Source organism: Dermacentor andersoni, chromosome 3 (genome assembly GCF_023375885.2).
Source record: "Dermacentor andersoni chromosome 3, qqDerAnde1_hic_scaffold, whole genome shotgun sequence".
Classification (NCBI taxonomy): Eukaryota; Metazoa; Arthropoda; class Arachnida; order Ixodida; family Ixodidae; genus Dermacentor; species Dermacentor andersoni.
Window position 1 is genome coordinate 157,303,491 of NC_092816.1, and position 72,089 is coordinate 157,375,579.

Sequence of the window (72,089 nt, forward strand, 5' to 3'; positions counted from 1 at the left end):
CAGGCGCCTGCAAACTCATCCTTTCATGCACCGTAATTTCTTTCATTGAAATGTTATAAACAGCCATCGAATATTTCTCAAAAATATACGGAATGAACTTTACACATTGCCCATACGTATGTGCTATGTGTGAACGCTTGCTTTCGCATCATATGTTGATTATTTCTTGCTTTACAAATATGAGGGGTAGTAAGATGACGGCGATTTTGCGGTGGCCACTTTTCTTCACCTAGCTTTTCCTCCGCAGTCAGTATGACCTCTATGGCCAGATGATGATGATGATGATGATGATGATGATTTATTGGTATTACGTTTGAAACGGTGCGGCGACAAGTAGTCATCTAGCCTGCTTGAGTTGCTCAGGTACGCTACTTGTGCTTTTCACTCTAGCATTTGTGTATACGTCTCTTTAACCTTCTTTTTATCTTCCTCGTAGACAGCAGCCTCTTTTTGTGTCGCCAGCTTGTGGCGCTAGTTTTAACCGCAGTGACGCTGAGCTTAGCAACAGTTTTTATTGCACAGACCAATGATGCTGCATTAAAGTGCTGGTAGAAGGCGTGGTCATTGACACAATGGTTAATGTGCAGACCACTTTTTCTGCTCCTTCGATGAAGGTAACCACTTAATTCAACAATGCTGCTAGGGTGTTGCAGTTGGACAAAGCGTCACAACATGTCGCCATAAGTGCGCTGATCCTAAAACCCCTTAACCTTCGTAATGTAGCGACACTCTCCTCGCGCCGCCTACACTGCTCGCGAGTAGCAACGGCGCCGCCAACATGCGCTCCTCGCCACTCCGTAGACGCTTCTCGAGCAAAAATGGCGCTGATGCACGGCGCGAGGGCCCACGTGATGCTCCTAGGCCAATAGCGACGCGGCGTCGGCCTCGGCCAGAGCGCGCGAGGAGGAGGTGGCATTCCTCAAAGCATGGCACTACTTTATGAAGTTTAAGGGGATTTAGCTTATCCTGCTGCCTGTCTCCGATCAGCCGCTATTCCGTGAAGCCTATAAGCCAACGCTAAATGTTTAAGCTTCTCTGTAAACGTGCTGCACGTTACGCAGTGCCGGTTTACTGGATCTGTATCGGCAGGATGGATGGATGGATGTTATGAGCGTCCCCTTTAGAACGGGGCGGTGGGTTGCGCCACGAAGCTCTTGCTATTATACTTCCTGATGTCCTACCGAGGGTAAACAATAAAAAAAACACTATGAACTTCCACAACCAATTTTTCTGACCCCCCCATTGCGAAATATGCTTTCGTACGTCTCCGTTTTCTGTCGTTTCCCTAATTTTCCTCCACCGATCCTCCGATCGCCTAATCCCTATTGCGGACATGTTTACTTTTGCACTGCTCTCGCTGAACCCAAGGGCTTCAAGGAGGCCAGTGGTGCCTAAATCGACCGCTGGGTAGACGTCTTCGCATACTAATAAAACATGCTCCCTAGTTTCCATAGCTTTAACACACCAAGCACATGCTTCTTCTTCCTTCTCAAATCTCGGTGTGTAGGTGCGTGTTTTAGGGCATCCCCATCTCGCTTCGAAAAGTAATGAGCTTCCCTTTGAGTTAACATAAATTGTTTCAATTTATGATAACTAACACCAGTAATAATAGCGCCACTACTAGCGACATCTTGCGAGCCCTCCCCAAACCACAAGGTGTTGAAACGTTGTTACACGAGTGTTCTAATCGCAAATTTTTAGTGAAGCTGTCCAAAGCTATCCTGCGGGAAAATTCTTGGCAGCGAACTGAAAATGCCTTGCGGCAAAGCCAATTTGCGAATTCTCTGTCGCTCTCAATATTGTCACGTGGTGGTAACGTTGAAGAACACAGTAGCAGTACTGTGTTCTTACTGTGAAAAGTGGTGGGGGTGCTTTTCGTTCATGTACCGGACGCCCCCGAGAAGCCGTGATCCAAGCCCGGACCGCAAAGAGAACACCAACGTAGTCCCGGACCATCCAGCAAGCCGCCGTCTTCAACAGCTGCCCCCGGATCACGGACTTCTACCTGAGAAGACCAAGAATATTGTGGCCAAGGCAATCCCAATGGCAGCCCCAGCGTCCCCCATCGCCCTGCAGCAGCCCAGGGAGCCTCCGACACTCCGCGGTTCAACATTCGAGGACCCGGAAACCTGGCTTGAGACGCATGAGAGGGTCGCGGCATTTAGCAGCTGGAACAGCGACGACAAACTGCGACATGTCTTCTTCGCATTGGAAGACGCTGCCAGGACGAGATTCACGAACCGAGAAGCTACCTTAACGACCTGGTACCTTTTCCGAAGCGCCTTCCTGCAGACATTCACAAGCGTCGTACCCCGAGAACGAGCCCAAGCACTAATAGAAACCCGAGTGTAGCTGCCTAATGAGACCACTGCGATTTCCACAGAAGAAACGAGCCACCTATTCCGCCACGCCGATCCGGAAATGTCCGAGGAAAAGAAAGCCCGCCTACTGATGCGTGGTGTAAAGGAGGAACTTTGCGCCGGAATGGTACGGAGCCCACCGAAGACCATGGACGAGTTTCTGCCTCGTCCATAGGTACATTAATTGACCATGCATTATCACATTTGGCATATTCACCAGACGCAGGTGTTATAATGACCGACATAACTGATCGCTATCCTATATTTTTAAACTTTCACTATACTCATGGCTCCGAAAAAATCCCGTACAAGTAGTTTATATTATACAAACAATCATTCCTTGAAGCCATGTCAAACCCTGACTGGTCCCCCATCTTTTCTACACATGATCCACAAAAAGCATTTACACTGTTTATCTCAATGCCAAAGTCATGTCTTGATCGTCATTCCGTTCAAGGAAATGCAAAAAGAAATTCGCGTCGCCTCAAAATCCATGGATAACAGATAAGCTCTTAGCGTTAATGCGCAAGAAGGATAATGTTTATACGAAAACCAAACGACAAACATTTAAGAAGAATTTAGCCATTCGGTACAAGAAGTTTTCTAACCAGCTTTCTTCCACATTGAAAAAAGCTAAGAAAAGATGTGGTACGAATGAAAAATTCTGGAATGCGGTAAAAACGTATAAAAGAAATCGGAAATTTCTACTCCTTCTTAAACAGCGCAAATAATCGCGAAGCTATAACAGAAATTGCTTATCAGGGTAAGGTATACAAGACCGCCAAAGACATATCTGATGCGTTTGCTGATTTCTTCTTTAGCAGCGAGCTACAGTCACCTGCGCATGACAATGCCGTGCCCCAGTGGCTGCCACAGTCTTTCTTTTTATTTCCAACTACATCCCAGGAAGTTCTAAACATTATAAACAACATGAAAATAACCGGCACCGGCATGGATAAATTACACCCTTGCCATATAAAATGAATTGCTCCCTTAATAAGTGATGTCCTTGCAGACATAATCAACTTCATGTTTAAACCAGACAGTTTCGCAGAAGAGCTAAAACAAGGCAAGATCACCCCCATTTTTAAGAAAGGTGACCGCTCTTTAATTTCCAATTATCGCCCCATCTGTCTATCACTTTTCTTTAGCAAAGTAATTGAAAAGCTAATAGAAAACGTTTAACTAATTACCTTACAAAATTTAACATTCTCTCAACATTCCAATACGGCTTTCGCTCGGGTTACTCGACCGAACTGGCTCTCGTTGCTCTAACCGATGAACTAAAGCTCGCTATCGATGAAGGGAATTATGCAGCTTCAGTATTTGTAGATTTAAGCAAAGCGTTTCAGAAAATAAATCATCGAATTTTATTTCGTAAGCTTGAATCATGAGGAATTACCGGCCCAGCACTTTTGTCACTACAAAATTATTTAATAGACAGAATGCAGGTAGTAACCATTTCAGGCGTTCATTCTAGAACCATGTTCACTAATATTGACGTGCCTCAGGGTCCGCTCAGGGTATTGGGTCTGCTTTTATTTTTATTATACGTCAATGATCTGCCTAACTGCCTGTCCTCTTCGAAATGTATACTTTATGCAGATGATACTACTATCATTAATTCCAATAAATGTATTACAACCTTAGTATCTAACCTTTATGGCGATTTACACAGCCTGCTGGAGTGGTGCCATACTAACCAGCTACGGATAAATCCGTCGAAAACAAAATTTGTTGGATTCCCTTCCCACCAACGAACTCTTCACTCCATTCCTGCAATCTTTTTGGGCGCAAGTCCTATCCCTGCAAGTTTTCCATGTAATTATGAAATTACATGAAATTCATGTAATTTCATGTAATTTTTGCGATAGAAGCAGACAGACATATTAAATTTATTGAACACTTAACCAAACTAAAACAGAAGACTACGTATGGGATTAGGGTACTTCTAAAAGCGCAAAACTTATTTGACCATCAAATATTACTATCATTATACTTTTCATTTATTCATTCCCACATTAACTACTGCGTTACCTGCTGGGGAAACACTTACATAACCCATTTAAACTGATTGCAAATCCTACAGAATCTGGCTATTAGGATAACTAGATTTAGCCCATATAACAACAACGCCTGATATCTTTTACGAACTAATCACATTCTTACAGTCACACAATTCGCTATATATAAGCTAGGTACCTTTTTGTTCCGTCAAACCAATTAAACACGATGCGACAGCTTAATTCCACAATCTTCTCTATTAAATACTAATATTACCAGGTTTGTAACAAATAGGAACTCCATTTTACCCAAAATACATACTAATTATGGCAAAGAGAGCGTCCATTTTTCATCTATCGCATTCTGGAACACACTACCATTATACATAAAAACACTTAAAATTCACGAATTCAAGAAACAACTAAAAGATTACATTCTTTCGAATACTGATGCCTAGTCCATACTCACAACCATTCTTTCAGGGTGCCTTCATTTCATTGTCATTGCCATATACGTTCGAGTTAACAATATATACTGTGTTCGTCGCGTCACCTACGCTGTTACATTATCAGTTGTCAACGAGATCGTGTTACAGTGCTCTTTTTCATAATATTTATGCATATGTAATTCTTCAATCATGCTATTCATACTAAAACCTGTAATTTTTCTGTTAACAATTTGTTGAAACTGCTGTATTTTGTTTTATTACGTTTACTTTGTGAAGGAGGTCCCATTGCAGTCTGAGTTCGGAACCTCCTTCTGAATATGAACAACCTATAATCTTTCTAATCATCTCAATAAAAACCGATTCTGATTCTGATTCTGTGTTATTTAGGCGGACACTGTAATAAGTGTCACTGCACCCCCATATTTGAAAAGACAAAATTCATAGGGAAAGGGAAAGGTAAGAAGGAAAGGGAAATGGTAGAGGCTTTTTCAGATTAGAAAGGAACGAGCTCAATGTGTAAGCACTCCCTCTCTTGCCTTGTCGGGAAAAAAATAACATTTTTGGAAGAAATATTATAATGTTGCTGATTTGCAGATGTTTTTGCTACTGGTGTGCGCATGCCTATGGTGAAAAAGGTATAAATGTCCGGTGAATTTTAAATAACCTTCCAGTTGGCAGTCAGCGCTTGTCTGTGGTATTTGTTTGCTTGTGTCCTCGTCTTTTTCGCGCTCTTTAACCTGAGTTCTAAGTATGAAGCAACTAGCCCTCATCAAGATCTTACTACTCTCGCCTTCCTTTTGGTTTGTTGATCCGAAACGGAATTCCTGATAGGTTACATTCGGTTCAGGCTTGTAGAAATCCTAATCTTTCTGTAACAAGATGTCGACGTTGTTTTGTCTTCTACTGCTTCAACCTTGAACGTGTTGTACGCCTTTCTAGCCTCCTCACCAATCGTTACTAGCAACGTGGCTGCCTGCACATCTTTGCACTGTTTGCTCAGCTGAGTGGCAGTAGAAAACAACGTAAACTCACTCTTCCAAGTTTGCCATCCAAGCCAAGCGTTGCCTGATGTGTCCAAGGGCTTCGGCCGTGGAAGAAGGAACGCTGGCGTCGACATGCCTTAGGGACCGCTGCCACCATGCAAGCGGGTTGGTTGTCGGTGAAGAATAACTTTTATTGCCGATGGGACGCTGGCATATATTGGAACAGGAGCGTGGCGTCACAGGCCACGATGCCGCGTCGATGGCGGCTCTGCTACAATCATATGCTTGGGTACTTACGGTGCAACTTTTCCAAAGCATTGTCTACGTTACGAGCACAGCTCTACAAAGCTGTAATGTGTTGGAAACTTGAATATGCACCTGCAGTATGGGATCCCAGTCGCGTTAATCGTATTACTTCACCTTAACTAACAAAAATTACTTGTTTCATTCTTTCTAATTATAACTGCACTGCGAGTATAACCTCAATGAAAACTAACCTTGCACTTATTCAACTAGCTAACCGCCGTAATGTCGCCCGTCTTTCGCTCTGTTTGATAAAATTTTTCATCACACCACACTTCACAACGACTTCATACTGCAGCCTCAGGACGTTTCAAAATGCGTCGATCATCGGAGTCAGGCAGGAGTTGATTTATCTTACATGAAGCCTTTCTTTCAATCTTTCATCCCCCGTACATCTCAGGAAGTAAACTACCTTCCCTCAAGTATTATAGACATCACCGATAACAAACTTCGCAAAACATTAGCTAAAATTGTATAATCAGGAGAATTATTAAATTACCAGAACTCAGCACACTTGTTTGTCCTTAACTACATTGTAAACACTCCCCTCTTTAATGCCATATGGGCCGGGGGGTATATTAAATGAATAATAAAATAATAAAATGAACAGTGACTGCCAGAGTTTCAGTCGTCATGAAGTATGATTTCCTCAAGATTGCAATAACCATTTGCATTGCTTTGACCTCAAGAGTGCATTTACCGCGTTTGACCGTTTTAAATTTTTCGCATTTTAATGTAACAAATTACTGTTGTGAGGCGGCATGTGATACTTGGTGGTAACGCCCATCAAGCTGATTTTCAAAGAGCAGATTACAGAGTTTGTGCATTAGCAAAAAGGAGCTTGCTATATTTTTTCTGTTCTGGTCGTCGTGGCTATAATGACTAAAAAAGAAACAACTTGGAACTCAACATGTTACGTCTCCGTTTGTCTTTAAAGATGCCCTTGTGGTGTTGGGCTGCTGAGCACGAGGTCGTGGGATCGAATCCCGGCCACGGCGGCCGCATTTCGATGGAAGTGAAATGCGAAAACACGCCTGTACTTAGATTTAGGTGCACGTTATGAACCCTAGGTATTCCAAATTTCCGCTACGGAGTGCCTCATAATCAGAAAGAGATTTTGGCACGTAAAACCCCATAATTTAAATTTTAAGAACGCCCTTGAAAGCAAGTAAGCTTGTACGGCAGGAAGGCAAGCCAGCGGCAGGTGTGAGGAGACAGAAACAGCTTAGGCTATAGAAGGGCATAATATCAGAGCTGCTAGTCTTCTTTTTTGTGTGAACGGCGGAGGCGAGCACCATGACGACGACCTATGCCATAATTTTGACAAAGCGTCTTATAACAGAAAAAAAGTATCTTGTTTGGGTTGGCCAGCATTGTCGTTCGGTCAACTAACGGTAGGTGTCAGGTCATAAGAACTACAAATAGGACGCCTCGATATCGAGCACGAGGGCTGTCGGGGAACCCTTACTACGAATAGTCCTGGCCCACCACAAAGTCATGATTTCGCGTTCCGTTCAAACATCTTTCGAGCGAAAAAGGATGCGAGGTCGATCAGTAACTCACCGAGAGTGAGTGAAATTTGTATTGTATTGTTTTGTCAAAGTTCTGGAGTAAACTTTTCACAGTTTTTTTAAACTGAGAAGCAACATGACATGCGCACAACACCGAGAGCTTGATTCAGTAATTAACTAACGAATATGAACGATCGAAGCCTCAATGGTTTATGTTGACTATGGATATGTAAACGCTGCGGCTCATTTGAATGCGTCAAGTTGTGAACAAAGGTATGTCGTGTTTTTTTGCTAAATATCTCACAATTTACCGGCGCGCCCACTGCTGCGTTTTTATTTCTCGCCGAAATATACTGCTTCCCCGTCCCCTACCACCAAAAATGCGCCATGTCTGGGATCACTAATGCGTCTTAAAAAAAAAAAAGAAAAACGTTTGGCCTTCCAGCAGGAATGTGTCCTTACTGCTCAACGACGTGTTGCAGATTAGTCCTTGCCCCACCGCCATTCCAGTAGAAGTCGTCAGGATGAGCAGCTGGAACCATCCCTTTCACGCTGTGATACATTCGAATTTCTTTTTTTTAGTGGTCACAATATACATAGAGAACTCCTAGCCGTGACTAGTTGCTGAAACTCATTGTGTAAACTACTCTGATGCGCTAGTAGAATTATACTTTCTCGCAAATATTGCCAGAAAATATGGCAATTTCTTGTGTTTATTTGAAAAAAAAAAATACACATTTGGGTTCTGCAGGTCCAAGTGGCTACACAGAAGTATACTGAAGGAGAATTACAAGTTTGCTTCAGAAAACGCTTCCAAGGATTATAGACACAAATGCAGATCTAATAAGCTAGAGTGCATGCAGTATCTTCATTCCTCAGGGAAAAAATCAATATTGAAATTATCGCTACAGGCTAATTCTGGGATTATTGCATTTGTTTGTCGGTGTCGTATATATCGAAAAGATAAGGGCGCTAGCTAGAGGAAGAATCGATACTAAATTTATTTTTGATAACCGTTAATAATTTTGTTATTAAAACTAATTTGTTGGGGCAGCTTTAAAATCACGTTAAACGAAATCGGTAACATTTGGTAATTGGCAATTGCCTGCACGTTTTGCCTTCTGTTCACGCGTCACAGAGGTTAGTGGCATTGTGCTAATGACCTCAGCATTTGTACGTTGCGCACTTTAGAAGCTCCATGCTATAAAAGACTGTGCAATGCTGGCAGTGAACAAATCAGTGAAAAAGAAGTTGCCTATATAGATTGTACTTTAGTGTAGATCGGCGTTACACTTACCAAACAATACCTCGGTTGCAGCACGCGTCTTGGAACTGTACAGGTCTCCTGAATTCATTAAGCACCATTTGTTCTCAATAAGAAAAAAAGACGTAAGAAAGAAAATGTCGAAAAGACAATGCTTCTTTATTCAAGCAATAAGAGTTCACCGTGTATCGTGGCTGCTGCCACTGTCCATGGGGTCTGTTGTTCCACGTTTTTCCATGTCTGTAATTAGGGAGCGAACATAGGCTCCCTCATAAGAACTTGTTTTTCTTTCTTGCCATCTTACTCTTACATAGAACATGTTACTCAGGCTTTATTTTCCTTTACATTTAGTTCTTTCTTTTTAGACTGCACTACCTTGCGAAATTGGTCCACATTTTTAGGCTGCATAGTGTCCAGGATCTGCGCGCATTTTTCATTAAATAAAGCCACACTTTCGGTTCAGCTTTCAGGCATGTCCACTTTGAACGAGAGCATCTGTGTTAAATTTTGACCTTGTTTCCGTAATGACTCAACATTACGGCTCAATACGTAGCCCCACAATAATTGGTGAGTATGCTTCGTTCCCAGTTTCATTTTGGAGCCTTTTCTTTCTCCTACATGCAATATAGAAAGCCTCAAATTGCCTCAGGAGATCTCGCTACAGAAGATCGTGTCTTCAAGAAGCAAAAAAGAGAAAGATGATGAGCAGGACCAAGGACCCACGCACTGTGGGTATCGATATTATGCTAAGCAGTTTGCAGATAGGTGGCTACCTGGCATTGTACCAGGTTACGCAGTGCCGCCAGGTAGAACAACGCGTTAGTGTAAGGCGAGCTGCTATTTGGCTTAGGCGAGCCTGTCTACGACGACAGCAGTGAGACGACAGTGACGACTATCGTGGAACCGTGACGGCACGATTTCGACGACGGCCACTGGACGCGAACTTAAGACATGCCGACTGTTGGGTTCTACATAGGTACTGAGAGTGCGAAAACGAGAGAAACAAATAATTGTGACGTCATCAATTAATACCTGTTATACAATCGTACACTGCTATGTCTATGGCATGCGGTCTATGGTAAAATGGCAATGATATTTTCACTACGGTAATGAAACGTTAAATCTTTTTGACCTGGGACGATCATAAACGCAGTAGAATGTTACATCGCTAATGCGCAGCTTTAGTTGCAAAGAGCCTAGATTATGGTGCTTGATGATTTGGCTGTATTGAAAACAGTTTATTTCTGCCGTCTGAGCCAAAGACAGGTTGACTCGTTTTCACCGTTGCACTCGGTTTTGTTTTCTCAAAACCGCCAATAAAGAAAACAAAAACAACGATCGTGGCCTCATGGGTAGAGCAATGAGATGCTCTTCTGGAGGTCAGACGTTGAATTGCACCATCGGCCACGCATGTCTGTTTTTACAGCGACCTCAAAAGAGGCGTGGAAGGAACCTACCTACCGCAAAGTGCCTGGAGAACAAAAAACTAAGAAACAAAGAATGTATAGATCAAAGCCATATATTATTTAGAGAAGAACACGAGCAACGTGACTTTCCCACATGGCCGCATTTCCTCAGTTTGTTGACCTTGGAAGGATACTGTGAACGAACCGGAGGAGGTTAGAGGCAGTCATATTGCTCTGAGCGAACAGCACACAGGTGTTGATTTTATCAAATGCTCATATTTCATTATTAGATTCGCTTTGGAATGATAACAGAGGCTAAAAGACGAGACGATATTGATAATTAATGCTTGACAATACAGAGAGCAATCGGAGTGAAGCTGCGGGCTTCACATGAAGAAGCGCATGCGGACCCTGCCTCCTGGCGCTGGTCGGGGCATGTGGTGCAGCCGCTGCACCTCGGCCGTCACGACGGCGCAAAGAACGAAAACGGCCGCTCCGTAGCTGGAACGTGGCACGGCATCCTCGGGCAGGAACGTCCACGTGAGAGCGCACGCCATGAGCACGTCCATGGCGTACTTGTACATGTTCGCCAGTCCCTGGTCCGTCTCGCGCGCCTTGGACACGAAGAAGACGTAGGCGAACGCCGTCTGGCTGGCCATGCTCATCTCACCCATGTCGACCTGGGCGCACAGTTCGCACCAGTGTTGTGCACTATGCCACAACGTGGCTACCGAAATTTTAATTTTCACAGGCGCTGATGACCTCGGTGGCCGAAGCACGGGACCCGCCGACCTAATTCGCAGTAACTGAAGATGCATTCTTAAAAAGATTGAATTAAGAAACGCCGTTGTCCAGAGCAGTGATGGAAAATTGTCGATAGTGCTATCGATATTTGAGATACTGTCGAACTATCCATGGTGAAAAAAAGCCATCGACTGTACTTTTGACTATATAATTCTAAGCGTCTTACCGCACGTGGTCACTATAAGGTAATCCCGGCGATGTTTCACTGCACGTTACGAGCTTAGAATGAAAAGAAGTAATGTTTTGGCCTTGTGCAACAGAGGCTAGTTTTAGCCATGAATATGCGATAGTCATATCTGGAACTTAGACGTCGGAGACAATTTTATTTCAGTCGACAAACCATTGCAGCTACAATGCATGGACTGTGTTAGTTGCAGTAAGTTATAATATTCTGGCTTCATTGCGATAGCAAATATAAGGACACTCCAGGCGCATTTCTGCCGTCACCGTCGGCGCCGCCGTAGGGCTCCGTATCAAGTCTTAGGGCGATAAAATCGTCGCCGCGCGCCGTATGCTGTATGTGCGAGTTAAAGCGCGCGAGGTTGAGCCGGCGATCGCCTCAGTCTCGCGCGCGCAGCGGACGAAAGCGGTGAGGAAGCGCGCCTCAATCTGTCGCGCGCAAGGCTTCGAGGAGTGTAGAGAGTGGGAGCGAGTTCTACTCTGGGCGGCCCGGGGGGCCGCGCGCGCCCGGCGGGTCCGCTTTACCTTGAAAGTCATCTGCGAGGTGTACAGCGTCCGGGCTGCACTATGTTTTCGCTGCATTGTTCGTGTTAATGCGAGCGGCAGCACGAAGGTTAAATCGCTCGCTGCAGCTGCCGCGTTTCCTCACTGGAGCGTTTTATTTGACAGGGTTCACGCGGTCATTTAGTGAGACGTTTTAATGTTTGCTTGTGCGCGCGCGATACAATGTTTGCTAATTTAGTTAGTATGTTCATTTTTACCACATTACGCGGCCGATAAAACTAATAGCTTCACTTCGCATGGCTCTCCACTAATTTGCTTTTACAGTCGATGCCTTGAATTTCGGGCGAAGCTGCGAATTACTTATTCCTAGAATTCCAAAACTCTCTATACTATTCAAAATAGCAAAGATTAGCAAAATAGCATAATAATATCGGTACCATCACATAGAGCTAAAATACTAATGCTCTATGTCACACAGTCAAGTAAATGATAATTTCAATGGAATGGTCATGAGCTTTCCAGAACGGCGATCCTTTGTCTATATGCATGGCTCTGTGAAAAACCACGCCAGTCATCACGCTATTCGTGAATGGCAAAGTGGTAAGGCGGGAATGATTTTTACAGGTCGAAGTAGAAGCAAAAAATGTGCACAACAGAGATATGCAACAATGCAGGACGCCACATGCCACTACACACAACTATAGACTCCAAAACCTAGTTGCTCAGGGTCGATGCTCATGGCCTTCATGCTGTAGGTTGAACGGTAGCGCGCCTGCGCTCTCCATAGTTTCTCGTGGCGCTCGCGATGTTGAACGTCAGCGCGCATCCTCTTCCTCATAGCTAGTGGCCCTCGCGCTGTATGTTGAACGGCAGCGCACCTGCTCTCTCTCTAGTTGCTCATGGCGCTTGCGCTCTTGTTGGTTGGTCGTGGCACTCGCCCTGTTAAACGGCAGCACAGTGCTCTCTTGCGTTGCTCGTGCTTGTTGCTTGTGGCTTTCGCGTTCTATGCTGAACGTGAGCGTGCTTGCTCTCTCTTTCTAGCTGATTGTAGCCCTTGTATTGCATGTTGAGTTGTGGCGCACCGGTTCTCTCTCTCTAGTTAATCGTGGCCTTGTGGCCCTCGCGTTCCATGTTGAGCAGTGGCGCAACTGGTCTCTCTCTAGTTGATCGTGGCCCTCAGGTTGCATACCGAGTGGTAGCGCACCTGCTCTCTTTCTCTCTAGTTGATCGTGACCCATGCGTTGCATGTTGAGCAGTAGCACGCCTGCTCTCTCTAATTGATCGTGGCCCTCGTGTTGCATGTTGAGCGGTAGCGCACCTGCTCTTTCTCTAGTTGATCGTGGCCCTAGGGTGGCATATACAGGGGTGGCGCACCTGCTCTCTGTCTAGTTGATCGTGCTCCTCGTGTTCCCTATTGAGCGGTAGCGTACCTGCCCTCTCTCTCTATCTCTAGTTGATCGTGGCGGTCGCGGGGCATGTTGAGCGGGGGCGCATCTGCTCTCTCTTTACTTGATCGCGACACTCGCGTTGCACGTTGAACGGTGGCGTACCTGCTCTCGCTCTAGTTGATCGTGGCCCTCGTCTTCCATGTTGAGCGGTAGCGCACCTGTTCTCTCTCACTAGTTCATCGTGGCCCTCTTGTGCATATTGAGTGGTGGCGCACCTTCCCTCTCTCAAGTTGCTCGTGGCGCTCGGATTGCATGTTGAGTGGTAGTGCATTTGGGAAAGTATTCTGTAAGAGTCCACCTAGTGGACATGTCCATTTTGGCTGCAGTTTAAGTTCTGATTGGCTGGGCTGGGCTGCTCGTCCGCAGCAACGAGGTGCCACAGCCAATCAGCACTTCAGCAGCAGATGAAATGGACATGTCCCCTAGGTGGACTCTTACAGAACACCTCCCCTGCTCTCGCTCTAGTTAATCTTAGTACCTGCACTGCTATTTAACTGTAGCACGCGTACCCTGTTGTTCCTCGTGGCCCTCGCGCTGTATGTTCAACAGCAGCGCGCCTGTACTTTCCGTAGTTGCTCGAGGCGTTCGCGATGTTAAACAGCAATGCGTGCGTTGTGTTGTCCAATGTTTCTCTTTCTGTCTAGTTGCTCGTGGCGCTTGCGCAGTGAACGGCACGGCACATATTATCTCTCATTCCTTCGGATTGTTGCTAGTGGCCCTTGTGCTGTATGTTGAACCGCAGTGCGCCTGCTTTCTCTGAAGTTGCTTGCGGTGTTTGCGCTATATGTTAAACGGCAGGGCCCCTGCTCTGTCTCTAGTTATTCGCTCTCGTTGCCCTCTATTTAGTTACTCGTGGCGCTCGCGTTGTTGAACAGCAGCGCACCTGCGGTGTCTCGTTGCTCGAGCTCATTGCTCGTGGCCCTCGCTCTATGTTGAACAGCTATGCGCCTAATCTCTCTCTAGTTGCCCGTGCCGCTCACGCTGTTGTTGAACGGTGGCATACGTGCTGTCTCTCGATGCTCGTGGTTATTGCTCGTGGCCGCCGCACTGTATGCTGAACCGAAGGGTGCCTGCTTTCTCTCAAGTTGCTAGTGGCACTCGCGGTGTTGTGGAACGGCAGCGCGTTCAGATGTTCTGTCGTTCGTTGCTGGTGGCCCTCGTGCTGTATGTTGGATGACAGCGCCCCTGCTCTCTCTCTATGCTCTATTTCAGACATCAGATACAACACTCTGGAAACTAGCCTGACATGTTCCAATTACCACGTCGGCACATAGAAATAGCTTTAGGTTTTTGACCGCAGTTGTGTCAAACTGTTCTTTATATAGGCTAAGTATTCAATGGATAAATGCTTCGTCCTAAATTAGGAATACGGCTTCTAATCCGTTGCAATATATCAATTAGCTTTCCGTAGTTTCTTTTATTTGTGTTTACAGCCGGTCGGGGCAATCTTACGAGGACGCTCGCGCGAGGGCGTGGCGGTGGCGCGCAACGAAGCATTAGAGAGGTTTAGCTTGTCTGGTGTTCCAGTAAAACGCAGGCGCAATCGCGTTGCTGCCAAAAATGTACACCCGCAACAAAGTAAAATACACTTGGTTACTGCAATATTAGCTGTTTCTGTCTGTTTGAGCACTGCGCCACCAGGTGGCCGTGCAGACCGCTCCCGTTTACGCCTCCGCTCCAACGCCCCGACGCCCCGTCCGCCTGCGTTTTACCGGAATACCGGACAAAACTAAACCTCTCTATTTACGGAACGCGCTGAGCAATACATTTTCGTAACGGCAGCGTGTCAACTGGTTTGAGAACCGCAATATGTGCACGGCAGTGCCATTCTCCAGAAGCTGTCCCACGCAGAATACCTTTTCTTTCTTTTTGGGGACGAGGAGGGTAGGGGGCGGAATATCAAAAAAGGTGAGCGTTTGCTGTACCTTTCATGTAGAGCGTGAAAGAAAATGTTGACATAAAACGGCTTTTCAAATGCCAAATACGTTTCACAGATAATCCGCAAGACATTTTGAAACATTGAGTTTTAGGGATGCGCCAGTTCAATACAACGGAAGCCACCGTGCTTAGACATGCGTGAATGAAAAACGTATACTGTTTGTCTTTCCGATAGAAATTCAAAGGAAGCCACTGCGCTTAGAAAGTTGCGAAACAAAAGCAAGTGCTGTTTATTTGTTTAGAATGTGAAGCCTGCTAACGAAATCATGTGGCGCTGAGTGCCATTCAGTTTTCGGTAGGAGCGTTTGTATACAAATGATATCCTTTTTTTCTGCCAGTTTTCCTCAATACATACGCGCGATGTTTTGTGCAACCGATTTCAATGGCTTGGTAGACTAGTGACCGCACGTTTCACCGCGCGAAAGTACTTTAAAAAGGAATGTGCATCACATACATTTCTGTTTACGATTATGACGTCATTGCGCGTTTTAGAAACAGCAAACGTTGCGCAGCTCGTAGTCGCAGTCTTGCGCATATCTCGAAAACACTTAACATCACATAGATGAAGGCCATGTTTAAAAGAAAGAGAAATTAACTTTGTTTTGGCGACAGTCAGCGTCAAATGCTAGAGCAACATCTCGCAAAGGCTTCTAAAAATAGAATAATTAAAGTGTTTAATGAAAACAGTGCATAATTACCAATTGCGAAAAGTGGCACTACTGTCGGTTCGATGCGCGCCCGCCTAAGACGCTTGCGGACTGCGGGTAGAATTCCCAGAGAACGTCCTTGAGATTTGCCTTTTTAGTTGCTGCCAGAACACGCTATTGCATACAGCGTTTCCAAATGTCCATATTGTGCACTCAGTGATGACAATGTTTCTCATCAGCAAGACCGGCAGCACGCTTCTTCCTGAAAGCGGCCAGCATAGCGCGAGTGCGCCCGCAAGTAGAAGCCTTGCTAAGGTTTATCGCTGTTTAACACTCAATTTAACGCACCACATGGATAAAAAGCAGGCATACGAACAGAAAAGAGCTTGGTTTTACTGTTGTACGGCTCGCAGCGTCTGCCTCATTCGTCTCTGAGTTTCCCCTGAAACACGTAGTTCAGCTTGACGAGTTTGACTCAGTGGCTCGTGTTGGAGAGGCTGTTGTGGCACTTCACAACACAAAAATACCGCGTACGAATTGCGGGATGACGAGGCCATTCTTGCGATTGTGACAACGCAACCACCGGTATACCACGTGCTGCAATGCAAGCGAGTAGCGCGTGGTCGGACGGATGGGAGAAGAGGCGATCATCGACATTCGAATGTGCGTGCAGGGGGAGCAGTCGGCGCAGGTGTAACGGGCAAAACTTGTTTTATTTGTAAATTTTCACGTACTTTCTTCCCATCCGTTGTACCCTCGTTACCGTCTCTGTTTATCTGACTTTCATTTTGCTGACTGCGTGATTTTATCAGATTTTCATTAGCCTGTGCTTGTTTGCCAACATTCTTCACCTGTTCCACCATTTGCGTGCACGATTTTGTCGTGCGAATGAAGGCGCACCTCAGCCACCGCATTCTTTTCATGCGAATTCTGTCTATTTCATCGAACATAATTTCGCTCTGTACTTCTCTGAGTTCAAATGAGGCTTTTTTATATCACCCTGCAGTGCCACATTTGTGGTTTTACCATGGGCCTCCAATACCACCGACCTTTCCTTATATTCCATCCCCGATAAGGTCTTTGATTTTAGGAATACATTCTGCGAATTTTAGCGCTGGCACCAGTTTCCTTTCCCAATTGCTCGCATCACCTCATGATTATAACAGCTTCAAAGTGCTTTACGTTTTACGCTAGCTGCATTCAGTTATCCGTGCATCGCAGCTGCATTCATTACACCTGCGTTTAGTGGGGCCCAGCAGTATTTTAACACCGCAAACAGGGGATCGTGATTGGTAGAGTATGGGAAAGCATTAGAATTGGACTTATTTCTGTGCAGTCCACAGGCTGGACGAGTTCCCAGAGGTGCGTAGATATATATAAATCTCGGGGATCGGTTCACTGTTTTGTGACGGAAGATCTAACCACCTTATGCCTCGCTCACAACACGCAAGCTCTGTTAATGTGTTTGATGACGCAGAAATAACGCCGACGGAAGGTTTAAGCTTTGTTTGCGTATATCTTCTTCCGCTCAGAAGTCGTGGTCAGATATTTCCGTCATATGCACTAAGCAACAGGGGCACGATCATCTACTTAATTCATACATAAAGGCGGGCGATGGGAAAACTGCAGAATTAATTACCAACCTTTTCAAGGTTGCTTAAATAATGTCTACTAGTCATTAAGTCGAAGTACAGGGTTGTTGCAGTTAGCCTCTAACCTGCAGTGCATAGGAAGGTGCATGAGCGTTCTTGCATTACGCAGTCATTGGGATGCGGACGTCGTGAATGCCACACTTGCACACGCCACCTCGTGTTCCCCGCCAGAACGCCATGTATGCTCAGCCAGAGCGGCGGGTGGGTTGAGCTTCCAAGCGAATGAAAGCGATACGAGTGGTAGTCGACGCAAGGGCCCGGTTACCTTGGTCAGCAGCGCCTTGGGGCTTTCGAGCACGTTGCCGTCGAGCAGGGTTGAGAAGAGGAGCGATGTGAAGGACGAGTGGAGCAGCAGCACCCCCTGGGGGATATCCTTCGTGGTGTGCGCGAAAAACTCTTGGCCAGCGACCAGGCAGGCAGACAGGAAGGCCCACCCGAAGCTCTGCTGTCTCTGCGAACCCATCCCTTCGTCCTGGTACAACAGTAGCCCCATGGCCGTTACCAGGCACGTCTGCAGGGGTTAAGAGTGGCCAAGCTTAGTCAGCTGTTCGTGGTAATTTCCTCTGCTATAAGTGCGGCAGCAGGACAAATGAAAGTACGGCAATAGACAAGCATAAACAAAGTACACGTAACGCGAGCTGAATATTGTCATGCATAAAAGAGTCCCTGGTATTAGAAAGAACAGATAATAGAACTGATAATCCCCTATTAATTGTCCGTGTCTATGTCTCACTGCCATTCTTATAATAATCCTTCACGAAGTAGATATAGGTCCCCCTATGGAAACGGTGGCCACGCTTTTTGAGGCAATTTATACCTGATGATGTGACTTCTATAGCGCAGCCTGATTATCAGTTACTTCGTTATCTTGTCGTTAAAAGTACTTATATACTATTTGAGATCATAAGAAAACAATATGGCATAATAAGGGGCCCCGTTGACCAAACGATCTTGCCAGCAAGTTTTGGTGCTAGAAAAATCTTACGAAAAAAGCGTTTTCGCAACGCTAAAGCCGTTAGTAAAATCAAAAAGCTTGAGATGCGCACTGCAGCAAGGAATTTGCGCTGTCGTCGACAAGAACCGTGTATGTGATGGTAGCACGGGTGCGAACTTCAATGCTTACCCCTATAGTAACAGTAAGTCGACTGACAAAACTAAGCAGCCGTCGCAGTTGCCGACGTGAAAAGGAATTCCTACGATAGGTGGGCAGCAGTCTTACGAACATAATTATGTTTGTATGGGCCGCTTGAGGTGATGCGGTTAAGCGGTGGAAGCTGCTGTTGCAGCTGATCGGCCAGAGGCCACAATTGATAGCCGGGGATTGCGCGTGCTTTCTTCTTTGTAGCGTGCTCTCGTTTGTCATATCAAAGTGCATCGAGTAGTTTTAGGGCATAAGTGTATGTCACACTGCGGCATTATTCGATTCGGCGAAGCACCGATCAACCGGTGCCAAAAGGTCGTGGAAATGGGGAGCGGCGATCAAGAAGCGTATTGCCGGCCACTCGGGCCACTGGGGCCGAAAGAAGTCGAAAGCAGGTTTAGAGATTATTATCTTTTTGTCGTCGAAGCGACCGTGACGCCTCGACAGGTTTTTGTAGGAACCCCTGTGTATTCTCTGCCCCGCATTGAGAAGCTTACTAAGATGGCGGGGGTGCAAATACCCCGAAATATGTGGTGTGTCTGTGCAATCCTGTGTCCACGCGGTGCTGACAGTGTATGTGTGCCGACAGCGCCGTATGGCCGGACGCCGTCGTTTCTCCTGTGTTTGTGAACGAACAACAGAGGCCCGCCACGGATTCAAGGGTGTGCGTGTGTGGTGCAATACGAGTGCGGGACCTCTAAATGCCCCGGGGAATCACCCGGTCCCTTACCCCTAATTAAAAGGGGCGCGGCCGAGACCTTGGGAGGAGCCGAGATTGAACTGGGTGAACTTTATTGGATCGTCACCAATATCTGCGGTTCCCCAACACAGGGAACTAGGGAAAGAAGAAGTTATTTATTCGCAGGTTTTAGACTGAGGTAAGCAGTCTAGAAGCTGAGCCTACAATATGTTGAATAGCTTCAAGCAGCTAGTGCCGTCGAGTATTGCCGGGGCCGCCTCATCATCATCATAATCATCAGCCTGGTTACGCCCACTGCAGGGCAAAGGCCTCTCCCATACTTCTCCAACTGCCCCGGTCATGTACTAATTGTGGCCATGTTGACCCTCCAAACTTCCTAATCTCATCTGCCCACCTAACTTTCTGTCGCCCCCTGCTACGCTTCCCTTCCCTCGGAATCCAGTCCGTAACCCTTAATGACCATCGGTTATCTTCCCTCCTCATTACATGTCCTGCCAATGCCCATTTCTTTTTCTTGATTTCAACTAAGATGTCGTTTACCCGCGTTTGTTGCCTCACCCAATCTGCTCTTTTCTTATCCCTTAACGTTACACCCATCATTCTTCTTTCCATAGCTCGTTGCGTCGTCCTCAATCTCAGCAGAACCCTTTTCGTAAGCCTCCAGGTTTCTGCCCCATATGTGAGTACTGGTAACACACAGCTGTTGTACACTTTCCTTTTGAGGGATAGTGGCAACCTGCTGTTCATGATTTGAGAATGCCTGCCAAACGCACCCCAACCCATTCTTATTCTTCTGGTTATTTCAGTCTCATGATCCGGATCCGTGGCTACTACCTGCCCTAAGTAGATGTATTCCCTTACCACTTCCAGTGCTTCGCTACCTATCGTAAACTGCTGTTCTCTTCCGACACTGTTAAACAATACTTTAGTTTTCTGCAGATTAATTTTCAGACCCACCCTTCTGCTTTGCCTCTCCAGGTCAGTGAGCATGCATTGCAATTGGTCTCCTGAGTTACTAAGCAAGGCAATATCATCAGCGAATCGCAAGTTGCTAAGGTATTCTCCATCAACTTTTATCCCCAATTCTTCCCACTCCAGGCTTCTGAATACCTCCTGTAAACATGCTGTGAATAGCATTGGGGATATCGTATCTCCCTGTCTTACGCCTTTCTTTATAGGGATTTTGTTGCTTTCTTTGTGGAGGACAACGTTGGCTGTGGAGCCGCTATAGATATCTTCCAGTATTTTTACGTATGGCTCATCTACACCCTGATTCCGCAATGCCTCCATGACTGCAGAGGTTTCGACTGAATCAAACGCTTTCTCATAATCAATGAAAGCTATATATAATGGTTGGTTATATTCTGAACATTTCTCTATCACCTGATTGATAGTGTGAATATGATCTATTGTTGAGTAGCCTTTACGGAATCCTGCCTGGTCCTTTGGTTGGCGGAAGTATAAGGTGTTCCTGATTCTATTTGCAATTACCTTAGTAAATACTTTGTAGGCAACGGACAGTAAGCTGATCGGTCTATAATTTTTCAAGTCTTTGGCGTCCCGTTTTTTATGGATTAAGATTATGTTAGCGTTCTTCCAAGATTCCGGTACGCTCGAGGTCATGAGGCATTGTGTATACTGGGTGGCCAGTTTTGCCGGGGCCACCTAGCCGCTCTTAACTGCGAGACTTGACGTAGGAGACGACAAACCAACGTCTGCATCCAAGCTCACCGTAGTTCCCCTCAAGTTAGCTCAACCTGCTTGAGGGAAAACGTCAGACCTAGACACCCGGGAAACCCAGCCCAGCAATCGCATCCACCGTAACGAGATCGGCTTGCCAGCGTTCTTCGGGAAAGCTGTGCCGTAGACTCCACGCTTGATAGACATGCTGCTGCTGCCCGGCCATGCGTATGCCATCATTTGTTTTGTTTTGAACTCTGTTTAGTTGACCACCGTTAAGTGTGTCTTGTGGAGTGTTAATTTCTATATTTACTGTTGAGTGTTCGTTCTATTTCGTTTGTATTCATCATTGATCTAGATTAGGTACATGTGTGTTAATGCTCTTGTGTTTATTTTTGTGTTTCCTTTAATCTTTGTGCGATTGCCAGTCGATAAATATTTTTTTTCTGTCTTTCTCGGGACTTTGACATCTTCGCTGTGTTCGCTTGTGCACAGAACGACCAACCGGCTTATGTACCCCCTACGACGACTTCGCGCCGAAAGCGAACGGGGGACACGTGTATTCGGCGTGCGCTGCTGCTGAAGCCAGTAACATTAAGGGTGTGCGCCGAAGTTCTGCTTAATCTCTGATGTTCTCTATTTGTTGCAGTATTTGCGCAATAGCCGGATTTTTCACACTCTTCATGACACTTTATGGGGTAGCAGTGCGGTGTCCGTCACTGACAAACATCAAGTTTTTAATTGATGTGCTTTCAGCATTTTCAGCATTTTTTTCTACTTTGGACTTTCCTCGGCCATATGGCTACGAATCATTATTTTTCGAAACGCTTTCGAGGCTACACTTCTCCATGCGAGACGAATAAACGCAGAAATGCCTAAAAGTTGCTAATTATCAAATCTTTTTGCTGTTGGGCAATCCGTCGTTGTATTGCTTGCTGTGAGCCTCAGCGTTTTTATTATTTTACTCATAGTTTCAATTAAGCACTAAGTTGATGTGGCGCAGCGTTTGGGCTCCTGGCTTTGCTGATCCTGGAGCTTACGGTGTGGACAAAGGTATGCGCACGACGGACGGCTACGTGTCTATAATACGGAGTCTGATGTCAATACAAGGACATAGCAAAAATAGCGGGCAAATAAAATCATATACCACAATTAATACGAAAATCATGTGGACTGTTCGAACAAGCGTGATGCTGCGAAGAAAATACACCTTGTGAACGGAGCGAATAATCCTAGCATGAGCCCTCTTGTAGCTAATTGCGGTAAAGGAAACCGTACGAATACTCTTTTGTGTGGGTGACATCTTTCGAGCGGACAAGACCTGTCAATTCTAATGGAGTACGAAAGTTTATGGCGCCATGAAGGGCTATCTATGATAAGGGTCACCAGGTTGTTGGCTCAGCAGGTTGGGGGTACGCTTACGCATACTTAGGCAACTCTAGTAGAGTTTATGCATTTTTTTCCTCATTCCATCCTTGATGCCTGCACACAGCGGTCAGCTTGAATGGAGGTGTAGTCGTGAGATCGGCCATCTTGTGTAGGGCAACCTAAACGGTTAGGAAGGCTTCCTATCAGTGCTTGATATACATGTAGAATGCAGAATCGCTCTGATGTGCTCATCCTGGAATCAATTTCGATCAAATTTGGTGAACTTAAAATAATTCAAGCGTGAAATTGCGACTCTTAGGAGCAGACTATTCTTTAGGCCTTCAGAGCATTCACAAAATATGAGAAGAATAAAAAAAAAAGACAGGAAGTGAACTTTAAAGACTTGTGTCTGCACATAAAACCTAAAGTCTCAGTTTTTTAAACCACGTCTACTGTGACATGTATAGTGGACAATATTGACAAATTTTGCCACCAGTCAGTTTTATAAAATCATTCGTGAATGTCACTTTTTGAAAAGTAATGTGCAAAGCAATGACGTTAAGGAATCTGAATATATTGAATTCGTGCCTATAAACGCTTTCATAGAGGATTTCACGAAGTTGGGACGGCTGTTTTCGTACAGTCTTGCCGTGTTGGTAAGCATGGCAATTAAAATTTGTTTCTGCTCATCTTCCACTTAGAATGTGGAAATAATAAATGAACAATATAGAATGTATACTCTAACCGCTGACTACTTTCCTTTTAAATGTAATAAGTTCCGTTGAAATCGGTTCAGCGGTTGCCCAATAACACTGCTACACAACAAACAAAATTGACGAGAGGAACGATGGCTGTCACAAAGGTAAACATGAGCACGTAGTCACTCCATGTGCGAACTATTAGATTGTCCATACACTCGACCTTTTAGTGTACATACATTATGTAAGTAGTCGTAGCTTGTGTAAGTCAGGCAACAATTTAATGAAGTCCCTAAGATTTACATGTTTTGCCTTTGCTTCAGTAGGAAAACCAGAGTTAACGCCCACCATCGCAAGCGTGCGTTACTCACCAGCGAGAAGACGAACCATACAGGTCTCTGTGTCGTGGACACCGCCAAGGTGGGTAGGCCTGCCAGAACGGGTGCCATGCTTGTCAGCGCCGCAGAGTCTACGATGCGGAGATGTATCAAGGACATAAACCTGCGAGAATGCACGCAGCATTTGGGTTTAAGTGGAAACAGCTGCTTTAAATATGGCGAACAGATCCTTGGAAGGCTGCGTTTTCAACCACAAATAAGATTGTTCCTCTTAAAAAAAATATTAAGCTACAATGCACATGTCGAAACGCGCATGGGAAGCTTCAGCCTTAGTGAGGCGGTAAATAAATGATATGCTAAATAAATGCGACACGCGCATTGCTTTTATCGCATGCAACTTGTAATTTCATGCAGTGTCATCTCATGCACTGTTTACATTTGTGCACTGCAGAGGCCACAACGCTCACACTAATATGGTGCAAGCTTGTGTTTAGGCAGCGCAACGCTTCCAATCTGTGGCGGAAAGCAAACGCCAAATCAGCGCTACGCACAATGTGAGACTTGCACGCAGCGAGGCCACGAGAAAGAAGGCAATGGGTGATGCTCGTCGGGGAAAGAGAAAGGGCGGGGAAAGGATTAACATTGGTATCTAAATACAGTTAGGCATTTCATGCACCTTGGGTCACAGTGGCATGCGTACCAATAGTAGGGAATCGGACATGAAGTGGAAACATGCACAGTGGCACGTACCACAATGGCCCAAGCATGGGGTAACTCAAATGTAGGAAATTTATGAAAATCAAAGGAGCTGTTGATGAGCATGAGCTTTCTTTTTCAGTCAGATAGACACTTAGCTTGATAACAAAGACATCGTTCTCTAGAGGCACTTGTGAGCCCATGATATTCTCAGTATTTATGCGGGGTAGTCGTATTCAAGCTTTACGGAATTTTTAAAAATAGCCCGTGGCAGAAAGCTGACGTCTTGTTGTCAAGCAGGACTATTCCAAGAGAGTGACATTGCTGGCGCGAGAAATCAAAACACGTACGCTACTAATTAACAGTAATTGATTAACTTACTATTTAATTGATTACTTCACGACGACAAATGTCGCTATTTACGAATTGTAGCCGGTGAGCTCGCAAGATTCATCTACTTCAAATAATTATCTACGATGACAGCAGTTTTGTGACATTATTTACCAAAGTGTGGGACGAAATAAATGGGATTTCCAGTTAATTTTGTACTTCGGTGCATAAGAGAGCGTTTTGTTAAAAAAAGTTAATATAACAACAGTCTATTTTACAGAGAGTTTGATGGCGCATTTCTCCCAAACTGGTGTCGTTCTGGAATTTAATTCCAAGTTGATACGCCTCGCAATCTCATCAGCTACAATCACAAATTGCAATATGTGCCATAAATTAATTAATTAGAAGTTAATAAGACAGCTTTCAGTAGTTAGTAGAATATGTGTTTAGACTTCTCATGCCAGTAATGTCAGCCTCTCTGAATAATCCAGCTTAAGGACTAGAATTGTGTTATCTGCAACAAGCTATTTTCTTTTATTCCATAAAACTGAGAAATGATTACCCTGTACCGTAATTCATTTCTTAATTGTGTAGCACACAGGTACACTCATTGCCACTGCTTTGTCGGTCAAAATTCTTTGTCTAACGAGAATGCCGGGAAAGAGGCAAATGAATCTCCGGGTCAACAATACCTGTTCCCAGTGCGTTTTGAATTCACGAAAGTTGGGTTGAGAACGGGTTGATTTTCGACCCCTGCATGACGGCGGTCACGTTGCAGTTACAGAGCAGTGAGAACACGTGATGCACCACAGCACATGGGAGCTGATGCAATGGGACGCGCCACTATAAGTATGCAGCCTATACGCCTGCATGCTTCGCGATAAACAGCAGTAAAGCGTTTCAAGAGTTGGAACTATTCTGTGTGCTGTAAGGTTGGTCGTGCAGCGCATAATAAATGTAACATACTTGTTACAGGATATTTCAGGGAATGAGCTAGCGGTTGTGCGGCCCGTTCTGTTTTTGAACTATATGTTCAGACGCATCTGGATAAGTGGTTCATTTTCAACCAAAACAAGTAGCAGTCTTTATCCACACACCTTAGTACGGTGGCACTAACGAGTTACGAGCTGCGAAACGGAATCATCAGATAAAATGCGGGTTCCCTGTGGCCATCGCTACATCTCGTCATTACTTAAATGCAAAAAGACCTGTTTATCCAGGACTTCTTTTTCTGTAAAGTAACGTTACATACTGTCTGAATCACACTTTTCAAGAGTGGTCAAACGGCACAGTTGTCCACCACCTTTGGAAAAAGAGAAGCACAGGCCGAAGCTGCGATGAGGCCATGCATGGTCGTGCCGCAAGCTGTAGCCATGGGCTATAGGTAAAGCCTATGTGGAAACAAGCCACTACAGTGAGGTAGCAGCTACGGACGCTGGCGCAGTCCGTAGCCGGCCGCTCGACCACTCTAGAAAAGTGTGGTTCAGACTGTCTCGTGTATCAAAGAAAGGGGATCTTTCGCATAAACGGCGTCAATAAAGTACTCTTTGCTGAAAGTCGTTTTTGATTAACCAGCCCGCCTGCTTTTTATTATATTGCCATAGCAATTATATGGACACTGCAACCCAATGTTTTCCACTGTTGTTGCCGTGAGCTTGTGTATATATTTAGGCATATGCACGCTATACGCTTTGCCATGCTACATGACATGCGGTATATGCGGGTTATACTGCCCCACCATTCTATCACTATGCTAGATTTTACATTCGCGACAGAATGATTCCTCAGAACTTTGAGAATGGGAGCTGAAAAACAAATGTCATAAGACAAAACACCCACAGCGCGTGCCTTTTATCTTCTCATTCTTCAATAATAAAAGCGCAAACAATAACAGAAGTGAAACCTGAAAGTGACATCATTTTATTAGCACGGCTGTGCACAACCTCCGGGATAGGCTCAGCAGAGGTTTGAAATATACACGATACGGAAAAGTGGTGGTAAAGTCGCTAAGGAAGACTTTGGCTTTTATTAATAAATAGATGAAGTTGTCCGATGCCAGGATTCAAGCAGAGAAGCCCTAGCACAACAATTCGTTTTTACTTAGTCAGCCTACGTTTACTTAAATTCATACTAATTAGTCAGTCTACGTTTACTTCAATTCATACGACTTAGTCAGCCTGCGTTTACTTCAATTCATACTGCCGCCAGCGCTACGAGTCTCACACTTCGTTTAATATTCTAACATGTTTGCTATCGCGTTCATTGCTTCGCCCTTATGGCGAAACTGTTCCATATTTTAGAGGTTAGAATCGTTCAAATTGTGCCGACATCCCGGTAGCAATATCTTCCAGGACGTCTGCGAGCGCTAGGATTGTTGCTGCTGTGCGTAGGCATGAAAAATCATTTTCTCAGTTAAGAAGGCCACCTACTGTTGGCTAATCTTGTGCATCATCACCACCTTTACAGATTGCAAAAAATTCTTCACCTTGCAGCGAACTTCGCTAATGAGTTTTACTTCAAGCTCCAGACCTTTTGCAAAAAGTTATGGAAGGCGACAAAAGTGGTCTCTTTTGAAAGCCAATGACGAGATTTTTGCAGTGATATATTAAAATTACTTACTGTTGAATAGACGTACAAGAGTTATCATCCAAGTGTGTTAACTTAGTGCTGTATGAACGCTTTGTATAAATTTCTATGGCATAACGAAATTTGGTCCAAAGCTAACTCCATGCTGTGAAAGGAAGCTTTAGCTCAATGGCTTTTATCTAAATACAGTGAACTCTCACTTGAGTGAACTTCAAGGGACCGAAGGAAATAGTTCACATAACTGAAAGTTCGCTAAACTGAATATTCACTAGACCAACATAAAACATGGCATACAAAGTCAAAAGCTTGAAGTGCAATTCGTGGAGCAAGAGACATGACATGCATAGTGTTAGAAATGTGTGAAATGGAATTTGTACACATCAACAAGTACAAGGTTCATAACAGTTATAATGCTGCCTTTCTCACTTAGAAAAAAATCTGTAATCTTCTGCACTTGTACTTTTAAAGCACAGGAAGTAACAAAACTGTCCAAGAAGTCAATTGCCGTTGTTACTTAAAACTGGAAGGCTGAACGGAGCCGATGAAAAACACACCACGTGGGTCGTTTGTGTGCTCACGCGGAACCGACGAGACTAGAAAGAAAGAGACGGGACGACCGCGCCAAGACTAGCCAGTCAGAAAAAAACACACACCACGTGGTTTGTGATGTGACAGATCGCCGCTTTGCTCTGGCGACGTTGTAAGCGCCAGCGATGTTGCTTTGTTCATGGCCTCCGAGATTACATGCTTGCTCATTTTGTGCAGGCAATCTCGGAGGCTATGCCTCGTTGCCGTTCGTTCTCCGCGCCGCTGCTTTGCCCTAGGGACGCTGTAGGGCCAGCGACGTTACATTGCCGTTGGAGCGGCGGTTTGATGAGGGCGGGCATCGGTCGCGTCTGCAGTGCAAAGCGCAGAACTTCGTTGAACTGATCGTAAAAATAAGCCTTGGTCCTCTGAGCGAGTTCGTTAAACTGAAATATTCACTCTTCCGAAATTCGTTTAAGTGAAACATTTTTGCATAAAATCTATAAGAAAACTGCCGGGGATTTTTAAAAAGTTCGTTATTCTGAAATATTCGATAAACCGACGTTCGTACAACTGAGAGTTTAGTGCACATGGGAACGGATAAATTTTCTTTCTCGGCAACCGCTGCACTTATAGCGATGAAGCTCTGTGTAATAAAAAGAAAAAAAAGTTAGAAATTAGTGATTGTTGAAAGCAGAATTGTTATTTAGGCCTCAACATTAGGCAGTAAACTTGTTGAATAAAGGTTATTGAAAACCACAAAACACCAAAAAACGAAACTCAGTTTCACAACTCCATACTGAGCAATGAAAAATAATATCGCAATTCAGGAGACTACACCTAGTAATGCATCTAAAGAGAACAAAGCTTTTGTAATATACATCCCTTTGAAATACGATACTCAGGATCAACTAATACGTGGGTAAACGTAGGTACTTTGTGAAGAAATGTCGTACACATTGTAACAAATTGACGTAAGCTGTAAATTATTGTGTGAACTTCCTCCGCTTGAGCTACTGTAATATATCCAATTTAGAAAACTGTTACTTATGTTTTTTCTTAGTGTGTAGTTATGGATTTGATATCTGCATGCTTACATGCTTACTTCTTAAAATTGGCTGACTATTCTTGCAAATATTAAGGGGCCTCAGTAAAACGTTACTTGCTACAATGAGTAGTATTTAACTTTATCTCTCAATGGAGAACATTTCACTCAAGTCAGTCATGTTGTTGTGCAATAAAGCGTTTCTACGCATTACGTTCACCAAATTCCGAGCAGGCATCATGGGCCTCGGCGGCGAGCTATAGCTTCCTCTTAAAACCGTGCTCAGAAGAATGAATGCACAAGCGTACCTGGCAGCGAACGCGAAGGCGGTGGTGAAGCCGCGCACGACCACGGAAGCGTTGACGGCGATGGATCCGTGGGGGCGCGTCATACGCAACGTGCAGCTGAGCACGCCCACGAAAGCGCCCAGGCTTACGAAGAAGAGAAGGCGGGCCGTGTGCTCCACCGAGTGCCTGCGCCGGCCCAGCACCGCCAGCATGGTCCACATGAGGCTGGAGCCCAGCATCAGCGTGATGCGCTGCGTTGCGTCAGCGTGACAGGGCGTGAGGCGAATCAATTTGAGTTGATGATCACCGCAATCGTAATACACTGCCCTGACACACGCGTACACGCATTCGTTTGAAGACGCAGACTGCAGTGAAGAAAACCGCAATTTAAACGCGTTTGGTTCTTTTTGAACGAAATGTCCACAACAAGAACGTGAAACGCCTACACTCCGCATCAATATAAAATGCCACAGTTAATCGGTAATGAAACAGAGGTACTCACAAACGCAGTTCGGAACCTTATTCATTGCTATTTGCTATGAAGCATAGCGTTTCTTAATAAATACGCAAGAGAGAAATGTGGCGCTAGTGCCTACGGGGGCTCTCCTGAGCGTGCCTCAACCTACATGGGAATCATGGGAAGTACATACTTCGGATTCGGATTCGGATTGTCTTCGATCTTTAGACCGGCTGCGTTTGATTAAGGCGCAGTAAACGAAGCTATACTCAAATATTATCCCGTAAAATTGAATTTTATTTCTGCAGTGTCTTATATGACGCGCAACACGGTACGTAAACTTTGTATGACTGAGATTGAAGCAGGTTTTGCTATGGTTTACACCAGGACACACCAGGGTATGCATTCTTGTGCAATTCTGTTCCCGATCTTGCGCCAGAGTATAATTATTTATTTGTTTTTACAACAGCAATAACAACCGTGCCTGTACTTATATATAAATACTCATGAAGTAATAATGGGAATAAAAAATTTTATTATGAGAAAGTGGTGCGCCCTTGAGAGGAATGCTACAAGTGTCGTCTACTACGACGCCTGCTCGCTGCGAACGCGAGATTTTTCTCTCAGACGACAGGCACTTAATTGTGAACTCCCTCGCTCTTTCGAAAGGCTACGTCGCCTGTCACCATTGCTGAACGTCTTCAAGTACATTTATGCACATCTGCTGCACTGCTAGCAGGGATGCTTGAGGCCTCCTACGAGTATACTTCATTTTATTTTACGTTGACGCACGGCTTCCGAAGCTTTACGGCATGGCTTTGCACTTGCCCATTTTCCAACACCAGGAAGCAGCAACCTTTCCTACCACAAGTAAGTTTGTGCTCTTAAAGTCCTAAAACACGCATTTCATTCAGCACCTAGCACGTAATTCATAATGAAACCCTCAATAAAATTTGATTGTCAAGCGACAATTGTACAACTGTCTAGGTCTTGTATCAGTAGTGCCTCTTTTTCCTATTCTGAAGTTTCATAAAGCACGTAACGTTACAGCGCCAACCTAACACACATAACAAACCAAGGTCCAAACGGTGAAAACATGTTCTTTCAATGTATACGATACCATCGCTTACTCGTGAGGGCTTCGACACCACACCGGGACACAAACATCGTCCCAGCCGCTGGCCCAGCGCGCTATCGCCACTTCGAGCAACAGAACAAAGGCAGACAGCTTTCCGTTGCACTGTCCCGCTACATGTTATAGCAATTGCGCTTTGAGCGAAACCAAAACTACCAAAAATGCCTGTAGACTCGTTCGCCAGTCAACAGAATGCCAATCCGTAGCCTGTACATCCCATCATTCCCATGATGGTTGAACGATCGCCGCGCCAGATTTTACCTCTAGTTATACTGATATGAAACTCAATGGTATGAAGTTTGCTATGTGCTACGAGTTTTAGTTGGTTATGTGCTATTTGCTATAATCAGAAGTGCACAAACAGGCACGAGGGAATGAGATTTAAAACGTCGGCAGCGTTGGACACTGTTTATGCGGACTTCATATTATTCGCCCATGTTCTATGTCTATTGCAAAAAAAAGACAGAAAATAGGTCGAGCTTTTTGCCGACTCTTCCCTGAACCTCTTGTTTGCATATAGCAACAAACAGCAGTGGGAGCACACCACAGAACATGGTTGCAAGCAGCGGGTATGCCTGCAGCTATGCTGTGAAGCGAGCAGTCTCGTTTTGCCATGCCGTTACAAAGGTGGCGGTCTGCGCTCTACTGCAACTCGTTACACGGCGCTTGACATTTCTAATATCCTCTCATCATCAGTGAATTTTTATGTACATTGAAAGACGAAGGCCTCCCCCAGCGATGCCCAGTTACCCATGTCTGGTGCTAGCTGATTATGTACTTGCACATGCAAATATTACAGAGAAGCTGTTTATGTCTCAGAGTTTCGTGGATTTTTCGTGTCAGTCAACAAATCTGGCTGTGCAAAAACTAAGCTGTCGAATTTAATGTAAAATCGCTTCATTCTATGCAAGAGCTTATGCGTCTCATCACTTGAATATGCATCTTCAGTAGATTAGTTATAAATAGACACCATTTTCAGGGATCTGTAGACTTTCAGGTAGATATTATTTTTTTGCTTGCTTAGGGAATATGAGCCATTGCTTAAGAGGGCATGAGCCATCCATTGTCTTAAGGGAGGGAGAAATTTCCCTTTGTGTAGGCATAGACATGCTTACGCGTTTAATGGTACACACATACAGGTGGTATAAAAATGTGTGTGCGTACATATCGTCGCGATGACCACCGATCAGGAGAAGTAATGTGTTCATACCTTTGTGCGAAATTCTATGTCACCTCTGTGTCGAGTGCTGAACAGCTTGGGTGGTAATTCATCTGGCTCACGGTTTTTCTTAATTTCATCACACCCCCGAATTTTCTGTGGTATTTGACTACGCTTCCCTTCTCTTGGCACCAACTCTGCAACTCCAGTGGCCCGCCGGCTGTCTGCCCTTACATGGCCTGCCCAGCTCCACTTCTTTTCTGTTAATGTGAACAAGCATGTCGGCTATCGCGGTTTGCTCCCTGATCCCCACCGCTCTCTTCCTGTCTCTTAACGACATGCCCGGCATTTTTCGTTTCATCGCTATTTGCGTCGTCCTTAACTTGGCTTCGAGTTTCTTTATTAACCTCCAAGGTTCTGCCCCGTACATTAGCACTAGTAGAATGCAATGATAGTGCACTTTTTTTTTCGATGACAGAGGTTAGCTACCACTCAGGATAATATCCTGAAGTTTTCTTTAAAAGGCATGGCACATCTGAACCTATTTATCGTTAAGCAAGCGGAGGGATTCATGTTCTTCAACCAGCGGCCACAACTCAAAGCTCGCGCCCGTGAACAAAACGTAGTACGCCACCCAGTAAAAGCACGACAGTACGCAAACAATACGTGTGAATAGACATCTGCCTGTTTGCAAAGAGCGCGACGTCACTACGAATGCACCCCCCCTCCCTCGTCTGCCCCACCTTCAAAGTGGGAACTGGTTGACAAAAAACGTTATGCGACATGTTCTTGCTGCTCCAGAAATCGTATATCCACTGCCGCGATTGTAATTTCGGCATATTGCTATTTCTTGAAGTGATGGCATCTGTGAACACTGCTTAGAAAGTATAATCATCCCTGCTTTACCGGCACAGCCACGTAGCGTTGTTGTTGAGTGCACGGTTCTGTTAAGTTAGCATGTAGTGTTTTCGTAATCATGCACGTCTTCGGTAGAGCTAAGAGCCACATGAAATTATTACTATTCGAAAGGGAACATTTCATCACAGAAGATGCACATTTTGATTGTGCCGAAGTGATACCGCACTTAAACACTGGCCTTCAGCCAAAAACTTTTATTGTATTGTCATGAAGGTACTAATTTGCGCCCTATTTACACTGTAGTGTTAAACGAGCTACAGGAGTAACTACTTCTAAACTATGAGCCATACCCATCACGGCGGCGCCTGAATTCAGACGAGGCAGGAATGCAAAAACACTTGCTACCGTGCTTTAAGAGCATGGTAAGAAAACCCACATGGTCAAAATTCATGCGGAGCCTTCCCTTACAGTGTCCGCCATAAACCGCTGTGCAACTAAGGGATGTTAAACACTATAATTTAATTTTATTTGTTAGCCATGGTCATGTGAACGTACAAAGCAAAAGTGCACACAATCCGCTGGGCAGCACCTTCGCTGTAGCTGATGCCTCCAGATTGTCAGGTGCCTCCCTTTGCTGCTTTTAACTTTAAAAGACACAATTTTTGTATGTTTAGTGCATCATCCCAGCATAAAGTTTGTGCCGTAGAGGTAAGTATAACAAGAAAGGGAAAGAAATAGAGTTTTTAATGACTTAAGACCCATCGGATCTGCGCTAAAACGCGATAATTTCAGCTGTTTCTATATTGTGCATTCCCCGTGGTGGAGGTTACACTCGGAGCTTTGGCAGTGATCAGAACACGCTACGAGCTCTTTCGTAGTGTTAATTTGCAGTCGATAAACTATGTTGAAATAATTTTTTTTTCTTTTTTTTCCAGCGCACAGCGCAGAGGGCACTGACAGACATGCGCTCACTAATCATCGCGTCTCATTCTTTGTTGCATGTTCAAAAATTACGTGTCCTAAAGTTTTGTCGGCGCCTGATGACTACGAGTGGCCTCTTACACGCAACAGGCGTCCACAGCCTCTTTCTTCTCTCTCTCTCTCTCTCTCTCAAATACGCACACACACACATGCACACACCCACACGCACGCACGCACAACGTCCGCTTCCCTACGCATAGATGAGCCGTAATCGCCATTGTTTTTCGTCGCACACTTTCCCTCACCACAACAAACGTGGTACACTGCCATGGAAAATGATATTCTTCATTGCGCAATTCATCACAGACAACCACGTGGCTCAAGTTCGCAAGCAAAAAAAAATTCTAGCGTCACCAGATTTTCATCACGCAGTTTACCACACATCGATGTTCTCCGACACAAAATACAGCTAATCTGGCTAACAAAAGAATTGTGGAGGATCACGTAAAAGAAGAAAAAAAAAAGCGCCTTCACGTGGCGCCCACCTACGCCATACAATGTGCTACTGCACCAAACAGAAAGCCGGCGGCGGCTTTGATTTGCCAATCAGGATCCCTGCACGTGTACCGGCGCACAGTACGCTGTGACGTCGTTGCGGCGGCATGACGTACCCCAGGAGAGGCCAAGTGACGTATCAGCACTTTTGCAACTTTCACTTGAAATATACTAAATATACGAGAACGTTGCACACCGAACAATGCAATTGGAAAGAGTCACGATTGAGAGTAAACTATCCTCGCACTATTTACGTACTTCCGCAGAGTTACTTGGGATGAGAAGAAGTACTAATCCAGAGATTTTTGAGTGGCGCCTTCTCGTGTATGACGTCAATGGGAGGACTCCGCCGCCGCACCGCGCGCGCACGCTCGCTACTTGGAGGCGACTTGAAGCTGACTGCCGACCTCCTCTGCTCGAGTTTTCAAAATGTCAGTCTACAGGTTTGCTCGGACCAACATGTCCGAAGTGTACCAGGACACTATTCCCTGCAAAATCAGCGGAGTAGTCATCGTCACCACGCTCACTGTGGGTTGCTCGTGGTCTCGTCTGCTAGTTATCAGTGTGTACACGTGCTCAACATTGGTTTCTCGCCGTTGCTGTTCGGTTTCATGGCGCACTCATCATAGTTCGTCGACCCTTTTTAGAAATGAACTGCGGGATTTCGCATTCAGCCGTGGTCCCTGTGCTGTAATAGTCTGTTTCTCTGACCAGCACATGCTGCGTGCTCGGTCGCCCACTCCGCTTGTCACAGACATTCCATTTTTGTTGCTGCTCAACGAGTTAAGCGTATAATGAAAGAAGTTTGACGCAATTACAGGAAACTATGTGGTCACTGCGGTACGTGAATGCGTGCACTGCTTTAGCGGCATTGCAGTAAAATGTCGTCTGGAACGTCTGATGAAAGCACGGACAAAATTAGTTGCAAAACACAATTATATTGTCTTGTGCTGCAGTATTGACCTACGGATCATATTTAATCAAAATGAATTACTTCCAAAGTGACACAGCTAGCCCCTGTATGTTAATCGGCTTAGGGTAACCCTTTCTTTCCTCGCTCCTGCCGAGGTTAGCGTGTACGGGGCTGCGGGAGAGGACACCGAGGTATCCTAGCAGCCGCCGGGGAAGAATGCCCCTCCTCCCTCGCCGGACCCCCCTGCCTCGCGCGCCACCGGAGAGGGCATGCATCCGCGACGCGTTCCTCGCTCACGTGCGCGACGCTCCGTCTCCCCCGCTAGGCTCCACCCACCCTCGCCGCGTCGCTATGCTGCGCAATGGCATTTTCATGCTCTGCTTTCACTCTCTCGCCGCGCTCTCCCCCCGCTCGGCGAAGCTGCGCAGGTCAAGAGAAACCCATGGAGCTTCTAACAGCTTCACTGTAAAAGTCACTACCCCCCTCTTTGGCATGGAACTCTGCAGTGCTAGCGCGCAACGCATTACTCCTGCACGTGTATGCATCACCCGCGTAGTCATAGAAGACGTTTCCTGCATCATCGAGTTTTATGCGAAGCATATTAACGTAGGTTTCGGGCCTTCGCGCGACGCCCGGCGGTGGCCACCATTGACCTTCAAGTGACTTTCAAGTAGGTCACGTGACATGACGTCACGTGATGACGCCACACCGGCTGCAGATGGGGCCTCATATCGCGCCATCGGTCGCCTCCCGGCGGTGGCCGCCATTGACCGTCAAGTGACCTTCAAGTAGGTCACGTGACATGACGTCACGTGATGACGTCACACCGGCTGCAGATGGGATTCATATCGCGCCGTCGGACGTCGCCCGGCGGAGACCTCCACGCTTCGGTTCGCGCCGTCGCGCGCGACGCGGCGGCGGCGCCACCATCGCTGCATCACGTGATATGTGACGTCACGCCAGGGATGAAGCGGCGCGCGCCCACCGTCGCGTCAGTCTCTGTGCCCGCAACCGCGCCAGCGTCTTTGCGCCGGGCGATTATGCGGTCAAGATGCTTCCAAACGCTAAGGATACGCTAAGGTTAAGCCCAGTGGATGCTTCGCATCCACTGGGCTTAACCTTGATAACCCTCCAATTTTTTTTTGTGTGCCATCCTGTTCTCGCGATCCCATCCTTGGGTGAGCCTTCCCGTCATGTCATAGTGCAATCATCGATGGTTCTCGCACGCAAGTGGCCCTTTCGACGTCATGCGACTCACCAGCGGACGGAGGCGATCACGGTGTTTGCAAAGTCTTCGTTGATTCTGATACTGATTTACCTCTGGAGATGTCTGTGCTTGTCACGCTATCGTGTACTGCCATGCTAGACTCCACCATGGCTTCTTATCTTTCCCGTTCGCTATCATCAGTGTTATGGGAGAATACGCTTTGATACCCATATCTAATCCGCACCAGTGTCCAGTGACCATCCTGCGAGGTGAGACCTTATAATATGTGTAAGTTGTCACGTGTATTAAAAATCTTGACGTTCACAACGGCACCACCCGTTTACATCTTTACGCCATAAATTCTGGCTCAACAACGCCTTCAGCCGTTTTCGACTGCGGCGATGCCACCATACGCAATCTCATCGCACCCAACTTCTTACCATCCTTAACGTGTTGGTATCTTCGTTCGACTGCCATCCACCATCCTTGGGTCGCACGATAAGTGCCTCTCATATCATTGGCACTGGTTCACATGCCCCTTGCAATAGCGTCCGTATTGCGTTTCACCAGGGGAGCGCCGACTTACCACGGAAGAAGTGGACGGCATGCTGCAGAGCAGCGTCATGGAACCTTTTGAAAGTCCTTGGTCATTACCTGTCGTTCTACTGCTCAAGAAATATGGCTCCATTCGATTTTGTATTGATTAACGCTGCCTTAACAAATATACAAGAAAAAGCGTTTACCCACTGCCTTGGACCAACGACGCTCTTGATTGTCTGCAAGGTCCACAACACTTCTCATCTTTAGATCTCCGTTCTGGCTATTGGCAGGTTCCAATGGCTGAGGCTGACCGCCCAAAGACAGCTTCCATCCCTCCAGATAGCCTGTGCGAGTTTAACGTTATGCCATTCGTGCTCTGCGATACACCCGCTGCGGTGTAGCGCATGACTGATACCACCCTTCGCGACCACGAGTGGAACACTTGTTTATATTACTTGGGTGGCATGGTTGTTTTCTCAAGGAATTTGCGACACATCTCGTCCATCGGCATGACATCGTAACATCTCTCACTTCACCTGGCCTACTGCTCAACCTGAAGAAGTGCCATTTCGTTGCCTGAAAATTAGCTCGCTTGGTTCACGTTGTCTCGAAAGGCGGCATCCTTCCCGATCGCGACAAGCTTAGCGCAGTCGCCGATTTTCTAAAGCTCACACTTATCAAGGTCCTGCGAAGTTTCATAGACCTGCTCTTATTTTCGTCGCTGTGTCCCGAAATACGCTTTTATCACCGCGCCATATTCTGCCGAGCTGACGCTTCTAAGTGCACTACAATTCCATATGTTGCCCGATAGGCTGAAGATTCACGCCAGCTGGCTTACTCGCTGGCTAGCTAAGATACAGGGCATCAGAAAACACGATGTGACAGTCATCAGGTGACACCCAGCTTCCCTGCCGGTCCGATTGTTTGACTTTGGATACCACATCACACCCCTAGCCTTCCTTCTAATTACTTGCGCGGTACCACGGTCCGTACCGTATCATCGAGGCCACCTTACCTGTGAACTATATTGTTGAGCCAGTCACCCCATCGCCGGAACTTCGTTGCCGGGGTCGCGAGAGAGTGAATGTTAACCGCTTAAAGCCATATTACGAGCCCCGCACCTTGTCTGCTCTCTGAGACGCCAGGATGGCTCCGTTTTCAACCCGGCGCCAATGTAATGAAGCAGACGCTCTTCGGGGTTCCACTTGCATCGCAGAGATGATGACGACAACCCGTGCGGTGGTTCGGACAGACCTCGTGCGGTTCGCTGCTGCTAGGCTGCTGTTAGATTTATTACCGCTTGTGTGAGTAAACTTCATTACAGATGGAAGAAAGTAAAATTCTTGTCTACGTGCGGGGATTGAGCAAGAAGCTACGCATGAATCGACGATGCAGAGGAAGGAAAGATTCTATTTTGAGCTTTGCGCTCTGTGCTCTTAGGTGGATATTTCATTTTCTGTTTTCGCGGAAACGGGCGTTTAGTGCATCCAGGCCCTGGTCAGACCCGCTGCCAAGAACAAAGGCCGCACCTGTATGGACGAGCTGTCCATGATGGCGGCCACCGTGGCCGGCATGGTGACCGTCATAGTGGTGGGCTCGTGGGTGCGCGGCCGAAACGAGGCGAGCAGCCGCACCCAGCGACGCCACGTAGTCTGCGACGCCGAAGTCGTGGCAGACGGAGCCGCCGCGGGTCCCCGTGGCGAGGACGACCATGGGCTGAGTACTTGGTGCTCGCCGTCCTCGGATTTCATAGCGAAGTCTGTTGTTCTTCTTGATGTTAATGTTGATGATTCCTTTTGCATGTGACACAAATTTGCTGTAGGGGTTACGCAATGAATCGGGTGGTATTTTAATAAGTGAAGAGAGAGAGAGAGAGCGAAGTAAATAAAAGTTTATTAGTGAACCAGAAAAGACACAGACTTTCTCTCTTCGCTTTCAGGTGGGCGGCTGGCTAATTCCAGGAATCCGTGAGCTGCAATCCATGAGCGAACCAAAAAATGGCCAGGCTTAGCTTGGTTAAGCCAAGAATGCGTTGCATATTGCGCGCGTTGCGTATTGCGCTGTCCGTGACTACCATTTGGGTAATTTTTTTTTTTGTCGCGTATGTAGCTTCGCAAATTTTCTCAGATTCATGACCTAACCAAGATACCCACACCGACGCTTCAAGTCAGAAATGATGATGATGATTTTCCTATATTATGGCGCATACCAAGGGGGACAGGCTACGTATCGGGCTCCAGGAGGCAGCTTCAGGAAATTCTTATTTCAAGAGGACAAACGTAATTAAAGTGAAAAAGAGCAGTAGTTCTTCCTCTTCTTCACGATATAAAAGACAGTTCACTCCATATGTGCCATCGTAATGATGATGCCCCTATAGGTTGTGGGCCCTACCAAATATGTGGGATTCGCCAGGATGCGTGTGGCACCTGATGATTTTACTTTATGGTGTCTTTGTTTTACTATTGTCTATTGCACTCTGGGCATCGGGTATTACGGATAGGAATGCTTGGTGAGACATTACTTCCTGTGTGAAACAAAATGGCTACTGTGGTAGTTTCTTTGAGTTAGGATTTCGCCATTTCTCTTCAATGTTTTCTTTACATGGATTTCTTTAAAGTCCTAGTTCTTTACTATAGCAGTCCTTTATCAAGGAATCCTTAACGTCTAATTGATAGAGTGAGTTAGTTTCTATTCCCAATCACGCATAATTTTTACTTGTTGGCATCTCTCTTATTGCGTGTTTTTTTGTTCGTTCCCATGACGCAGCTTTTATTTTCACGGTTTGTTCGGGCCACCCGGTTCTAAGCCTCTACCACAGTGGAACCATGGCTGCGCACCACTGTTCAATGCCATATTATTTATTAAAGCAAAGACATAAAGAGCTTTCTTTTAAACATTGATGAAACACTCTGGTTTAGAACGTTACTGTCTACGGGCGCTGTTTATAGATGAACGTAAAACCTATAGTAGTCACAGCCATGCTATTTTGCTAAAAAAGGCTTGTGGGCTGGGTAGCCGCAGTTTTTACAGCTTCTGGAAAACAGGAAATGGCCAATATTAACCTTTGCTGTTCCACCCCCACGACACCATGTATCTTACTTAGTTTATTCCCAAGTGGTCCAAGGCACGAATGACACAGTTCTTGTATCCAGTGCATCGCGGTAATCAGGTTTGTTTGTGAACTTCATTTCGAAATTTGAACATGTCACCACTCAGCCAATAACTTGGTCTACATTAAAATAATTGACGTTAAAGTAAGGAACGACTTATTTGCTTCGTGATTGGCCTGAGAAAAGTTCTGCCGCATCAATACAGCAATCAACAGCTTGTGATAATTAAGTAATTTGAGCATATTGAGTGGCGTCATTTTGTCTCCGTCACCACCTGCTCAAGTGATGACGTCATGGCCCGCGAAAAATTCGGCGTAGCACCTGGTTCTCCGCACATGTACCTTGTGGGCTTAGAGCCCTGCTCCCCATGCGACTTTTGTTAAATACCTCGGACTTCATACTGATAGCACTCATGGGCGAGGTTCATCTTCCTCTACGGCGCCGATTTGTTCGCGAGGTTTTCGACAGTGCTTGTACAGCTGATAAGATTAGTCACTGATAAACTTAACAACCTCGTCGCCTATGGTTGCTGTCGCAGGCTCTGAGCCCGTGTTATAGGACGCGCTATCTGAGTGATTCGCCTCTGGGAACGGTGGTTTAAGGAAACCAATCTCGAAGACCATGCGTTTGCGTAGTGCTGACGTCAGAAGCCATTGCAGGCTCCGGAAGAACGTAATTCATCGGTGATTGAATGGAAGAGAAGGAAAACTCAAACCAAAACTTATTTTAAGAACCCGACGTTCCGGAGCCCGACCAGCTCCTGCTTAAGAGTAGAGATGGCGGAAGGCGTAGCAGTGCCTATATGCGTTATCGGCGCTTTGACAGGCGCGCAGACACTATTCGTAGACACTGTGCGTAAACGGCAGGAAGTGCCCCTGGCGAACGTTTGATGTTACCCGGTGTCTTCAGGATCAGCCGGGATTCCACAAGGAGCCTCCGCCGGTGGTTATTTTCTCTCTTCAAGAAGGCAGCACCATGGAGGCTAAAAAGGTGATCAAAAAGCTCGCAGTGTTCTGCCGCAGCACTGCATTGTCTGTTTAGATTGCGAAGGTCCTTCTTGTGTTGGCGACCACACAAGGATTACCTTCACCAAGAAAGTATGATGCACAAGATTTTGAAGCTTTTTTATCTACTGCCGCCCGATTCATGGCCCATCTCCCGCAGTGGGTTGAGCCATACCCATAGGCATCAAACCAAACCAAACCTGTACCCGGGTAAGGGCAAGAGAAACGCTTTTCACAATAATATAGGTCGCATCTACTTGGAAATTTCAAGCAGATAAAATTGACCTATTAAAACCTCCTCCCTACTCTACCAATAACTCGTGAAAATGAAATTTCTGTAGGAGCTCACGTAAAGAATGTAACGATTCTACACTACCAGGGTGTGTGTGTGTGTGTTTGTGTGTGGGTTTGCGAAACTCTTTCTACGTTTGCTCACAGTAGGCGCGAACGCAGAAATATACTGTAGGTTCGCTATTTGAAAACCCTGCACACTTTAGCAACGCCTTTATGCGTCAGTCTCTAACACGGACAGTTCACAATTGACATGGTGGTCAGTTTTAAGTCAGTTGTTAATACAAAGTGTTGCATTGAACTCAAATATCACCATGGGTGTCAACTGTAGAAGGGTTGCAAATTTCTTGGAAAGGGCCCACAAGCGAACGCAGAAGCATTGGCAGCCTCGGAAAGTAGGAGCAGATAATCTCAGCAGAGGCAGCGCTGCCGTCCATACTTAGGTCGACCTGCTCGCGCGGCGCGCTCAATGAGCGCGCTGCTAAGGCCGGCACTCGTCGACGTTTCGCTTATAGTGCTTGTGAGACGCCTGCCAGTACTATTAAAAAGCAGTACGTAACGACCGGTTGCGAATTATAAGTCAACTTTGCAAGAAAGATGCAACGGCACTTGCAACGCATGCACAAGTATGGGCACAACATGCAAGAGATGTGATTGTGATTATCTTGTGCTCGGGATACGTATCAATTAAACATATAAAGCATATACTTTCGGTATACTGCATAAGAAAGGCAGAGGGACAGCCGAAGCTGATTTTTCATGTACGTTGAATGGTGTATAACGAGCACATAGAGGGTGTAAGAAAAAGTGCCCACAAGAAGTAGCACGCTGCCTCATCCACTTTCAACCCTGTAAAGAGACAAAGTTACCAAACTGTTTTATGTTTTTGATGTAGTGCGCACGAATGCAATGCCAGCTTTCGCTTATTGTACGTAGAACTATTTATTTCATCCTCCTTGAAGCGACATACTAGCGGACAAACGTGATTTATAAATCAGTTCTTTGCTTAACTTGACTGCTCCACTCACAACCCGAACGAACGCCGAACAATGAATGTCTGTACGAAATGTAGTTTGTGCAGAACTGATAAGCTATCAAAAGTCTTGTACGACTCTATTTGTCTTGTACACGTGAAAGAACATTGTTTGGGTACAGGGTGCCTGCACTCTTTTATTATTCTTGGAAGCAGAAAAACGTACAAAAAGACAAAATGATTGATTGCAAAGTCATTTTCACAAGTGTACGATATAACGCTGAGGAAACTTGAAACGCGAAAAAACAAAGGGAAACTAAGCATCACGACCAAGCAAATTATGTTACAAGACGTAGCTTCAAGTAGTGCATTACTTCTCTTTTACTTTTGGTCCCTTGCTTTTCTTGTTACACCATATAATGCAGCCGTGTCAGGGCATGTAATTTGTTTTAGTCGGTTAGCCGCATCTGTGCTACGTTTGTTGGAATCAGCTGTACCCATCCTATTCCTTATCGCTTGAAGGCGCATAGAAATCGTTCCAAGCAAACTAACACGACGGAAGACGCCAAGAAAACAGTAGATTCTTCGTCGCAACGGCCGGCTACTGCTGTGTTATCCGAAAACAGGCATCTGATGATGATGATGATAATAATAATAATCGATATGATGAATTGTGATGGAGGGTTTTGTTAACGGGTGGGTTGTTTTAAAGCGGCGGCGACAGAGATAAAAATTTATACGTAGTGATAAAGAAACGGACGGAGAGAGGAAGAGGGCACCCCCACCCTTCCGCTAGTACGTTGGCCACCCGACCTGCTCAGCAGATACTGATTGACCTAGAGTCACTGGAGTTCACGTGTTCCCTACAGAGTTCTTAATTATGCGCTGTTGCCAAGTCACTCACCCACTGCTGTGCCAATCTGTCTTTGGTTACGCACAATGCGTTGAAAACGACAGCAACCCCTTTCCTTCACTCCGTCCTCGCTCGCAAATCCCAGTGCTAGTAGCAGTGTTTGTGTCCACAGCGCACCTTCCCTGCGCTGTGGACACAAACCTGCATACCGGAGGACGGAGTGCTCCACGTTTTCCTCCTCCAGGCCACATGCACGACAACATGGGGTCAGCGGACGGGTGGAACCGGAGACGTTACAGAAGCGTGTGTAGTGCTTGCGATTCAAAAAGTAGCACACTGCCACCGCTGTTCTGGCACAACTTCTCCATAGTAATGTCGCTTTTGTAAGTGCGGTACTTCAGCAGGGTAGATTTTGCCACGATCGCATTTCCCCATCTCATGGTCTCCTTTTTGCATACCTGTGTTTTTACGGCCCGTGTATACTAGAACTCCCGGCCCTCGTACGCTTGTTTTTCAAGAAATCTGAGTTTTCGGCGCACAATGTACACCCACTTCCACCATTGCGTTTATTTGTCAGGTACATGTATCTGAACAGACGCGCGGGCCACCGTATGTCGTCAGTGAGGTGCAGTCGTCGTTCGGAAGAGAGCTTGCTCCTTGCTTCACACGCCTCGTACGTATCCAACCCAGGTCACCTTGAATGGCCTCGATGGCATCGCGCCCATGAGAGCCAAGGGTCATGCAGTCCATTCCTCGTGGCCCTCACGCCAACCGCTCTGATTTTTGGTGTCAAACAGGAGATTGACTTTGCAGATGTAAGGCCTGGGATATCAAGAGAATTAACACGGCAAGCTGGGCGAGTTGGCGATTGAACATGTTGCTATGGGTGGGCACCACAACTTGGACGAAGGATGAGAGGAAGTACACAATACGAGCGCAGACTAATAACCGGTTTATTTTTTCAAGCAACGGACTATAATAAACAGAAAATATAAACACGTGTCAAGTTACGTTTACAAGGGTGTTGGCCTCTATTGCCATTTAAAAAATCAGTTTCTTTATCCTGCAGAGCGATAGAAGTCTGGCTGACGGATATGCCCGAGTTCACATGCATAAAATAGGCCTCTAAAATCTCGCGGTTGATTTGATTCATATATTTATACAGTGATTCAGTTTGTTCAAACATGGGTTTGCATGAGCAAACTCTACAATGAGCGGCCAGATTAGAACCTGCTTCATTCCTTATCACACATTGGTGCTCCCTAAGGTGGATGTTAAGGCAGCGTCCCGTCTGCCTAAAGTACTTTTCGCCGCATGAAAGGGGAATTTCATGCGGTACGCTAGGCTATTAGCTGGCCCCACCAAATGCACTGCGACACAGGAGAATCGGCACTACTGTCTATTTTACAGCGGATAGACTTTGTAGAAAACTACTTCTACAAAGGTTCAGGAGCTTTACAAGTGCACCTCACGAACCACGCAGGAAGTTTAGCCACTGTTCTCAGAGACCTCAATGTGACAGAAAATTGCAATTTTGAGGGACTAGACGGAATATTGTGAGTAACGCTTGGAGAAAGTAGAACGGCCGTGAGATAATGGTGGTGTGTGCAAAGAATAACCTTTATCAGGTGCTCAAGAGCGTTATATGACAGTTGTCAGCAATATTTCCTAGTGTTGTGAGAGAACCCCAAGTCATCCCCAGTTTACAAATTGTGAAAGCGGAGTTTTGTTAGGCGCAGTAAAGGCGAAACTACAGCGTGGCAGGTCTTAATCGTGAGGTTTAGGAATAAGTACTTAGGCGTCGTTTTCGCCTTAGTTATGCTTTTATACAATGTTTCTAGTCAGGTGGTGAGGTGTCAGTGGTGAATTAGACGAAGTACTTAAGTAATGTTTAGTGAAAATAGGCTAACTGTTATGCGTATAGCATATGCGAGCTACCGAGGGCTAGGGTTAGTTACAGCTTTTGCATTAAATGATGTATTCAAGCGCTCGCTGTGATGGGGCGCTTGGTATCTATTGTATACTTATAATTGGGCATCCGCATGCTCTTGTTTTCTATCATTTCATTTGTCATGGTATAGTTTGCCTGGAGTATATAATGCTAACCATGCTGGGGTAAGCTCTATAGTTATTCTGAAGTTTTTTTCTCTGTATTTCTCTCATCCACGGATTCTGTGGAACTCGCGTGGATTTCTTTTGTGACATCACGTGGTGGTTATTGTGGAATCACTAAACCTCTGTGGCATTTCACTTGGTTTGTCTTCGAGAACATCTCAGAATGCGGAGCACTGATGACTTCCGTTCTGTCACAATGTATTTGTTCTGCATTCATTAAAGGGAAGCTGAAGAGTCTGTCGAATTCAATAAGACGCTCACATACGGATGCGGGAACCTTATAAACCATGTAGGTAAAATTGGGGTTTTTTTTTTTAGGAGCGACGTAATCGTCGGTTAAAATTGAGCTGTAGCTCCGCCCCCCGTCGAATGCCGCGCGCTGCTCCTGACGCTGACGATGCGAGCGGAGACCGGAAACCGCGGTGTTGTGACGTCAACACTAGTGTTCCGTTCCTTCGCAGCCTCCGCGACCGTGCCTGACAGTGCTTGTTTCTGCGTGCGTGCCATCGTAATCTGCTTCGATCGACCCTGCATTCCTTTGTCGGTGCATCTGCGTGTATGTACAGTGGTAGTCAACGTGCGCAGCATCAACTGAAGTGGTGGGCCGATCATGCCGGCTTTCTGTGCAGCCTACGGTTGCACGAACACCAGCGGCCGCGACGATGTTGTCTTCCATTACTTCCCACAAGACAAGAAGCTTTTAACGAAGTGGGAGGCTGCTGTGAAGCGAAAGAATTTCAAACCGTCACGAACAACAGTGCTGTGCTCCAACCATTATCAAGCACGCAGCACGTATACGGCCAGCCCTGCAATTCGGCCTGCGCAGTTGCTGTATATGGCCACAGAATGACAGAGGACTACTTGCCACTAGCAGGCTTTCTAAACACAGCGCGAAAAGATCGGAGCAACGAAAACAAAGACGGCACGAGTGCGGACCGACTGATGATAACTGGTGTTGGAAGGCCTTATGAATACACGAACTCGCCCAAACCTGGATATTGATTTACTGCGAGCTCCTTCGTGTTAGCACACTGAACGGAAGGCGCATGTTTATCTCCCGCCCTTGACGCAGGTTTCGTCGCAAAGCGCCGCGAATTTTCTATTTGCACGTGTGTTGCAAAACAGCCTGCATGCAGCTACCATAACGCAGTGCAAATGTAGAGTTTGCATGTGCTGCAAAGCCGGCGCACGCCAGGACGCAACGCTCCCCCCTTCTCTCGCGCACAGCGCGAAACCGACCGTCTCTTAGCCGAAGGAATTCGCCGCCTTTACGACGTCGGTTACGAGTAGTGTGCCGATGGCGCACAGATGAAGGTCACTACACGTATTGCATGAACCGGGAAGCTTTTCACGCGTTTAAACCGTCTTTGTAGATTGCCGACAGCTTTGGACAGCGCACAAATGCCGACGATCGCATACCCGCTTACGTTCCACGAGGAGGCATGCAGAAACACAACACTACAGTTGTTTGACCGGAAACGAGCTCACTAGATGGGCGAAAGATCGGCGAGATCACTAGATCGCTTTGCAAAAAACATACTCACCAAAGAGCATTTCCAACACGAGGAGATCTCAAGACTTCTCTTTCGTTCGCGTCGAAAGCACTGCTCGCACCAGCATCGTTTGCTCCTTCGAGAGGCCGGCTCTTCGCAATCGGCTCGTACATGTAGGGAGTAACGCCGAACTCCTCAGAAGAATGCAGTCTCTCTAAATTTTCCATTACCGTCTCAGAAAAACAGCACCAAACTACCTGGCACCGCGCTTCATGTGTAGCGGCAGCGGTCGGTTCGGACGAACACTAGTGTTGACGTCACGAGGCGTTGACGTCACGAGCTGGGCGTGTCCGCTGCTGCACTTTTCGTCGAAATAAAATATATTTGCGCTTTCTTTCGCTTAATTTCGATACGATATTCGAATTCGGAGGGTTGAAAATCATATTTAGATGTTAACTCATTTTTTCTGGAATACCGTTCAGCTTCCCTTTAATTCTGTCAGGGAACGCGGCAATAAAAAATTGCAAACAAAATTGAGGAGCATCGCTGGGTTGTGGGAGCAGCCGCGAGCCTTTTCAGTGAGCGGGCAAGGCTCCTGGGAATTGTAAACCTGTGCTATTTTGGTGTGAACTCCTCGTGAAGGGAACATAAAGATGATCAGCATTTTATAAGCAAACGTGATCTTCCTTACTTTCTAGGAATTCGAGCTTCTAGCCTCAGTCCGACCGAAACAAAGCGAGAACAGAACATGTGCCGGACATTATTATTATTATTAGCACGTTAAGGCGATTATAAAGCATGTAACGTATGCCACGCAGCAGCTATTGACTAGTTTGACCACAGCTTCGGCTGAAAAAGAGTGTAAGTAATGGAGGATCGGAAGACAAAGCAGGCTACTGTCCATTAGCCATGTAGCTGCTGCAGCTACAACATGTGTTACACTATGCTTCCGTTGGTCGCCTTCATAGTTTGAGCATAATTTACCTATTCTGTTCCTATGTTTTCACTTTTTGCTTCCCGAAACATCCAATAACAAGTCATAAGCATTACTTTGCCGAATAGTTTCACCTTACTATCACTAAAAGTTATTTTGATTTATTTAGGTCCCTGCTGTGCTGCTGTTGTGCGGGAGGTGAATCAGACTTGAGTGATTGAATCTTGGGGTCCAACGTACCAATTCTATTCTATGCATGTGCGCGTGTGCCCAAAGGCACTTGAACAGTACTGCGTGTTTAATTTTGTTGGCCTATGATTGTATATGACGGTTGAAGAAGGTCGTCATGACACTGCTCGTTGTAATAATTGTGGCTAAAGAATGAACGACGAAAGCATTCTGCTTCGTGGCTTTATATCTTGAGTGACAGCACATTTATTTAACGCTTAAGTCACACACAGTGAAGTGCGAGTAGCACAGGCATGCACAGTTCTGGAAGGATTTGAAATTGCAGCATTCCCCGGTATCCAATCTTTGCAACCGCCCCCTTGAGAATAAGCGTGGCAAGCGATTTGAACCACAAACACTGAGCATGCGTATCCACTCAAAGGAAAGCAGGCAAATAGTCAATGCGTGAGCCACTGTCTCCGATCTAATCTTGCGACAGTTCCCTCTCCATAACTCTTCACAGCAAGCATTGCATATTAAGGTGAGAATCAGCGCTCTTAACAAGGTATATTGAACGCGATGCTTCCCTTCAGAAAACTTCAGCACATACAATGCACCACTCAGCGGACACCAGCAGTGCGTTTATGACAGTGCACGAAGGTCTGTATGTCAGGGCCTCTGTCACCAGGCAATTAAACGTGTTTACGCATGCCCACATGAGCGATATCGGTGTGAAACAGTAATATTGAACTCACGTGACGACCGCAGAAAAGACAAAAACGTTACGTCCTGCTCAGCAGGACTTCGGAAAAGCACAGTGAACTGATTACAAATAAATAATGAAAACAAAAGTACTTCGCAAGCAAGGACGCGAAATTACATATGGGACCAGTTCTCAATGCTTGCATTACCAAAAGGCATGCGCTGTGTGCAGTCATGAACAGAACACAAACACGGCAGGTAGCGATATAATAAAGGATCGCTTATTCAAGGCACAAAAGAAAGTGACACAGTAGCTTCAACTACACCAAAAAGCTCCAAGCCATGTACTAATGTTTCCCAGCGACGACCAATGGCCCGGGAACACTATCAGCGTAATTGTTGCCCTCGACAAGGACTCAGCGACTATACAGAAAACCCTATCCGGTTTCAATCTTGCTTGTGTGCACGATGAGTATTAAATACGTGTACACGAGCAGGAAGCGGCCGCCTAGCCGCTTCACTCGCGCGCACGTCCCTAGTTCAGGTGAAAAAGGTGCACCTCCTCCTTGGGTTCATCGGCGACCCCAGGGGGCAGCGGAATGCCCGAGCAAAGGACTCCGAACTGCGCACGGCCTTGTTGCAGTCCACAGTTTGCGGACCGACGGCTCCGGGCAACGTGCACGTCATGTAGCACAAGGTCATGAAGAACACCTGATCGCCCGAGAGACCACCAGGAATGCCCCGCGGCACTTCGTCGCCACCATCGATCAACGAGTGGCGGTAAGCCGCATAGGCCACCTCGACAGCGGGGATCTCGGGGAAGACGCTGGCTATTTTTCCGGTTCCGCTCTCGTTGTGCTCGGCGTTTACACCGACGTACCTCTGGCCCTTGGCCAGGCAGCCGTCCCGTTTTTCGAAACCCTTCGCCGAATCGCTGAAAGTGAATCGAGGGATCAACGTAACGGTCACCGACGAGAATTCGTTGGTGGACAGAACGCTGTCACCGCACGGAACGCCCAGGTGAAATAGAATGGTCATTGTCACCACAATGATTTTCATATTGTCTTGAGTTTTACGGATTGCTTGCTTTATGCTTGCAATGATTTACGGTTCGTGCAAAGGCAAGCGCACTAAGACACATTTAAGCCCAGGCAACACTGCAAATCTTAGATTAGAGGGGCCATGAAACACTTTTCTAACTAATCATAAAATGACCTAACAATTATAGTGCGTCGTCGCACAAATCTCATTACCCAAATATTTTTCGCATCCTTCACCTATAAGCGCATTTATCTCACCGATACCTGGCTTTCTCTCTTTTTGTCTCCGCTAGCGCGCTGCCAGCTAAAAAGCGGAGAAGGCAAGATAGCAAAAAGCCTGACAAGAAAGCTGAGTGTCGCGGCGGGCAATGGGCTCGTCGGGGCACATTCTGGCGGCCGCGGAAGATTACGCTATGCAGCATACCACTGCCATCTTGGGAGGCCATGCGCAGTAGATGCAGCTACGCGTTGTGCAAAGATGAAATTATTTTTTCGGTGCCTTTTTGAAATCGCAGACGTACATATTTTTGATGGATTTAACTAAAGATTAGAAGTTATATATTACTCAGAATGATATTGCAGTCCATAAATCAGCACACATAGCGTTGGTGGACCAACTGCGTTCGATGACGATGATTGCGGATGCGAGAGCAAGGGACTGCTCAATGCTTTCGACACGACGTTGCAAATTCCCTGCTGCATGCATTGAAAGAATATTAGGCTCACATGTCTACAGGAAGCTCGTTAACAGATCGGCAATGTTTTTACTATGTTCAATAAGTGTTTCAGAGCCGCTTTAGTACTGTTACGACGGTAATTTTACGCACTTCTTTGTATTCTTCCCCACGCCTGTAGAGAAGTCGTCGTGACCGGCTGAGCGAACACGCCTGGGCTTTGTTGCGTACTATTTCAGACAACAATCCGTGCAATAGAGCAGCGCAAGGGTCGTCCGCTCCTCAAAGTCATGTCACAGGTTCAATACCCCCCCCTCGATAGCCGCGTTTTGTTGGACGCACGTTACAAAATCGCTGCTTTACACCTACACTTATTATCTGCCTTTGGAAGCCAATTTCAGACGATTCATTAAAAAGTATAATCATTGGATTATGTGATTACCTACGTGGACGTCGACATGTTTATGCAGACAATTCGCGCATGTTGTAGGAATCCGCCTAGAACTGAAATATCGCACAGTAATTCTCAGGCAATGTATAAAATGTTTTTGGAAACGGCAATAAAGTAAAGGGACAAATGTCTTAAATGTATTTCTTATAAGCATTCGCTCAAAAAACAGAGCTTGTGCTTCCCTTATAATCTTAGCAGGCGGAATATGCTGTGCCGCTGTATTTTCCTCATAACATGCGTAATTACCACGAGTGTGCGCGCTTCCTAAAGCTATGTCGTGACACAATATCTGTAGTCCTCGACTGGTGTGAATCTCAGTCGATAAACATATATTTGCCCTGGAATACCATTCTATGCCAATTCTTATTCATTTAGAAGGGTTGATTGAAATCTGAAGCTTTGTCTTGGTTCTATGTGATGCACATTTGCACGGGGGCTAAAAACTAGGGTCGAAAATTCTCTTGAACTCTCCATTACGGCGGCCCCCCAGGACCAGGTCCACCTTGTGAAGATAAAACACAGTCGCGCATTGAAGGCCACCAATCTCATGGCTTTCTGACTATTACGTTGGGACACTGAAAACCCAAGCTCAACTAGCTATAGTCTGTGCCACATGCAATCATCAAATGGGAAGTGCAACAGAAATGCATTATTAGAGGCAACAATAATTCTGTCAGGTATGCAATTCTCCTGCAAAGCTACTTTCAGTCGTTATCGAAAGTTTGAAGACAACGGCATCAGCCAAAATTAAATTTTCTTCTATTGGAGCTCTGCCACGTAGAAATGATTTAACGCAGTGCTTTGGCAGAGCGCGCGCATCTAGGCTTTACATTTTGATTTCAGCCGGCCTGCATGTACAGGCTGCAAATAAATAATTTTTTGAGGCACCTTTGATTTCCAGACTAGTCCACGGGAGGGTATGGTAATCTGTGCACCACGATGTTGACATTTTCTTTTGCGTATTCTGCGATAGTAGGTCCCCTTGCAGGCTTGTGCTAGGGGGCCTCCTTCTGAATACTCACATATCCATGTATATGTACATATTGTATGAATAAATAAATAAATGATTGACTGATTGATTGATCTCAAGAGCACACTGGCCACCCATTGAAATTCCGCATTATATTCAACAGATAATTTGCTTTTCTTGATGTTTTTTCCAGGTCTATTCGATTATCACGCCACTGGGTAAGCGCTTATTTCTGGCGCGGCCCCCAGAATGGTTATGATGCCTTTGTTATTTACATCTTTGGCGTATTTCAGTGTTTAAACTGTCTGATTTGACTCCATTATTTATTAAGTAATTTGTTTACATAAGTTCACACTAACAGTTTCGAGTGCTTTATGAAGGTAAATTTATGCGAAATCCTCTATTTTTTGTCTTTAAAATGTGGAAGCATAGTTAAACTTGTAATCTTATGTTCCCATTGCCATTACTTGGCTCTTGTTGATGAATTTGCACTGCATACCCTACAAATTTATCAATTTATAATTTACACGTGTCAGAGGTGTTTATCGCATGTGTTCGCATGGTGACATCTAGTTATGCCTTTATTGTCGTTTTTTATTATTAGTCTTTTTTTTCCATAGTGTGTGTATGTTTGCTGCCCTTTATATCATAAACAAAGAAAACTAGCTTATCGCACTAGAATTTTACCCAGAGCATGTCACTCATTTAACACTGCGGCCTAATTACACTTTACTACGCCTTTATTCAAAGTCACATAAACTATTGTATCACGACATGTGGCAACACTTATCTAACTCATTTATCCCTTATACAGCCCATACAAAACAAAGCCATTAGAATAATAACGTTAAGTGCATATCGCAGAAGCGGCTCTTCATTGCTTCGTAGTTGTGATATAATCGCAATTTCTAGTTTATTTAAATGTCGCCTCGTCATTATCATATTCAAGTCATCTTATATAATCTATATGAATTATTCTATATGAATCATCTTATACCATCAAGTGTATTTTGTAGCAGTTGATCTTAAAACTAATCCTACTAGATGTGCGTCAGATGGAAAATTGCTACTATCTGTAATACGGAATAATCGTGGTCGACTTGCCGCATATTTTTCTGCTATATGTATTTGGAACGCTCAACCAAGATATAAGAAACACCATTCATCACTTGGTTTGGTACTTTAAAAAAATGACTGTTTCTTTACGTACTAAACCATTCATCTGTTTAAAATAATGTTCATTGTTTGGCGTTTTCGTCTCGTATTTTTTGTATATTTATCTGTGGTGATCTTCCTCTTGTAATGAAACTACGTTTACGGCTGTCATAATACTGGATTAGTTAGGTCACCACACTGTTTGTGACCTTGGACAGAAGTCGTCTAACAGCCTAGCGCTCTCAGACGTCCTTTTGTGTATTTATCTGTAAGTTGTTTTTTTTCTATGAACTTAATAAACTTGATTTTGGTTCTCACGTCACCCCGTTTTTTAAGCTTTTTCTTCATCAAACATCGTTTTAGTTCTGGTGCCATCGCACAGCCGGAAGCTTACAGTGTGCTTATGGATGAAATGTTTGGATTGTGGTATAACTTGCGAACAGCGTAGTGTAGAAACATAAACACTACATGAGAATAAAGTTTTAACTAGCGAGGTGGACAACATTGCAAGAGAAAAATGTTGTGCAACTCGAACTCATCGATTCTGTCACACAAGTGGCTGAAGCTAGTGTGAAAGTAAATAATTTGTCCTATATAACCAGAGCCTGCTATCAGGCTACATAGTTGTCATCACGAATAGACCGAAAAAGTGGCCTTAAATTTTTTCAACGCACTCACTGCGATAGAAAGGAGTCGCCGAACGTGCCGTTGGGATGCCATCTGATCCCTTGACTGTCCAAGGAGGCGACCAGTTGCAGTGCCATAGAAAAACCCAGCCCGCCGTACAACATTGCTTTTGTGCCGCCAGCGTAGTAAAGAGGCTTGGTCACAGCGCCGACGGCCACCTTCACTGAGTTGCTTGCCGCGTCGTAGATTAGATACGGCAATGCGTAGTTTACTGTATAGCCCAAGATATCGATGCCGGGGCGCGGACGGTAGATGTCAGCGGCGCAGCGGCTGGACTTGACCCAGTACTCCGCGAAGGACGACTCGGCGCTGGGAAAATCTTTGTACAAGCTGTCGAGCGCATCGCTTTCCAGGTACTTCGCTGGGGGCCACAGCTTGAGGCGCGTGGATGACAGCTTCTCGGCGGCGAGCTGCCGGCTCTCGGTGTCCAGCCATTCCGAAGCGTTCAGCATGTCCACTGCGGCCGAGACGAGGCTGTCGAAGCAGGCGCTGACGGTCGAACGCTCCTCTCGCGAGAAGAGCGCCACAGAGCCGAGCGCTGTCACCAGGAAGCGGTAAGGGGTCTCCACGAATCGCTCGCAAAAGTACGGCCGATATATCGTGACGCCCTGGTCGTAGCGGTTCTCCAGGAGCCTGTAGTCTACCGCGGGAGAAAACAGCTGCACGAAAGACCAGGCTATCAGAGACAACAGCTCGGGGTCTTTGTACGATGCCATCACGTCTGCGAATGCCCGAAAAAAGCCCGCGTCGCTTAAGAGAACCTGGTCGCTGTGTTCCACCTCAGGCTCGAGCTTGGACTGCCTGAAGGCGTGAAGCCACTGCTCGGAGTCCACCGACGGCGTGTGCGCTCCGATGTCGGCGATTGTCGCCAGCACTGGATGCACGACGGCCGGCCGCATGTTTGTCAGGAGTCTCCTATAGACATCGCCTTCCATCGTTAGTGCTGAGTCTATGAATGTCTTGTTTACCGCAGAACCGTCGTGCTTGCCGCTCAAGATGAAGTAGAACGTGGCCCAGTACTTGTCGTATCCCCCTGAATGTTTAACCGTGAGGTGATGTTGGTACATCAGGGGTATAAGGGAACCAGGATTCATAGTGATCCGCCAGTTTGGCGCAAATTCTAAGCGCAGTGCCCTCACTTGAAAGAAGAGCGGGACCTGCCACTTGAGCGCCAGCGTCATCAGTACTTCGAGAGCAGAGGCGCTACCTGGCTCAGATTTTTCCGGCCAAGTGAGCCTGCATTCGTTGAAAAAGTTCCAGAATATCTCCACGTTAGAGCCGTACTCTGAGCGGTCGCCCATGCAAGACGAGTACATGGCTAGTGGCTTGAGGCCGGCACGAATTATCTTCGACCCCTGACGTAGCACGTCATTGAATCTTGGGAACCACGACTTGCTTACGTCATCCATAGCCGAGTTGGAGTGTTCGAGGTAGCCCTGGGGAGGCGACCACGCAGAGCAGACGTAGGCGCTGAAGTTGTCGCATGGATCGAGACTGCGGTTTAAATTGCCGAAAAGACGATAGCTGTGACGCAAACAGTCTTCAGTCTCGCACAGCGGCTCGGAAGGCACAGACCGGTTTTTTCGCATGAACATGATCGCAACGATAATTGACGCGACTGTGATGAAAAATACGAAGATGGTGGTAACGACGACATGTCGTTTGGTTATCGGCACCCCTGCTACCGTGACCACGAGACCTGAAACACGCCTTGCCTGCAGCGAGAACAATAGAAAAGAGAAGGAACAGTAGTTCATCTGGGTAGTCTATTTAGTGAACAAGAAAAACCTCCATGGCTGTTTTGTTATTCGTGTTGAAATTCATCGTCACTCGGTGTGTATGACTGGTCCTATATAGTCTTGCTTCACAGTAGTGCAATAACACTTCAAAACCTGATCTTGAACGCTCTGTATTAGCCACCGCGGTAGCTTAGCGGATATAATGTCGCGCTGCTTAAGACTAGGTCGTGGGATCGAATCGCGGCGTTGCGGCCACATTTCGATGGAGGCGAAATGCAAAAACGTACGTGTCCCGTGCGTTGGGAGCACGTTAAAGATTCCCTGGAGGTCTAAATGATTCCCGAGTCCCCACTTCACGTGCTCCTTAATGGAATCGTGGTTTTAGCGCGTAAAACCCCAGACTTCAATTCTAGATACAACTGTCTACATTAGGAGAAGCACCTACAAGGCATATGAAACCGACATTGCGAGACATACCAGAAATAAGTTACGCTATGCATAGTTATATAAAGTCGCAGTTGCACTGTGTCACCTGATGGCGTAGGCATTGCGATTTCGTTGAACGGCGAGGGAAAAAACTAGATTTTGAAAAATATCTACATCCTTCTTCAGGCAATCTGGGGCGATTACTCAATGCCGGTAGATGTGTTTTTACCCTAAGTTTCACAGTACAGCTGCAAGTGACTGTTTGGGTCGGTGATCCTTGGTCTATGTTAGTTAATAATAATAATTATTGGGTTTTACGTGCCAAAACCACTTACTGATTATGAGGCACGCCGTAGTGGGGGACTTCGGAAATTTCGACCACCTGGGGTTCTTTAGCGTGCACCTAAATCTAAGTACACGGGCGTTTTCCCATTTCGACGCCATCGAAATGCAGCCGCCGTGGCCGGGGTCTATGTTAGTTGTCAGCGCGGAAATGAAGGCGCCATTCGAGCAATCATCTTGAGCTTGTAGGTTTAATTCACAGCTTTGTCGCATCGAAGCGGCAAAATAACCACAAATTCCGCTTAATTGTGCAGCACAAGCTATGGACAGGATAAGGAAGAACCGTTGCTGGGAAACAAAACGCAAATAAAGTTGAAAGCGAAGTGCGAGAGAATGACCAAGTATCAGTGATTCTTCACATGCGTAGTATTCCTTGCTAAATAAAGGAGGCAGGTACTCGTGCATGAGTGCAAAAACTTTTTCATATATCTCGAGAAAAACTTGTTAGATTGCAAATGAAATAAACATCAGGGTTCGAGTGACGCACGCTGGAAGTTGGAAGGGGAGGGAGCGAGAAATCTTATCAAACGAAAACTTATTGCGGCATCCTCGAACAGGTCCCGGCACGGCCCCAATGCGCTCAAACGAGACGAAGGGGAGAAGTGGGCGAGTGGCGCGCCATCTGTCGGGGCAGCGCCGTACATTGCGAGGAGGCGATCTTCTGTGTTTGCCGCAAGATGGCTCTGCATGTACGCCAAGCGCAGAAGAAATGTAGCGGAAACGTACTTCGCTACTCGTTTAACTGCGACTTCTGTAATTTACATGCTCATAATTACCGATATGCACCGCAGTATAACTTTCTCCGGCACGTTTCTACGGTAACACCGCGTTCACCAGACGCGCTTTTGTCCCTCTTTAAACCATCGAACTCATGGCCGAGTGGTAGCGTCTCCGTGTACACTCCGGAGACCCTGGTTCGATTCCCACCCAGCGCATCTCGCAAGTTGTTTTTATTTATGAATTGCCTTCCGGGATTTTTCACTCATGGCCAACGCCACCGACGCCGCCAACACCGGATTTTCTGCGACACGACCTCCTTAACGCTATCGCGTTAAAACCGTGTCATTCTCTATCAGCCATCAGCTTCGTTACTCAAATTGTGCAAGGCAACTTGGACATTAGATCCGATTTCGCTGTTGTAGCTGTTACGTGTAAGACGGCATGGGAATGTGTGTAAAAATATAAATGACTGCCTGGGCGAGCAAAATTACCATTTGTACGATGGTAAATAGGTGTTATCCATTCATTTCACGTTTTTTTCTTGCTCATCTTTGTTTAAACAAATAAATCTTATTAGCGAGCATCATGATCAAATCAGTTGTGGTATCATTAAAGCAGCCCATATTGCGCGGGAAGGCAAACCATGTGCAAGCAAACCATGTAGTAATTTATCTCTGAAAGAGCTGTCGTTTCGGAGGGAGCGTGCGAATACAATTTAGGCAACAGAATGCAATGTTTTATCCAGTTTTGGATCTGTGCAGCACCTCTTTCGGATCCCTTCCTTATTTGTTTGCATTATGCAATCCGAATTCCCAGGTTTAATGTCGGCGCTTGACCTTGTGTACATTTCAGTTTGTCTTCGTCCAATGTAGCACTCTATGATTTTGAACAATGACTAATGGTCTCTCCTCCTGGTAATGAATTAATATTTGCATTACCAGATGCGAATTCCTTGCAGAGAGAGAGAGAGAAAGAAAAACCGATGTCTATAAATTAAAAAAAGAAAAATGTGCATTTAGTAAAAGGCAACCCCAGTGGTTTAACCAGCTAAGTGAAGAAACACGTGAGTGGGGCGACTATAAATGTGAACGAAAAAAAAAAAAAAAACTAGCTAGGCTTTCTTTGCTTACTCAGAGGTCTTAAACGCTCAGCGCTCATTGATGTCGGAGGCAAAAAATGCTTAAAGCTGAAAATCTGATTTTTTTTCGTTACATCAATTCAAACATTATGCACAAGCACTTCTGTATATTGATAAACTTGCCGGTCGAGAAACGCTCCAGTTAAAGAGCTCTGTCTGCACAAGGCCTAAGCTATCTCGTCACTTTGTTGGTGTAGCAGGGTCTGCGTAGAGCTTAGTGCAGGAGGATACTTTTATTGAGGTAGGAATGCCGCACTGTGGTACATAGGCGCCATACGCTGTCATGCCATGCCAACTATAGCGTCAGGAACCCACTGCCTGCTTTTGGCCTGAGTTGAGGCATCCAACTGCAATCAGAAGGCGAGCGACGGTCACTGATTTGGGCGTGCATTCTCATTTATACTCGGCAAACTAGAAGCGTAAAGGACCAATTAGAGGGGCGCAATTTCCTTGTATGCCTATGTCCAACGTACTCGAGTATGCCTACTTGTCTGACGCGTGCTTCCTTTTCGCCTGTCTAGCGTCAGCCGACATCGTGACGAGGTGAAATGTCCGGCGAGCGTCTTGTGCCTTGTGACTGTGGAACGCCGGTGTGTGACGCTTAGAGATTTTGGAGCTCGGGGCTTGAGGCCATGATTATTAGGGTCACAATAAACTAAATCTTGTATTTACCCAGATATGATTGATAAAATCGGTAAATCCCTCCTAAAGACTGCGTGAGTAGTTGCACATAACGCTGCTTATTTTATAAGTGAAATTGTTGTTTGGATACTTGCGCGTCCGCATCTAGTGCGCGCGTAATATACACCAATGTAGGCTTCGCTGGCACATTGTGGTTGCAATATAAATCTAGTCAACTGAGGAACTTACCGCTTTTATAGAAATGCCAAGAGGGACATGCCCCCGCATTTCAACGTTAATCAAGCGATGAAACATATCAGTAACACATTTCCATATTATGAGGAAGCTTTAGCTCGGGCCCAACTCCGACGCGGCCTATTCAAATACATGTAAAACGCAAAACCGTTTTTATAAGACAACCCCTGGACCGATTTTAATGAATTTTGTTGTGTATTTGAAAGAGAAAGTTACATTCTATGTGACTGTTGGAAGCGGAATTTCTATTTAAGGCTTGAATTTTCTTAAAACTATTTTCAAATATTTGACCGTTTGAAAAGAATAGAAGCAAGAAGTTTATAAATTCATATCTCTGCATCAAGAACTGATATCGCGGTTCTGTAAAGGGCATCCATTAGATCATTCAAAGCGGAGAAATTCAATATGTCATTTTACATCTTACGTGAATTTGTTACGTTGGTTACAAGAGTTTTGCAAAAGTGTTATTTCCTTATTAATAAATTCTTGTTATATTCATGTGTAACGTATCAATTTTGTCCGCTTTAGATGTACTATTCCATACAATACACACAATTGTATTACCATTTTTCGTTGTTGAGTTACAGAGTTTAAAACTTGATAGTCTCGTTTTTTGAAAATTCTAAATTTTCGCCAATTTTTTACAAAAAATTGACGACCTAACGCGATAATTCGAAATCAACAGTCACTAGATTTTAAGTTTCTCTTTTACATGCAACAAACCTCGTCACATTTGGTGCAGTGGTTGCCGAGAAAAACGAATTCTCCTTTTACATGTGTTTCGATAGGAGCACCCGAGCTAAAGCTTCCTCTTAGCGCGTGACACAACGCACAGGCGATTACGATAGTTTCGCAGATGTCCGCTAAGGTAATAAAAGAAGAGCAAAACATTACGCAGATACTATGTACTGTGGGAATCGAAGTTTTGCGAAGCATGTCGCGGATACCTGACTATGGCAGTGGCCCTGAGAAGGCACGCCTCGACCGGCTCTGTGACTCTCTCGAAGAATTCGAGCAGGCGCTTATAATGCAGCTCGGGCATATGCTGACGGTTAGAAATAAACTGGGCTCGCCTAGCTTCTCGATCATTGCGGACACCTGCCTCTTTCTCTGCGCTCCGCAGTACGTCAAACTCGAGATGCCCAAGTAAACCTCCCATGAACACAATTTCCGGGGTGTGTTCACGAATAGGTGCGGGAAGAATTCTTCGCATTAAAAACATACAGAGTGGAAGCAAAGTATGGTAACGCCAACCTTTCCGCGAGTGCGTAAGGCAGACCGCTCAATGATCGTGCAAAAGACAGCAAGGGAAACACACACACACACACACACACACACACACACACACACACACACACACACACACACACACACACACACACACACACACACACACACACACACACACACACACACGCACACGCACACGCACACGCCCACACACGCGCGCGCGCGTGCAAACGCACGCTTACGCACAAACGGATGAATATTTATGTGTGTTTGCGTCTTATTTACGCCTCCTAAATGTTATGTCGTAGTCGGCGTGGCCAGTCGGGAGGCTCCGGAAGAGCATACTAGCGAGTGCAGGCTCTAAAGAACGAAGTAGAACTCCTCTTTACCCGCCGTGGTTGCTCAGTAGCTACGGTGTTGGGCTGCCGAGCACGAGGTCGCGGGATCGAATCCCGCCCATGGCGGCCGCATTTCGATGGAGGCGAAATGGGAAAACACCCGTGTGCTTAGATTTAGGTGCACGTTAAAGAACCGCAGGTGGTCGACAGTTGCGGAGTCCTCCACTACCGCGTGCCTTATAATCAGGAAGCGGTTTTGGCACGTAAAAACCCCATAATTTAATTTAGAACTCCGCTTCATGGCATACTGAGCAGGCATTCATAGGGACGGGACCAGGTGCGCCAGCAGCGTTTTCCGGTAGCTGTATTGCCGCTTCGGGCGTTGTAGTCGGTGCATACCGGAAGTGACACTGAATTCACTATACCACACTATATAATCATCACGTTGACAACCCTCGAATACATGAGCCGAAAGGCACGTGCTTGCGTTAATTACTAGTACCGGCGGCTCTTCTGGCTAAATAAAGGTAAATAATGGGAAGACGTTATATAATTTCATTCCTTATTAAGGATGGTGTTTACAGAGACAGTTTACTTTATAGGAATATATTCGGTTTGAGTGACTTAAGAGAGGGCCTTTTTTGCATCCTTCTAGCAAGACATTAAGGTGACCTGTTTAACGCGGTTGAGTTTCGGCACCCGTAAAAGTTTCTAGCGCTTCAATTTCCCGGCAGGCAGTGACTTGCACTCTTGTGTTTCCTTTATAACGGCTACGCTTTCTCACTACCCTGCAACTATCATCGTATTTAGTATCGCGCGCGTGTAGTGGTATTCACGCTGAGAAACAGAAACGGCCACGTTAGTACGACTGAACTAAGCAAAGCTACTCACGTCGCATTCGGAACCCTTGGACGAAAACCCCCTGGGCTGCTGTTCTTTGAGCAGGTGAAGGAAAGACGAGAGGGAAGCTCGGTGCTCAAGCCTCGGATCACGTGGCCCCGACAAGCTTCGAGAGTACCGTGATTTAGAATACTCTCCGTGCTCCGCTGTGTCAGGAGCGACCAGCTTGGCGGTGGCGCCTGGGCTAGTACTTGAAGGCGTAGCGACAGACATTGTCGCCTTGCTGCCGGTGTCAGGTAAATTCGGGTGGCATTCCGTCAGATTCGCGTCGCTGGCCTGATGCAGTGGAGATCTAGTGGACTGTGCAGAAAGTAGCTGCGAAGAACTCCCGTCTTGTTCCTTGACCCAAGTCCGATGCGAAGCGTGGGGAGTACTCTCGGCAGCGGCGGCGGCGGCAGCGGGCTGCGATGAAGACTGGAGCTGCGACGAGTCGCGCTCTCGTGCAAGCAAATGGCGGTCACCTTGGACGGCTGGCAACCCTGGTGGCAGGCCATCGGTCTTCACGGGTTGTTTCGAGAAAGATGGTGCCGGTGACGCGGTGGCAGTGGGATCTGGCGGACCGCCGTTGGCGGAACCGTCACGATGTGCAGCGGCGTCAGACGCTTTCCGCTGCTCCTCACCGAAGGACGATAACCTTCCCTTGCCTTTCGTAGGTTCGCTCGTGCCAGCGACTGCTGCCGGGTTAGCCGCGGTGGTGGTCGTGCCTGCGAGTGGAACCGATTCCTGGGGGGAAGTGTCAGTCCCATATTGAATGTCACCGCTGGGGATCTTCCGTTTTGCTTTGCTCTTGCCCGAGGAACTCGAGGAACGAGATATGTCGCTTGTGATCGAAGCCGATGACTGCGTTCGAGATGCGCGCAGCTTCTTGCTCCTTTCTTCTGTGGTGCGAGGAAGCATATTTTTCGTGCGTATTCTTGCTCTAGCAGATTGTGGGAGTGCGCTCTTCGAGTGAGGTCTTCTTCTTCTATTGCAGCCACGTAGCTCAAACGGCGCGTGCAATAGATGACCGATTGAGACGAAGATGATATCAGTGTAACTGAAAAAAATTCTGCTCAGTAATTGCAGCAACTTAATGCGAACGAAATTAATAATTTTTAGAGGAAATGCAAGAAACACGTAAATATTCGTCGTGATCACAAGTTTGATTTCAATATCGATTTCAAGCTGATTGATTCATTGATTGAAAACTTTATCATTCCACCGAGCTGGGGTGCCCACCTCTTAACCTTTACATAGGTAGGGGGGAGAAAGAAGCAGACCCCGCGGGTTGAGGGCGGTGAGTCTTCACGGCCTCAACGGCCAGGCGGATTGCTCGACGCTGGTGGTCTTCAGCCTCGCTCTGGAGCAAGGCCTCCCAGGCTTCTCTACTGTCAGTGCTTTCGTTGGCCTCTGGAGCCAGCACACTCCCATATTATTATTATTATTATTATTATTATTATTATTATTATTATTATTATTATTATTATTATTATTATTATTATTATTATTATTATTATTATTTCATGCTGAGAGCTTGCTCTCCGCCATCATGTGACCTATGTGGCAGCGCGATTTCCAGAGTCGACGGCACTCCCTCTCTACGGGAAAGCGTTAAACCATGCTTGTCAATGTGTCGCTTGAGTGCCAATGACCGCGTTTACCGAGGTGGGCACAACCTTTGTGTGGTAAAGCTTTGTTGTATTAGTAGGAACCTTTGCACTGCCCGTGACGCCATGCAGGTTACCAAGAACTTCCAGTATGGAGTTAGTTTCACCAACTCTAGAAAAGAACCTGCCCATAGCGCTGATTCACTGACATCGGCAACCACAAGGGCGCCGCCGTGTTGCCACTCTGTACAGACGCTCAGGCGTAGACGACGAGCTGCTATTCCGGCGAGAGACGCGCAATCGACACGATGCCGAGCGTTCCTTAGCGCGGTGATGCGATCTAGTTCAGGCGCCTGCAAACTCATCCTTTCATGCACCGTAATTTCTTTCATTGAAATGTTATAAACAGCCATGGAATATTTCTCAAAAATATACGGAATGAACTTTACACATTGCCCATACGTATGTGCTACGTGTGAATGCTTGCTTTCGCATCATATGTTGATTCTTTCTTGCTTTACAAATATGAGAGGTACTAACATGACGGCGTTTTTGCGGTTGCCACTTTTCTTCACCTAGTTTTCCTCCGCAGTCAGTATGACCTCTATGGCCAGATGATGATGATGATGATGATGATGATGATGATGATGATTTATTGGTATTACGTTTGAAACGGTGCGGCGACAAATAGTCATCTAGCCTGCTTGAGTTGCTCCGGTACGCTACATGTGCTTTTCACTCTAGCATTTGTGTATACGTCTCTTTAACCTTCTTTTTATTTTCCTCGTAGACAGCAGCCTCTTCTTGTGTCGGCAGCTTGTCGCGCTGGTTTTAACCGCAGTGCCGCTGAGCTTAGCAACAGTTCTTATTGCACAGACCAATTATGCTGCATTAAAGTGCTGGTACAAGGCGTGGTCATTGACACAATGGTTAATGTGCACACCACTTTTTCTGCTCCTTCGATGAAGATAACCACTTAATTCAACAATGTTGCTAGGGTGTTGCAGTTGGACAAAACGTCACAAGATGTCGCCATAAGCGCGCTGATCCTAAAGCCCCTTAAACTTCGTAAAGTAGCGACACTCTCCTCCTCCGCCTTCCCTCCTCCTCGTTTCTCCTCTCTTTCACGCTCCCTCCTCAACCGTGGCGCCGCCTACGCTGGTTGAGCGTAGCAACGGCGCCGCCTACACTGCTTGAGCGTAGCAACGGCGCCGCCTACACTGCTTGAGCGTAGCAACGGCGCCGCCAACATGCGCTCGTCGCCACTCCGTAGACGCTGCTCGAGCAAAAATGGCGCTGATGCATGGCGCGAGGGCCCGCGTGAGGCTATTAGGCCAATAGCGACGCGGCGTCGGCCTAGGCCAGAGCGCGCGTGGAGGAGGCGGCATTCCTCAAAGCGTGGCACTACTTTACGAAGTTTAAGGGGATTTAGCTTATCCTGCTGCCTGTCTCCGATCAGACGCTATTCCGTGAAGCCTATAAGCCAAAGCTAAAGGTTCAAGCTTCTCTGTAAACGTGTTGCACGTTACGCAATGCCGGTTTACTGGATTTGTATCGGCAGGATGGATGGATGGATGTTATGAGCGTCCCCTTTAGAACGGGGCGGTGGGTTGCGCCACCAAGCTCTTGCTATTATACTTCCTAATGTCCTACCGAGGTTAAACAATAAAAAAAAAAACACTATAAACTTCCACAACCAATTTTTCTGACCCCCCCATTGCGAACTATGCTTTCGTACGTCTCCGTTTTTTGTCGATTCCCTACTTTTCCTCCACCAATCCTCCTATCGCCTAATCCCTATTGCGAACAAGTTTACTTTTACACTGCTCTCGCTGAACCCAAAGGTTTCAAGGAGGCCAGTGGTGCCTAAATCGACCGCAGGGTAGACGTCTTGGCATTCTAATAAAACATGCTCCATAGTTTCCATAGCTTTACCACACCAAGCACATGCTTCTTCTTCCTTCTTATATCTCGCTTTGTAGGTGCGTGTTCTAAGGCATCTTGATCTCGCTTCGAAAAGTAATGAGCTTCCCTTTGACTTAACATAAATTGTTTCAATTTATGATAACTAACACCAGTAATAGTAGCGCCACTAATAGTGACATCTTGCGACCGCTCTCCAAACCACAACGTGTTGAAACGTTTTTACACGAGTGTCCTAATCGCAAATTTTTAGTGAAGCTGTCCAAAGCTATCCTGCGGGAAAATTCTTGGCAGCGAACTGCAAATGCCTTGCGGCAAAGCCAACTTGTGAATTCTCTGTTGCTCTCAATATTGTCACGTGGTGGTGACGTTGAAGAACACAGTAGCAGTACTGTCTTCTTACTCTGAAAAGTGGTGGGGGTGCTTTTCGTTCATGTACCGGACGCCCCCGACAAGCCGTGATCCAAGCCCCGACCGCAAAGAGAACACCAACGTAGTCCCGGACCATCCAGCAAGCCGCCGTCTTCAACAGCTGCCCCCGGATCACGGACTTCTACCTGAGAAGACCAAGAAGATTGTGGCCAAGGCAATCCCAATGGCAGCTCCAGCGTCCCCCATCGCCCTGCAGCAGCCCAGGGAGCCTCCGACGCTCCGCGGTTCAACATTCGAGGACCCGGAAACCTGGCTTGAGACGTATGAGAGGGTCGCGGCATTTAACAGCTGGAACAGCGACGACAAACTGCGACATGTCTTCTTCGCATTGGAAGACACTGCCAGGACGAGATTCGAGAACCGAGAAGCCACCTTAACGACCTGGTACCTTTTCCGAAGGACCTTCCTGCAGACATTCACAAGCGTCGTACCCCGAGAACGAGCCCAAGCACTACTAGAAACCCGAGTGCAGCTGCCTAATGAGACCACCGCGATTTCTACAGAAGAAATGAGCCACCTATTCCGCCACGCCGATCCGGAAATGTCCGAGGAAAAGAAAGTCCGCCTACTGATGCGTGGTGTAAAGGAAGAACTTTTCGGCGGAATGGTATGGAGCCCACCGAAGACAATGGACGAGTTTCTACCTCGTCCAAAGGTACATTAATTGACCATGCATTATCAAATTTGGCATATTCACCAGACGCAGGTGTTATAATGACCGACATAACAAATCACTATCCTATATTTTTATACTTTCACTATACTCATGGCTCCCGTACAAGTAGTTTATATTATACAAACAATCATTCCTTGAAGCCATGTCGAACCCTGACTGGTCCCCGATCTTTTCTACAAATGATCCACAAAAAGCATTTACACTGTTTATCTCTATGCTAAAGTCATGTTTTGATCGTCATTCCGTTCAAGGAAATGCAAAAAGAAATTCGCGTCGCCTCAAAATCCATGGATAACAGATTAGCTCGTAGCGTTAATGCGCAAGAAGGATAATGTTTATACGAAAACCAAACGACAACCATTTAAGTAGAATTTAGCCATTCGGTACAAGAAGTTTTCTAACCAGCTTTCTGCCACATTGAAAAAAGCTAAAAAAAACATGGTACGAATGAAAAATTTTGGAATGCGGTAAAAACGTAAAACAGAAATCGGAAATTGTTAACTCCTTCTTAAACAGGGCAAATAATCGCGAAACTATAAAAGAAATTGCTTATCAGGGTAAGGTATACAAGACCGCCAAAGAAATAGCTGATGCGTTTGCTGATTTCTTCTTTAGCAGCGAGCTACAGTCACCTGCGCATGACAATGCCGTGCCCCAGTGCCTACCACAGTGTTTCTTTTTATTTCCAACAACATCCCAGGAAGTTCTAAACGTTATAAAAAACATGAAAATAACCGGCACCGGCATGGATAAATTACACCCTTGCCATATAAAATGAATTGCACCCTTAATAAGTGATGTCCTTGCAGACATAATCAACTTCATGTTTAAATCAGACAGTTTCCCAGAAGAGCTAAAACAAAGCAAGATTACCCCACTTTTTAAGAGAGGTGACCGCTCTTTAATTTCCAATTATCGCCCCATCTGTGTATCACTTTTCTTTAGCAAAGTAATTGAAAAGCTAATGAAAAACGTTTAACTAATTGCCTTACAAAATTTAACATTCTCTCAACATTCCAATACGCCTTTCGCTCGGGTTACTCGACCGAACTGGCTCTCGTTGCTCTAACCGATGAACTAAAGCTCGCTATCGATGAAGGGAATTATGCAGCTTCAGTATTTGTAGATTTAAGCAAAGCGTCTCAGAAAATAAATCATCGAATCTTATTTCGTAAGCTTGAATCATGAGGAATTACCGGCCCAGCACTTCTGTCACTACAAAATTATTTAATAGACAGAATGCAGGTAGTAACCATTTCAGGCGTTCATTCTAAAACCACGTTCACTAATATTGACGTGCCTCAGGGTCCGCTCAGGGTATTGGGTCTGCTTATATTTTGATTATACGTCAATGATCTGCCTAACTGCCTGTCCTCTTCGAAATGTATACTTTATGCAGATGATACTACTATCATTAATTATAATAAATGTATTACAACCTTAGCATCTAACCTTAATGGCTATTTACACAGCCTGCTGGAGTGGTGCCATACTAACCAGCTACAGATAAATCCGTCGAAAACAAAATTTGTTGGATTCCCTTCCCACCAACGAACACATCACTCCATTCCTGCAGTCTTTTTGGGTGCAAGTCCTATCCCTGCAAGTTTTTCATGTAATTATCTTGGGATAGAAGTAGACAGACATATTAAATTTATTCAACACTTAACCAAACTAAAACAGAAGACTACCTACGGGATTAGGGTACTTCTAAAAGCGCGAAACATATTTGACCATCAAATATTACTATCATTATACTTTTCATTTATGCATTCCCACATTAACTACTGCGTTACTTGCTGGGGAAACACTTAGACAACCCATTTAAACTGATTGCAAATCCTACAGAATCAGGCTATTAGGATAACTGTATTTAGCCCATATAACAACAACGCCTGATATCTTTTACGAACTAATCACATTCTTACAGTCACACAATTCGTTAAATATAAGCTAGGTACCTTTTTGTTCCGTCAAATCAATTACACATGATGCGACAGCTTAATTCCACAATCTTCTCTATTAAATACTAATATTACCAGGTTTGCAACAAATAGGAACTCCATTTTACCCAAAATACATACTAATTATGGCAAACAGAGCATCCATTTTTCATCTATCGCATTCTGGAACAGACTACCATTATACATAAAAACACTTAAAATTAACGAATTCAAGAAACAACTAAAAGATTACATTCTGTCGAATACTTATGCCGAGTCCATACTCACAACCATTCTTTCAGGGTGCCTTCATTTCATTGTCATTGCCATATACATTCGAGTTAACAATATATACTGTGTTCGTCACGTCACCTACGCTGTTGCTTTATCAGTTGTCAACAAGATCGTGTTACAGTGCTCTTTTTCATAATATTTATGCATATGTAATTCTTCAATCATGCTATTCATACTAAAACCTGTAATTTTTCTGTTAACAATTTGTTGAAACTCGCTGTATTTTGTGTTATTACTTGTACTTTGTAAAGGAGGTCCCATTGCAGTCTGAGTTCGGAACCTCCTTCTGAATATGAACAAGTTATAATCTTTCTAATCATCTCAATAAAAACCGATTCTGATTCTGATTCTGAGTCTTTTAGCCGGACACTGTAATAAGTGTCACTGCACCCCCATATTTGAAAACACAAAATTCATTGGGAAAGGAAAAGGTAAGAGGGAAAGGGAAATAGTAGAGGCTTTTCACATTAAAAAGGAAGGAGCTAAATGTGTAAGCACTCCCTCTCTTGCCTTGTCGGGAAAAAAAAGTAACATTTTTGGAAGAAATATTATAATGTTGCTGATTTGCAGATATTTTGCGACTGGTGTTCGCATGCCTATGCTGAAAAAGGTATAAATGTCCGGTGAATTTCAAATAAACCTCCAGTTGGCAGTCAGCGCTTGCCTGTGGTATTTGTTTGCTTGTGTCCTCGTCTTTTTCGCGCTGTTTAACCTCAGTTCTAAGTATGAACCAACTAGCCCTCATCAAGATCTTACTACTCTCGCCTTCCCTTTGGTTTGTTGATCCGAAACGGAATTCCTGAAAGGTTACATTCGGTTCAGGCTTGTAGAAATCCTCATCTTTCTGTAACAAGATGTCGACGTTGTTTTGTCTTCTCCTGCTTCAACCTTAAACGTGTACGCCTTTCTAGCCTCCTCACCAATAGTTACTAGCAAATTGGCTGCCTGCACATCTTTGCACTGTTTGCTCAGCTGAGTGGCAGTAGAAAACAATGTACACTCAATCTTCCAAGTTTGCCATCCACGCCAAGCGTTGCCTGATGTGTCCAAAGGCTTCAGCGGTGGAAGAAGGGACGCTGGCGTCGACATGCCTACTAGGGACCGCTGCCACCATCCAAGCAGGTCGGTTGTCGGTGAAGAAGAACTTTACTGCCGATGGGACGCTGGCATATATTGGAACAAGAGCGTTACGTCACAGGTCACGATGCTGCGTCGATGGCAGCTCTGCTACAATCATATGCTTGGGTACTTACGGCGCAACTTTTCCAAAGCATCGTCTACATTAAGAGCACTGCTTTAGAAAACTGTAATCGGTTGGAAACTTAAATATGCACCTGCAGAATGAACTAATCAAAAATTACTCGTTTCATTCTTTCTAATTATAACTGTACTGCGAGTATAACCTCAATGAAAACTAACCTTGGACTTATTCAACTAGCTAACCACCGTAATGTCGCCCGTCTTTCGCTATTTGATAAAATCTTTCATCCCACCACACTTCACAAAGACTTCATACTGCGGCCTCAGCACATTTCAAAATGCGTCGATCACCGCAGTAAGGCAGGAGTTGATTCATGCTACATGAAGTCTTTCTTTCAATGTTTCATCCCCCGTACATCTCAGGAATGGAACTACCTTCCCTCAAATATTGTAGCCATCGCCAATAGCACACCATTTCGCAAAACATTAGCTAAAATTGTATAATCAGGAGAATTATTAAATTACCAGAACGCAACAGACTTCTTTGTACTTAACTACTTGTAACCACTCCTCTCTCGAATGCCATATGGTCCTGAGGGTATATTAAATGAAAAATAAAAAAAAATAAAATGAACAGATATTGCCATAGTTTCAGTCACCACGAAGAATCACTTCCCCAAGATTACATTGACCACGTTTGACCGTTTTAAAATTCTTTGCATTTTAATGTAACAAATTATAGTTGTGAGGTAGCATGCGATACTTGGTGGTAACGCCCATCAAGCTAATTTGAAAAGAGAAGATTACAGAGTTTAAGCATTAGCGAGTAGGAGCTTGCTATATTGCTTCTGTTCCGGTCGTCATGGCTACAATGACTTGAAAAGAAACAACTTGGCATTCAACATGTTACTTCTCTGTTTGTCTTTAAAAACGCCGTTGAAAGCAAATAAGCTTGTACGCAAAATTGCTTGTACGGCAGCAAAGCAAGCCAGCGGCAGGTGTCAGGAGACCGAAACAGCTTAGGCTATAGAAGGGCATAATATCAGAGCTGCTAGCCTGCTTGTTTGTGTGAACTGCGGAGGCGAGCACCATGACGACGTCCTATGCCATAATTTTCACAAAGCGTCTTACAACAGGAAAAAAGTATCTTGTTTGGGTTTGCCAGCGTCGTCGATTCTAGAGTTCGGTCAACTAACGGTTGGTGTCAGGTCATAAGGAATACAAATAGGACGCCTCGATATCGAGCACGTCGCTGCTGTCGGGGCGCCCTAACTATGAATAGCCCTGGCCCACCACAAAATCATGATTTCGCGTTCCATTCAAACATCTTTCGAGCGAAAAAGGATGCAAAGTCGATAAGTCACTCACCGAGAGTGAGTGAAATTTGTATTGCATTATATTGTCAAAGTTCTGGAGCAAAACTTTTCACGGTTTTTTAAACTGAGAAGCAACATGACATGTGCACAACGCCAGGAGCTTTATTCAGTAATTAACTAAGGAATATGAACGATCGAAGCCTCAATGGTTTATGTTGACTATGGATATGTAAACGCTGCTGCTCATTTGAATGCGTCAAGTTGTGAACAAGGGTATGTCGTATTTTTTTGCCAAAGATCTAACAAATTACCGGTCCGCCCTTTAAAAAAGAAAAGTAAGAAAAACAAAACAGTTTTGGACAGCTGCCTACTGCTGCGTTTTTCTTTCTCGCCGAAATATACTGTTTCCCCATCCCCTACCCCCAAAAATGCGCCATGTCTGGGATCACTAATGCGTCTTAAAAAAAAAAAAGTTTGCCCTTCCATAGGAATGTGTCCTTACTGCTCAACATCGTGTTGCAGATTGGTCCTTGCCCCACCGCCGTTCCAGTAGAAGTCGTCAGGATGAGCAGCTGGAACCGTCCCTTTCACGCTGTGATACATTCGAATTTCTTTTTTTTAGTAGTCACAATATACATAGAGAACTCCAAGCCGTGACTAGTTGCTGAAACTCATTGTGTAAACTACTCTGATGCGCTAGTAGAATTATACTTTCTCGCAAATATTGCCAGAAAAGATGGCAATTTCTTGTGTTTATTTGAAAAAAAAAAGATACACGTTTGAGTTCTGCAGGTCCAAGTGGCTACAAAGACGTATACAGAAGCAGAATTTCAAATTTGCTTTAGAAAACGCTTCCAAGAAGTATAGACACAAATGCAGATCTAATAAGCTAGTGTGCGTGCAGTATCTTCATTCCTCAGGGAAAAAATCAATACTGAAATTATCGCTACAGGCTAATTGTGAGATTATTGCATTTGTTTGTCGGTGTCGTATATATCGAAAAGATAAGGTTGTTAGCTAGAGGCAGAATCGATACTAAATTTATTTTTGATAACCGTTAATAATTTTGTTATTAAATATAATTTGTTTGGGCAGCTTTAAAATCGCGTTAAACGAAATCGGTCATATTTGGTAATTGGCAATTGCCTGCACTTTTTGCCTTCTGTTCACGAGTCGCAGAGCTTAGTGGCACTGTGCTTTTGACCTCAGCATTTGTACGTTGCGCACTTTAGAAGCCCCATCCTATAAGAGACTGTGCAATGCTGGCAATGAATAAATCAGTGAAAAAGAAGTTGCCTATATAGATTGTACTTTAGTGTAGATCGGCGTTACACTTACCAAACAATACCTCGGTTGCAGCGCGCGTCTTGGAACTGTACAGGTCTCCTAAATTCATTAAGCACCATTTGTTCTCAATAAGAAAAAATGTAAGAAAGAAAATGTCGAAAAGACAATGCTTCTTTATTCAAGCAATAAGAGTTCACCGAGTATCGTGGCTGCTGCCACTGTCCCTGGGGTCTGTTGTTCCACGTTTTTCCATGTCTGTAATTAGGGAGCGAACAGAGGCTCCCTCAAAGAACTTGTTTTTCTTTCTTGCCATGTTACCTTTACATAGAGCCTGTTACTCACGCTTTATTTTCCTTTACATTTAGTTTTCTTTTTAGACTGCACTACCTCGCGAAATCGGCCCACATTTTTAGAGTGCATTGTGTCCAGGATCGGCGCGCATTTTTCATTAAATAAAGCCACACTTTCGGGTCAGCTTTCAGGCATGTCCAGTTTGAACGAGAGCATCTGTG

The 72,089-nt window shown here is 45.6% G+C and overlaps 3 protein-coding genes across 3 annotated transcripts; all 3 read right to left on the reverse strand.

The window, feature by feature from the left end:
• Positions 1-9,013: 9,013 nt before the first annotated feature.
• On the reverse strand, positions 9,014-38,347 carry LOC129383006 (uncharacterized). The gene is made up of 3 exons (XM_055067197.1): positions 38,121-38,347; positions 28,868-29,097; positions 9,014-10,959 (listed from the first exon to the last, which is right to left on the reverse strand). Exons 1-3 carry the CDS (start codon positions 38,302-38,304, stop codon positions 10,666-10,668), a joined length of 708 nt encoding a protein of 235 aa, XP_054923172.1. The 5' UTR covers positions 38,305-38,347; the 3' UTR covers positions 9,014-10,665.
• Positions 38,348-48,774: 10,427 nt separating this feature from the next.
• LOC140216570 (endothelin-converting enzyme 1-like) lies at positions 48,775-49,272 on the reverse strand. Its single transcript, XM_072286941.1, has one exon. The coding sequence runs from the start codon at positions 49,270-49,272 to the stop codon at positions 48,775-48,777; it is 498 nt and encodes a 165-aa protein (XP_072143042.1).
• Positions 49,273-53,198: 3,926 nt separating this feature from the next.
• On the reverse strand, positions 53,199-54,806 carry LOC129382881 (endothelin-converting enzyme 2-like). Its single transcript, XM_055067112.1, has one exon. The coding sequence runs from the start codon at positions 54,804-54,806 to the stop codon at positions 53,199-53,201; it is 1,608 nt and encodes a 535-aa protein (XP_054923087.1).
• Between the last annotated feature and the right edge of the window lie 17,283 nt (positions 54,807-72,089).

Excerpts from the sequence above, each read along its gene's own strand:
- LOC129382881 (XM_055067112.1), bottom strand. The coding sequence starts at position 54,806 with ATGTTCATGCGAAAAAACCGGTCTGTGCCTTCCGAGCCGCTGTGCGAG.
- LOC129383006 (XM_055067197.1), bottom strand. The coding sequence starts at position 38,304 with ATGGTCGTCCTCGCCACGGGGACCCGCGGCGGCTCCGTCTGCCACGAC. Across the intron at positions 29,098-38,120 it reads TGGACAGCTCGTCCATACAG|CGCATCACGCTGATGCTGGG; the intron begins GTGCGGCCTTTG and ends GACGCAACGCAG. Across the intron at positions 10,960-28,867 it reads GCCTTCGCGTTCGCTGCCAG|GTCGACATGGGTGAGATGAG; the intron begins GTACGCTTGTGC and ends CTGTGCGCCCAG.
- LOC140216570 (XM_072286941.1), bottom strand. The coding sequence starts at position 49,272 with ATGACCATTCTATTTCACCTGGGCGTTCCGTGCGGTGACAGCGTTCTG.